Source organism: Arachis hypogaea, chromosome 2 (genome assembly GCF_003086295.3).
Source record: "Arachis hypogaea cultivar Tifrunner chromosome 2, arahy.Tifrunner.gnm2.J5K5, whole genome shotgun sequence".
In the NCBI taxonomy this organism is placed as follows: Eukaryota; Viridiplantae; Streptophyta; class Magnoliopsida; order Fabales; family Fabaceae; genus Arachis; species Arachis hypogaea.
This window is the reverse complement of record NC_092037.1, coordinates 69,475,701-69,536,330: the sequence shown is the minus strand read 5'-3', so window position 1 is coordinate 69,536,330 and position 60,630 is coordinate 69,475,701. Positions and strand designations below refer to the sequence as shown.

Below are 60,630 nucleotides of genomic sequence, written 5' to 3'. Positions count from 1 at the left end.
AACCCGTTCGCAAGGAACAAAACGCCCACAACTCATACGTTGCACACCTACCGCTTCAACTTCCGTATACACATCACGTCTTAAAGAACTAACGTATCGCGTTACTACGTCTACAAATCGCACGTGATATCAAAACAATTCTCGAGTCTACTCAGAAGGATACAAGATTTAAAAAGGAGAGTCAAAAGTCAAGGATAATACTCAAAGATTTGAGAGAATGTATTCAATTCCAAATAAACAAGGACACTCAAGCAATGAAGTTTGCTAGACTCAATTCAATCGACAACTTCAAGATAACCCTTGGATCAAGGAAATTCATTAGGATCAATAGGAAGGAGAATCAGCGCATTAGTTTGAAACAATTTCAAGATGAGTCGAAGAAATAAGAGGTTACAGAAAAGAATATCTCAGACCCAAGCCAAGCTCACAGAACTCAAGAGCATAATCACTATACTTTCGAATACATTGTTCTTAAAAGAATCAAAACTTATAAAAATATCACTTCGCAGTCTGAAAGAGAAGTTAAACAACAAACATCCTTCAAGAGAGTAGCAAAAGCATAAACGTGGCTTTACTTCGATACGATTTCATGTTGAAGTAGATTATGTAGAGTTCCAAAAACAAAATGCACACAACTTTGGCTAAGAGCTAAAATATTTCCTCAAATATTTTAGAAAGATAATTAGATGCACAACTTAACCAAAAGCAGTTCATAAAACTCGAAAGAAGAATCAAATGCTTGTTCAAAAATCATCAAAGTCCATATTCAAACAAGCGTGTATAACCTTTATAGCGAGACTGAAAGAGGAAGTTAAACTCTTTTTAGAAAAGAAACTCCAAAGTAAAAATTTGTTTACAATTTGGTAAATGAAATAAGTGATGCGTTACACACGAATCGGTTTCCACTAAACAAGGAAACTTTTCAAAACCTCATTTAAAATAGCGCATACCAACTTTGAAATTAACTTCGTCAAAATCGAACAATGGTTTCACTCTCAATCATGCAACAGAAAATAAATTTCGTTTAGAATTTCTTCAAAGAGGATTCAAAACTTCTTTAAAAGTTCAAAACAAGACTCCAAAAGTGTTCTTGAAATCACCATCTCAGAAGAACATTCAAGAAGTTTAAGATGTACTAAAAGAAGTCAAGCCATGCAAAAAAAAAGGATTTTAAACCAAGATAGCTCAAACAAGATCCAACGGAAAACAAAAGTCATAGAAAAAGACAACTCAATCTTTAGCAATTTCTCAAAATTAAATCTTTGACTAAAAACTTTTGTAAAGATAATGAGAGGATATATAAATGATGCACTATTTTGAAATGAATCAAACTAACTCACATAAGAATGAGATTCACAAGATTGGAAAAACCAAGTTCAATGGTAATGTTCACAAATTGTAAAAGATTAGTTAAAAATAAGGTCAAGTATGATATTCCTATAGATGGAAGGTTTAGTAGAGAATTTAGTCCGTTCATAGGAAGAAAGCTATGAGTCCAACACTCTCAAAAGAACAACAATGGCATAAATCATATAGCATGCTAAATCAAACTCAATTCAAAATAAGTTAAGTAAAGCTTATCAAATGAGACTCAACTGGGATAAAAGTGAAAAAGCTTTCCTTTCCAAAATTTTGAAAAATATCTAAATACCTAAGAAAATAAAGATGTGCGTTGGAACCATAGTAAAATTACTAGAAAGTCAAATTGTATCTTAAAGTAAATGTAGTTCCACAAACCAGTAAAAGCACAGGCGATGTATTAGAAATAAACAATCATTAAACTGTATGAGAAATCTTCAAGTTCCACATGTGTAGATAGGTATATATCAAATCAACAGCAACTTTTGTGAAAATTTCAAAATTAGCCGTAATCACTGTCAAATAAGAGGAAAACTGAATCAACAAGATCTTTAAGAATGAATTCGGAACCCGGAGTTAAAAGTCACAGCACGTCAAGACAAGTTCAAAGCTATATCAAGGAATCTTGGAATCAGGAAGGACTCAAACAGAGAAAGACAGATGCAACAAGGGTCTTAAACAAGCATATGCACTTTAAGATCAAACAAGGATGCATATGAATAAAGAAATAGAGTTGAAGTATCAAACTACTTTTCAAGAGGACTAGCAAACAAGAACTTCAAGTTAGGATACGAAAGAACAGGTCAACTCGAACAAAATTCAAGACACACAACTGAATAGCCTCGAGAAATAGTTTCTAACGTTCCCAAAACCCGCGATTCGCTTTACTCGAAACTTGTATTTCATCTATGATAACCCATTAGTGCTTTCACATACACAAGTCACTAGTATTAAGCAGGCCAAACTTAATATTAGGAGTTATGCAATGCGAGACTAACAGCGTTAAATCAATAGATCGTCATGTGCATAAAGCTCTAATTCTCATCATTCGACAAGACCTAATACATGACAAACGTTCAGAGTATGCAACTGAAGCATAGTTGGTCCATTCCTCAGGCTCTACAGGAAGGACTGCTCTGATACCATAATGTAACACCCTAACTACCAAAGCTCACGCTTCCGGCTGCGCAACTTTGATAGCTCGGACATTACGACGACACTTATACTATTTAATACTAAAATATGAGCCTGTTTAATACTTTAAACCGCCAATACCGTTCCCAAAAATGCTTTCGTTCGATAACGTACATCCATAGAAACCATACAACTTACAAAAACTCATAAAGAGTACATCCATATATATATACATACATATATATAAATAATATTACAGACATTAACCAATACAATTCCTACCCCTCTTACAGAATATATCAAGATAAAGGCGAGGGTACAATAATTAATAATCTAAAGTAATACAGAACATCACAACAATAACTAAATAAATTCTTCATAACTTCTGCGCCCAAATCCTGAAAGGGGAAAAATGTAGGGGGTGAGAACATCATCCTCGAAAGGGTTCTCAGTAGAGGGTTTTTGGGAATTACTGTAATAGGATACATGAAGATAAACCGTACCAGTGATTAATAACCATCTTATGCCTCTTTTCAAAAACAACAGTTTACAATGAAAGTAAAGTCAGAAATCTTTTCTGAAAGAGGGACTGTTCAATTCTCAAAACATCAAAGCATTTCAAAAAGGTTTATCTATACTGAACCAAAATAACCTTTCATATCTTATTCCAAACCAGAACCACGAAATCGAAATCAACCATCGGTCCATCTCATTCAACCACGGCCCTAGGCCCAAACAATTCAACCACAACCAATCCACCACAATCCAACATAGTTCCAGAAGCAAACACAAGTAGGAAGATGCAAACACAACAAACAGTTATTGCAAGTAGAACAATTAGCAGTTAATCACATAGGCAAACCAAGTACAATATGCATACCCAAACAATGTCACATAGATGCATATGATGCATGCCTGTCCCTAGTGGCTGATGATATCATCTGTCGGTTATAGAGCCAACCCGACAAGTCCTGGTAGCTAACCATTGGACTGTCCTTCTGTCGTGCATCCCCAACTCGAGTTATACTCATCATAAACTTGATCATAAACATGATCCATATCCATCACCCTCACTGGTGAATATTTCGGGGGCGAGCTCATCCGGGACTTTCACAGTGCCCGGCCACACTTACGACATAGGGTCAACAGAGTATCAAGTCTCAACCTGGAGCACATGGTGGCTAGCCACTGCTACTACCCAGGGAAACCCGTATCTCAGATAGTGGAAGTGCAACATTCACATTTATCAATGATTCAGCATAAACATGCATTCAATCTCATCCATGGATCACCATCCATCTCAGCCATCCGGCTCACGGTTCATTCCAGAACCAGCCAATATTCATATCATACACAGCCATTCCGGCTCACGGTTCAATCCAGAACCAACCAATATGTATAAACATACACAGCCAATCCGGCTCTCAACAAAACAGCACTTCCACATTCAAAATCATCAAATTCATGAAATTGGCATTTAAGCCATAAATCATTTTCTCTATTCATTTCACTTTGAAATCAAGTTTCAACTCTTTTCAGCCTTGGCTTTAGAAATCTCGTTTCTTAAATCATCTCAGGCTCATAAGCCAAAATTTACTCAAAGTGAGTTCCCTTTTTAAAACAGAGCCACTCTCGGCATTCTCTTTCCAAAACTTCCAAAACCATGGCAAGTTAAGGATTTATTTCAAAGCATTTCAAATCACCCATCCAACAATGGGATTTTATAAAAAAAGTTTCTCGGCAGAGTCCCAAGTCTTTAGGGAAGGTCAACCTATATCAATTCCTTAAAATTCATTGAAACTCTTAAAATCATAGATTTCTCGGTTCAAGTAAATAAAACTGAATTTACTATAAAACCGGCCATACTAAATCACAAGTTTCAACCCGGTCCAAAAATCAACTCCTTTGAAACGGAACCGGTTCATTTGAATCAAACCACTTTCAAGTTTCTTTTTAGAACCCATTTTTCTAACTCTTCCAAAATGCCTCAAACTTGATTAATCAATCAAAAGTCTAGATTCCTTTGAAATCACTAAAAACTCCCTTTTATATTAAAATCAATATTAGAGCATCATTCTTTCCTTCAGTGATTCAACGGTAAAAATAGTTCAGTTCTAAATAAGCCGAACTCAACGTATATGGTTCATTAAATAAATTAAGCTTGAAAACATGAATATCCTCTTAATAAATCAAATAATACAATTTCTCAAATCTAACCCTTTTTAAATAACTTTTCAAACAAGACTAGGATTTTGCAGAAATTTCGGCAGCACCTCCCCTAAAACTTGGACTTTTGCCACCCGGTTCGGGTCCCAACTAAACCATTTCTCATTCCTTTTCAACAGCTCAAAACCAGAAATCAATTTAAAGCAAGCTAAATCCAACAATCGCCTCAGTGGCGTATCTCAATGATACATTTCAAAATCAACTCAACATCAATCGATATAACTCATTTCCAAAGCTTTAAAGAAACGGTTCAATAACAAATCACTTGTCCAAAACCAAATCAATTAAAATGAACCAGGCTAAATTCAAAGGTACATTCGACTTTTCAAATCATCAAAATAATTTACTCAAATCAAATCAGTCCTCAACGGATTAAACTCAGATTCAAATCTTTAAAGAATCAACTTCAAACATTACATTTCACAAAGCCGCACAACAATTCAGCCCCATCAACATCCATAATCATTCGAGTCAATCAAATAATACATAAGGCAGATACAATCACTAAATACACAATATCTCACATCAGTATCCATATGTAATAATTCCAATACATAAAACATAGTTTTTGGAAAGCGCCCCTACCTCAAAACGCAATTTCCATAACTCAAAAACGTCACAGAGTCCTTTTTCGCCTCAACTCAAAATCAAAGGCAGCTTCAAAGCACAGCCCCACACATTTTCGCAGCAGCATAAACAACTCTAAATTACAACAAGCAACCTCAGTTACTAACTCTAGGAACATTAATACCATAAAGGCTTTAATACACGTACGGGACACTAACGTAGGGCTTTCGAAACATAATTTCTTACCGGAATAACAACACGAAGCAGCTGCGGATTCGAACCGGCCTCGGCACAGCTCCGGCGGCGGCCAGAAGCTCCGGTGGATCAACTATAAAAACCACATAGCATCAAAACCTTCTCGAAATTCCAAAAGAACTGAAATCAAACTTAAAACGCTTACCGGCAAAATTTTTCGGCGACAGCAGCAAGGTCTCAAGCGGCAGAAACTCTGCCTGGAGCTTCAGCGGTGATCCCGAAAGTCACAGAGTCGTCCCCGGTGATCAGAATCACAGCGGTGGTTTCTGGTGGAGGTAACTCACGACGAAATCCAAATGACACAGGCTCCAGTAGCGGTTCCCAGCGGCAGCAGCGACGGTCCTTGGGTGGTGACGCGCGCGACGGAACGCACAGCCTCCCTCTCACGTCTCATCTCTCTGTGCGTGCGATTTCAGTGACGGCGCACAGCCCCTGCCGAGCTCCGGTTGCCATCTGAGGAACGCTTCCATTCCCATTCTCTTGCAGTAGATCTGGCCGGCGCGACCCTACCAACGGCACCCAGAAGCATGAGGCTGACAGCGGCGCTCATGACGGGCTTCACCGCGAGGAGCAACTGCAACAACTCAAACCGCGAAGATGATAGTAGCAACGGTGGCATTTCTCGGCGACCCATCATCTGCGGCGGCGCTGGGCTGAGACGGCGACGAGCTTGGTCGACGACGGTAGCACGAACAGCAGAGGCGGCACGACCAGGATGGCTCCATGGTGCTGCAGCTCAGGGACGGTGACTCGCGACACTCCCTTTCCCTCCATAGTTCGACGATGGCGCGACGGCGGCGGTGAGGTCCAGCACGCCGGCGCGGTCTTGGTGGCGAACTGAACGGCAGCGCCAAGCCCTTTCCCTCTCCTTCCCTTCTTCTGGCTCGATCCCCCTTTCTTGATTCTGTTTCCTTCCTCCATGGAACAAGAAAAGGAAATCGTGGGTACTGCTATAGGCTTCAAGTTCGGTGAACTTGCTGAAGGTGAAAGGGAAGACAGGGTAGGGTTAAGGGGAAAAACTGTGTGTTGAGGGAGGTGAGGCTGCGGCTGCTAGGGTGAAGGGAATTAGGGTTTCATTTTTCAAAAATTAGGGTTAGGGACATTTTAGTAATTTCAAATGAAATTGGAAAAAAATATAGTAATTGAAACTCAATGTAAATCCAACACTAATTGTACATTGAAAATACTATTTGTTCATCAATTTCACAAATTATTTTCAATAAAATGCCCAAATCTAAAAATTAGAAATAATATACTTAATTTCTTCATTTTCCAAAATAGCAGTAATAATATTTAAAATATTACTCATTTAATCAAAATCATGTAAAATCCATATTATTTCATAACTATCAACCTTATACTTTAGATATAGAAAATAATCCAATAATTATAAAATTGGATAATAATTATAACTTATCTCAAATCCAATAAATCAAAACTTGCCTTAATTATCTTTAATAAAATAATTTCTAAAATTAAGGCTATAATTAACTATATGATTTGAGACTTGATCATAAAAAGACTTTTCAAAGGTTTTGGGTCTTACATTTGAAATCTCAGAAGCATTGCACTTACACTAAGGGGAGCACTCCATTAAGATGAAGAACAATATTTTGAGTTCAGAAATTGGGTTTAGCACATAGAGTTAAGACTGTGAATCATCATTTTCTTCATTATTTACTGTTTGTATTTCTTTTTCAATGTGATATCTTTTTTTGTATTCATTCAGAGGTTAAAGGCAAGAAAGAGAGATATTGAGAAAAAACAAATTGAGAGAAAAGGTTGAGAGAAATACTTGGAGAGAAAAGACAAGAGTGATTTTAGATTTCTTTTGGTTATATTTTTGTTTTGTGTCATGTACCTAAGAAGTATCCCTTACTAAGTTGGATAAGCACTTAATATGTTAAGTCTAGGTAGTTACAAAGGTAAGTCAAGTTTATGGTGAAACTTGTGTGTCCCAAATAGGATTATGTTGAATTCTAGGAAATTGGTGTTTGTAATAGTTGAAAAGATAGTGAAAATTTCACTAACGTTGTAGTGGGGACTGAATTAGGCAACTGAACTAGGATATATTGCTGTATCTTCTTCTTCTATTCTGTATTTCACAATTTATAAGACAAAATGAATTTGTCTTCTGCATAATCATATATGCAAACCAAACAGAAGCTAAGTTAAAAATTTTAGTTTGAGGCTTTATTAATCAAATTTAAAAAAAAAGTCATAAATTTAACCTCTTTCTTTAAGTCATTAAAAATTTTCAATTTTTTTTAATACAATACAAAGATATTTGAACTTTTTTTTATGGACTTACACTAAATTATTAATGGATTATATTTATAATTTAAAAAAAACTAATTTTTATTTCCTAAACAAAGAGCTGTGTAATATAATTTAGGAACTATCTTTACAAAAAATAATTTTTTATTAACAAAAATTATAATTGACTTCGCCCCTGATTATACAGTTAGAACAAAAAAATGAAAATTTTACAAATTTACATTATCTATGCGATTAACAAATTACAATTAATGAATTTTGTAATCAAGACTATGCTCCATATATTATTAATCATCAATCAGATCGGTAGCTTGAAATGAATCCTCTCTAATTTTTTTAACATTTAAAAAAATAAATCTCACCATTAACTTTATAAGTGAGACTAAAATTAAATATAAAAAAAAACAATAAAAGGTGAAAAATCACAATTGGTACTATCTATTTTTTTTTTCATCGGAGAGATCAGTAGCCTTCTTCCTACTTATCACTTAATTAATGTAAAGCAAAAGAAATAAAATAAAAATTTAAGGGTCGGTATAGAATTGGCATATTTTATCATCCATTAACTACATATCACACACTTGCCAACAATTTTAAAATTTATAACCAAAGATAAATAAATTTAATGGTATAGCTTTAGAATTGCATACCTGATTATCTTTGAATAATTGTTCAATAGTAGTATTAAGATCACCTTTCCATCGTTTTCTTTTATTTTCCACTTCAACTCCCCTCAAAATTGGTGCTACAATGGATCCTGGTGAGAAAATCCCCATTTGAGGGCATCCTTTGACAATGAACTGAGTCAAAGATGGGAATACAAGTGTATGTTTCCCATAGCAAAAACTTCTCAAACTAATCAGAGCAAAGAGTTCTAAGTATTGCAAGTTCTCAAATATGATATCTTCCTCTGCTTCTTCTTCTTCATCATCAACATTCACAACATCCTTTATCATCTCACAATTTTTTATTGTCAGCATTTCTAGTTGCATTAGACTTTTAGCAAGCAAGGATGTTATCAAATGAGTCATCCCTTTGCAGTTTTCAACATGCAACTCTTTCAAACATTGGAATAACACTGAAGATGACACCACGCTTACCATGTTAGGACAAGTGTGAACAGTTAAAATCTCAAGATTTTGAGGGACAAGTTGATCAGATAGAGATTCTTCGTGCCAAATATGTTTGAGATGTTCCATTTCAAAAAGCACCAATGACGTCACTTGCTGAGCAATTCTTGTACTGCAATGAGCACTTTCTTCAACAGGAAACAATGTTTGCATAGAACTTTGTCTTACTTGAAGACCCACTACATTGGGAAATATTCCAAGTAAATCATTCCAACAAGTAAGTTGTGTGTCACAAAGGCATTGCATGCGAAGAACCTTTACTTTTGGAAATTTAGCTTCTTCCATGTGGCCATTGATTATCATCAATGCATCCTTGCCATTTAGTGCCAATTCTTCCAATAAGTTGCGGCTTAGCTGAAATACCAAACATCCAAAGCCAAAAAAAAAATCATATTTAAAGTAAAAAATTCAGTTAAACAAAAATCATTTATTGTCCTAGTCTTTTTTTTAAGTATAGTTCTTTTGTCTTATTTGGTTTTAATTAATGCAGATGAAACGTACATACAACATAACATAATAAAACATAGTATCTACAATGTAACTAAGACGAGACATTACCTTTTCAATAGAAAAGAGTGCTTGAGGAATAAGCGCATCATGAATTTCTTTTATCTGATGAGGCTGTTGGAGAACTGAATGGTTGAAAGTAAACATTTGTAGCGCCTCACAGCGATATACATTTAATGTCTTTAATGAAGGGCACTCTAAAGTAAATCTTCCCAAATAGAAACTTTTGAGTTTTTCCAGTTGAAAAAATTTCAAGTAACTCAAGTGAGGAAAGGTAAAGTTGATTTCAGTTGATTCTTTCTCCATTGAAACAATTTCTTCAACTCCACAAGACTCTATATTCAACTTTTCAATATATGGGAGATCAAGGCATACTGAGAGTGGAAATAAATACAACAGACTTTTGCACTCAACAACATCCACTGTGCACAAGTTTTCAAAACTAACAATTTCGCAAGGGTCTGCATTCCATATGTGCCTTAACTTCAGTAAGCTAGACAAGCTTAATTTTTTCAATTTGCTAGCTTGTTTCACCATTGCTCCATTAGACTTCATTTCTTTCACATCAAACAGTGTTACTAATGAATCACAATTCCGTACTTCCAGTTCTTCTAATTCATGAAGAACTTGTAATGTGTTTGACGTAAAAAGAACATTTGATAAAAAGTCACATTTTTGCACCACTAGAGATTTTAAATTGCTAAACAAATTATGATATTCTTTGACATACCAAAAATCTCTCAACTCTGGATAATCAGACAAGGTCAAATGTTTGGATATACAAAATGATACTTGTTCAATAAAATTTAAATATCAGCAGATAGAAAATTAAAAAGAAAAAACATAGTAACAAGAAAAAGTATTGTCAAACAACTTTTAAGCATGTATGTGTGTGGATTTTGTTGCTATAATTTCTCCTTAACTCATTGTCAATGATAGATATAGCAGAAATTTAATTAAAACCATAATTAAGACAAACCTTATCCTCAAACATTTTGTTTATTGTTCCATTCAAATCTTCTATTTGAACTTTTTGAAGATTTGGTGGTCTTGTGTCTCCTATAGAGAAAACTTCCATTCGATGGCATCCTTCCACAAATACATTCTCCAACAGTGGAAATAGAAGGGAGCATTTGCATGAGCAAAACCTACGCAACCTTGGTAAAGACACAAGTTCTAGTGTCTCTAAGCTGGAGAATGCAATTTCTTTGTCTTCCTCATTTTCATTTGCATTCAATATATCTTGTAGGAAATTGCATGATTCAATTTTCATTGTTGTGAGCTTGACAAGACTCTTTGCTGTTGAGCATGTTATCAAATTGATCATTCCATTGCAGTTTACTACCTCCAAATGTGTCAAGCAAGTAAAGGTAACAGAGGAAGGCACCAAGTTTGCCAAACTAGAACACTGAGCAACATCTATCTGTTCAAGATGTTGGAGAACAGGGTCAATTTGAAATCCTTCTTTACATATATGACGAAGGTCATGTAGCTCATTTAGAGTAAGGTTCCTTAGCCGTGTGCTAATTGTGACTTGTCCCTCCTCACTAGCAATGCTTTGATCATGAAATATTTCTACAAAAGAACTCCATTCTACAATTAGTGTCTCCAAATTCTGCGTATTTTCCAAAAACCAATATGGGAATGTGGTGCCTTCTGTTTCAAATTGGATCACTCTAAGAAGTTCAAGTTTGTCGTATTGGTGTTGTGAATACATGCTTTGCAATATAACCTCAACATCATTATTGTTCACTGCCAAAGTATACAAGTTTGGAAGTACCTGTTAAACAAAAAACCAATACAAGTTATCACCCAAATATGATTAGAAATATATAGAAGAGAAAGTTTAGGGAGGAGAAAGTTTAGGGGCTAGCACTTTTATTAAAATCTGGAACTTGCTGGTCCCTTAATACTCTTCTTAAAGAATTTTATATTCCATTAATTATCTTGCGAATATAAATTTAAACAACAAAAAATAAAAACATCTCTAATTATCTAACATGTAATAGTATAATTTGACCATTTAATTTTCTCACTTAGGTATATTTATCTTTCCGGGCCTGCTACACATACAAGTTTACAAGCTTACAAGTTGGCCCAGCCCAAATAGAACTCACGCGCATGAAAAGACATAACATGGTGCGTCAAAATCACGCGCTCAACACTCAAACGGTTACGTATGGCAGACTCTTCTACTTCTTCCACTTCTTCCACTTCTCAAAGCACTTTGAAAACAAGGAAACCCTCCCATTTTCGAGCGAAAATCAAAGTTCAAAATATACAAATCGTTGTTCGAAACCTCCATCAAAACACCATCAAACTCTCCGTGAAGAATCTGAAGAGAAAACAAAGCAACAATACTCAACGTAAGTTCATTAAGATTCCTGTATATTTTACTTTTCTTCTACGTCGTTCTTCTAGGGTTTACTATTATTCTTCCTTCTTTGTTACACTGTTCTAAGTTCTACGTCGTTCTTCTAAGTTCTACGCCGTTCTATGTTGTTGTTCTAACTTCTCCTGCTATTGTTGTTGATTATTGGGGGTTTATTCCGTAGATTGGGGGGTGTATACTGCTTAACCTTGTAATGTGGCTTGATATTGAAACATGGTTGAGTGATATCTGACTAATATCTATATGGATGTATCTGAATAATATCTATGGGTGTATCTCACTGTTATCAATGGGTGTATCTTGCTGATATCTTTGGGTGTATCTGACTCATATATACGGATGTATCTTACTGTTATCAATGGGTGTATCTTATTGTTATTGATGTGTGTATCTGACTCATATATATGGGTGTATCTTACTGATATCTTTGGGTATATTTTTTGTTTCAGAGAAAATGGCAGCAAGAAACCAAACAAAAGACCTTAAGTGTGCCACACATCTCCTGAGTGATAAGTTTAGAAACATGACTGAGGAGAAGAAGGCGATTGTGAGGGATCTCGGATTCGGTGGGTTGATGCACATCCCACCACTAAGGGTGGATCACCAACTCTTAAGGGAGTTGGCAAACAACTTCAAATTTGGGGAGAACAGACTGAAGACAGGATATGGTTCTTTCCAAATAACACCAAAAAAAATAGGTCATGCGCTTGGCATCAATGCAACAGGTAACTAGCTTAAAATTATAGGTGTATATTAAGTTGATGCTTGGGTGTATTTGAACCGACTTGGATACTTTGTTGTCTTCCTTTTTGTAGGAGATCTATTTCCTGAGAAAGTTGAGTATAAGAAACTTTCTGATGATGACAAAATAATTTATAGAAGATTCCAGGGTAAGACCCTCAAAAGTCTTACCGATGAAATGATGGAAATCGGCGTTGGCAATGAAGAGGAACGCCTGATGTTCAAGAGGATATTCATCCTCTACATACAGATGGCATTCCTTTTGCCAACGACGATAAACAAAATATCGCCCGTGCACCTGGCCCCAATTTTTAAGATGGACGGCATATCGGAGAGAAACTGGGGGGCATGTTTTGACCTTCATGGTCAAGGGCATCACAGACTACCAGGAGAAGAAGAAGAAGGCAATTAATGGCTGCCTCTTCACCCTGATGATAATCTACTTTCATCTTTCAAAAAACAAAGGCAAGAACAGGACTGAAAGACCACCAAAGCCCTGGATTGCCAACTGGACTAAGGAGCAGTTGGTGGAAAGAATGATTGCAGAAAGAGAGGAAATTTTGGTAAGTAAACATAATAAGTTGGGTGTATTTTATTTACCTGAATGCTGCTAACTAAAATATCTCATGTTTCAGGGGATTGTGAAGATGGCAGAGACAAGAGAAAAAATGAAAAAAAAGAAAAAAAAAAAAGAAATAAAAAAAACAAAAAAAAGGAAGGCGAGTCCAACATCGTCTTTGGAGATAGAAACTACTGATAGTGACACTTCTACCTCTGAGTCTGAGGCTCAAGAAGACTCAGAGGATTCAGGAAGAAAACACCCCAGCAAAAAGGGAAAAAAGTAAGTACCATACTTGGGTGTAATTTCTTTTTCGAGTTGGGTGTATTTTGTTTGATCACGTTGGGTGTATGTAGTTTATTAAGCAGGGTGTGTTTCGTTTGCTGCGTTGGGTGTATATTGTATATTCAGTTGGGTGTATTTCGTGAATTTATTTGGGTGTATTTTTAGTATGTTCTAAATGATGATTGTTTGCCTTCCAGAATGGACTCCAGAAAAAGAAAGCAGAGGCAAGAGGAGTCAGATTCTGATTCAGAATCTGAATTTGAACCAAGTGATGAGTAATGTCCTGAAATTATTACTCCTTTCTTTTGGCTTCATTATAAAGATTTCGTGTATTAACTGAAGTGTCTATTATTAACTTATAGGAGCGAAGAATCATCACCTGCGGAGAAGGAGAAGAAAAAGAAAAAAACAAAAACAACACCAAAAAAGTAAGCACTTCTTTGGATAATATTCTGTGATAAAATTAATTTTTTATTTCTGATTGGTACTCTTTTTTTTTCACCCAGAACACAACAAAAAAAGAAAAAAGTTGTTGTGGAGGATTCACCTCCTGAAGAAGATCAATACTTTGACGGGTACAGTACCTCGTAAGCTATATTACGGTCTATCATCGTAATTATTTTTGTTAACATCTTATTTTATGAATGTAGTGAGAGATATGAAATATCAAGTGACGAACTCGATGAATGGCTAAGGGAAAATGTTGATAAATCTGCTGCAGAGGGGTATGTCTTGCTGGGCTGTGTATTTGAGATTTTGGTGTGTTTTGTTTGCTAATAATTGTATCTTGTTTCGCAGGGAGAACCAAGCTGACATGCGATCGACAGAAGGTCGCTATGTGTCCTCTGAAACATAAGAAGCTTTATTATTTAATAAAATCTTGTTATTATTTGAGATTTGGATGTATTTTGTGAACCATTTGGGTGTATTTTGTGGATCAAGTTGGATGTATGTTGTTTACTAAGTTGGTATATTTCGTTTGTTTTGTTGGGTGTATATTGTCCATTCGGTTGGTTGTATCTCGTGCATTCATTTGGGTGTATTTTATACCTGTATCTTATTTTGTCTGAATAACATGAAATCTGTTTAGACTACCGGCTGTGAACTTGGGAAGTGATGATCCTTCCTCTCAAGGACGCACAGAACAGAGTAGTGTAAACCAGCCGTCACAGAGCATGTAATTTCTCTTTCAAATAACCGTTACTTTTGTTCTTCTATTACCTTCTACTTCTAATTTTGTATATATATTTTTTTAGAAAAAAAAAGTCCTTTATTATTTTATTCAAGAAAAAAAAGGCAGCAAAAAAAAGCAAAAACTGCAAGTATGTAAGTTCTCAAAAAACAAAGCCCGTCTTCTTTTTGAATTGTTTGGGTGTATTTTTTGACCTTCTTTGGGTGTATTTTAGGTTGATTCCGACTGATTCGAATATGATAGTTGTGAGGGAACAAACACCGTCAGAAGTGCTTGCAGTGTGAGTTTTCCAAGAATATTTCAACCTTATAACCTTATTATTTTCAAATACGTTGTTAACCTTTCATTTTTCTTCTTGTTTAGAGTCCCGATCCAGGTTTTTGTGCCGGCATCCCAAACAACCACTGACACAGATTTCGAACCAACCCCTATGCTACGGATTGAAGGGACTACAGAAACGTAAGAAATAGTATTGGGTGTATATTTGTTTAGAGTTTGGGTGTATATTTGCTAACAGTTTGGGTGTATATTGTTCCTGATCAATTTTTTTTTACGCCATGATTAATTTTGTGTAATTGTGCAGCACTCCTGAACCCCCCAAAGAACTTCAAGAAACCACACCCACGCTTCCCCCAGCTCCAACTAAAATTTAAGTTCATCAGACTAAAATCAATCTTTGCTTATCATCCGTATATTCTTATTCTTACTCTTATTCTTATACATCATGACGCAGTCATCCAGCCGCAGAAGACGCTGCTGCCCTATTGATGATGGCACGGACAACAACCTATGTTCCTAAAACAGATCCAGGGATGCCATCATTCAGCCTTGGATTGACTGATTCAAGCCAGGAGGGGGCGTCAACGCAGGAGACAGAAAGGGAAAAATCTCCAGAAACTGCAAGTATGCTAGAACAATTAGACAGTTTGGTCCAAAAATTAGCAAGCAGTGCGGCGAAGAAAAAAGACGAAAGTCCACAAATTCAGAGGGAGACTGGGGGAGAAAGTTCTGCAAAGTTTGAAACTCCTGGGGGAATAAATCGAATTCCAGATGATATGAAACAAAAGTGCTACATCTGGGGGATGAGACTGAAGGAAGACGCAGATGGAAATACTAACGAGTATGAAGAGATGTGCACTCTGATTGGCCAAGGAGAATATATTTTGATAAGAATGCACCTTGCATCCCTCCAGGTAAAAAGTGATATAGAATCTCAGGTAATATTAGACTAACATTAATGTTTTTACACCAAAGTCAACTGCAATGTTTATTAATATAAAATTGATTTCGGCATATATTTCTAGATTGTATCTGCCATCTGCCTCATCCTAAACCAGAAAAATGAAAAGAGGTTTCAGGAACAAATATATTGTCTCCCCCCCCCCCGATATTGTGGTAAGTGTTACTTCTACGAACTTTGGATGTATTTTTTGTATTGATTTGGGTGTATTGTTTAGGTTCGATTGGGTGTAAGCTGTGTATTTTCGGTATTTCATTTCTTGTTTCGCAATTCTTGCAGAGCATGGCACTTTCGGATCACCCAAAGGGGGAATTCATATCACCGAAAATGAAAAAGGAATTCAGGGTGGAAGCCTACCCGAGTTTCATTCCCTTCATAGATAGAAAAAAATTAACTTCGCATCCATATGTAAGTTTTCGTTTGCTAAATTTGTTAGTTCGCTTATTTACTTATATGCCAAATAAAATAACACACTGTTGAAATGTGGCAATCCTTCAGATTTTTGCTCCTGTTTGCCACTCGGGGCATTGGTGGTTATGGCTGATAAATAGAACAAAGCGGAAATGTCAAATACTTGACCCGCTACACAAAAAAGCTCCAAGCGATGAGAGAAAGGACATTAATAAATTCACTGTAAGTTGCCTCTGTCTTCTTTACTTTAATAGATAGGTCTATTTCGTTAGTTGTGTTGGTTGTATATTGTGCATTCCGTTGGGTGTATCTTGTCCATTCATTCGGGTGTATTACTGATTTGTTTTGGTATTTAAGGGATATGTATTTTCAAGATTGATAACATATGCCGGTGGGGAACCTCTGGAGAAAGGGGAGAACGAGAAGAAAATTAAAGCATCATATGTTAAAATATCAGGCCAAAAAACAAGGTATAAATTTGTGACTCTGAACATTAAACTTTCCTAAATGAGATTTGTAATTTATTTTCTTCGTTTTCAGCTATGACTGCGCTATCTACGTAATGAAGTGGCTTGAGTTAATTGAGCCGAAAAACATTAAAAAGGGGAAGTATGAATGGGATAATTGGCCACAGGTAACTGTCTTTAGAACTATATAACTCTGTATTACTTTACTGAATTAATATTTCTGTTTAAACATAACATACTTTTTAATTGTAGGAGGAGGTGGACCACTATAGAGTGGAGTATGCTTCCCGGATACTATTCAGTGAGATGAATAAACAGAGAGATCGGGCAACTAGAGAGAGTAGTGCTATAAGGCTGTCGAAGCCATCCTCTGTATTATTGAGTCCGTTTTATTAGATTAATTCTGCTGATATAGAAACTGGGTAATCCAACTGCTGGGTAGTTTGTAAATTGAACAAATGATTTAAATATTTGCCATTTATCAACAACTTCTATTCCATGTATATTTCTTCCCATAGTTAAACTATCTGTGCTGGTAAACTGCCTGTGATGTATTCAAAAGCTGTATTACAGGTGGTAAAATATGAAGCAAAAAATCAAGGCATATATAAACGTAAATTATAAACTGTTACACCCAACGCAAGTCTAATAATACACCCAAGATTGAATAAAATATACACCCAACTGTCTGTGCTGTATTCAAAATGTATGAATTACATGTACTAAAAGATGAAGAAAAACATCAAATGAAATATACGCCCATAACCTGCAAATTTTTACAGCTTTTGTTCTATATGTATCTATATATGTGTCTATATGTAAATTGTGAATTAACAAAAATACACCCAAAAAGAACAATGCTTTTACACCCATATTCTATAAAACTATACACCCAAAGAGTTATCCCCTGCTGCTGGTACCCTGAACTGATAATTTATAACGTGTCCTTGATATTAGCTGCAATTTGAATGCGCCGCTGATGTAGCATCAAACAGGTTTATCTGAATATAACACTCACACATTAGCTAAACTATTAACGAGAAAAATAAACTCAATCGCCACAAATTTAAAGAACATTACTTTTACCTCGCTTAAAACTTTCATCTTCTTCTTCTTTGTGGCATTTGCAATTTGTTTCTCCAGCTTTGAACCTAGCATGTTTTTTGGACGTCCTCTTGTTCGAATCCTTGGCGGGCTTTGAAGCTCGTTAACGGATTCCAAGTTGGCATCTTCGTGGGATAAAGAAGATGTCCCCTTCCTTTTGGCTTTTAATGCTTCCATCTCGGCCATGGCGTTATCGTATGCACGGTGCAGAATTGCAGTCAGCTCCTCCGATTCGGAGGCAAATTCGCAAATATTTTGCGAACGAAAAACCAATTGGTCGAACCTCTTGCTTCTTGGCTCCATTAGTGGCTCGTCGTGGCTGCTCTTGATGTGTGTGTGTCGCCTCTTTACCTTCTTGCTCCATCGTTCCAGTATATATCTAGGGGACACTTGGCTTACTTGTTCGAAGCTTAACACGCTTAGTGCGTGACGGCACAGTATCCTTCTCGACTCGAATAATAAGCATTGGCATTTTACCTCGGCTGCAACTAAGTCGTAGGTAACAGCGAACTTGTTGAATATTGAGCTGGAAACTTGTTCTCCAACTTCGTATATTGAATAGCCTAGAGCGGAATTCTTTAATCTGGTGATGCAATTCGCCTTTCCTCTGAATTGCGCTTGGACTTCCCTAAACTTTGCATGAGTGTACGCATTTTGAAACTGAGCTTTAATGGAGGATTTGGTTGAACACGGTATGACCGTATGAAAATCTGCAGCATCTGATTCTCTCTCTGCTTGCTCCCTGCTTCCGAGGCAATTATCGTATTGTTTGACGAACTGAATAAGCGAGCTGTTCCGGGTGATGTACTTGTTAAAAAATGAATGCATGCTCTCGCTCCTTTGTGTGCTTCTCATCCCTGCCCAGAAGTGGTGATCCAGATAGATAGGAACCCATATGTGACGGTCTTCGTACAGATCTGCATAATACACCCAAACACAGACTGTAAAATACACCCGAGAGAACATACAATTTACACCTCTGCTGCAGATTTTAAAAACACATTACCTGAAAGCCACTTGTTGTCCGCAAGACCAAAATTCAGCAGAAAATCGTTCCAATTCCTATCGAATGAGTCTTTGCTATGAGAGTTCCAAACAACATGGCTCATTTCTTGTTCGATATTGGCATGTCCCTTGTACCCGTTTAATTTGCTTGGAATCTTCTTCATGATGTGCCAAATACACCAGCGGTGAACTGTTGTTGGCATACAGGCCTCTAAAGCCCTTTTCATTGATGCGCACTGATCGGTGAGAAACCCTTTCGGAGCGTTTCCTCCCATGCAACGAAGCCAGCATTGAAATAACCATTTGAATGATTCAATTTCTTCGTTCTTCATCAAAGAGCATCCGAGAAGTGTTGATTGACCGTGGTGATTCACCCCGACAAAAGAACCACAGACCAAATTATACCTGAAACAAATTACCATGGTCCAGAATGCAAAATCATTAGGTACACCCCAACAAATGCTTCGAATACACCCAATGAAACATCCAATATACACCTCTGCCGCGGATTCGTAAAAATAAATTAATTTAGCATCATAAACAGGGACAGTTTGTTACCTGTTTGTATTGTAGGTGGTGTCGAATGAAATGACGTCTCCGAAATACTCAAAGGCGGCTCTACTTCTTGCATCGGCCCAAAAAGCCAGCTTAATCGATTGATCCTCCTCGAGTTCGAGCTCAAAAAAGAAATTTGGATTCTTCTCTTTCATTCTTAAGAAATATTTCCCGAATTCCTTTGCATCTTCTTGTTCGGAAACATTCCGCACTTCCCTGGTAATGTAATTCCTCACGTCCTTTTCGATAAAATTTAACTCGCAGTGACCCCCGGCAGCCGCAACAAATGATTGGTAGGTTTTGCTTGATCTGATACCGGCCTCCTCGTTATTCTCTATCGTACGACGAATGGACATGCTTAGTTCCCTGTGCTGTTTGAGCATCTCTGCTTTGCTTGGACAGCAGGGGTGTGAATGATCCAGCACAACTTTTGAAATGATCCAAGCACCGACATCCTTCAATGTGTGTATATAAATTCTTGCAGGACAGTTTAAACCGGCTGTCGGATTGGTCTTCTCGGTCGGAGATATTTTAGATTTCCATTTTCCCTCTCTGCTACATGTAATCAATTGATTCTTAATCTCGTTTCCCTTCCTATTTGTGCACCGAACTCTTGTAGAGAAACCTGCAGCCTTGGCGTAGTTCCTGTAAAATTTTCCAGCATCTTCAAGGGTGGTAAAGGTCATTCAGACCTTCGGAACAAGCTCGTCATCAACAACCGAGAGAGGCTGCACAATACACCGTGTCAGAACTGTGAATACACCCATAGATATGATTCACATACACCCAATCATATCTAATATGATACACCCGAACCGCAACAACTCAACTACAGAATGACCTTTAAAGCCATAAACTGTAAATACACAGGCTACAGAATACACCATGTCAAAAACTAAAAACACACCCAATCATGTCTGATATAATACACCTGAACAACAACAACTCAATTAAAATAACAAAAAACCAGTAAAGTGTAGATACACCCACACTTCTAGCTAAAATACACCCAAGAAGAATTGATCTATACCCGAGCGTCTGCTATAAATTCCAGGTAATTAATCACAACTAATACATTGAATCGACAAATTCATGTTAACGTGTTACTTTCACAGTCAATGTTCAGCAATTTTTCAACTACACAATGCTATACAAAATACTGAAAGAAAATTCATACTAATCCTATGTAAATCAAACCTCAGGAACTTCGTTAGATTCAAATTCATAATCCACTTCGCCTGGATTCAGCTGACAATCTGAGGTTGAATGATCCATTATCTTCAAAACGAGTTCAAACTTTGATTTCAGAAAACAACAAATCAAAATAGAAAACGAAGCTCGAGTTGCAGAGAGAGAAAAAGGTAACGTAAACGAAGAACATACCAGTGAGAAAAGGAGAGGAAAAGAACGATGGAGAAGAAGGAGAAAAGACGCGCGAGAAGAAGAACAACCAAATCTCAAAATATCGAAAACGAAGAAGGAAACAAATATTTTAAATTTGGTAGTTAGATATACGCGGAATGTTATATAGCGCGTGTAATCAACGTACGTAGAGCAGCGCGTATTTTGATTTTATTGTTTAATGAACTTATAAGGCATACAAGCCCTAATGACTTGTATGCAGAGCTTTTCCCTTATTTTTTCACACTCTTTCACTATTATCATATACAATGCTTCTATATGCATCAATGCAAAAAACAAAAAAAAATGTCATATTTCAATAATATACTATACATATGACAAAATAATTTCGGATTTTCGGTATTAGAAATTGTAAACCATAAAAACTACAAATTACATAAAATATTCTTAAAAAGGACGTGTCACGTGTGTAAAGGTAAGCAAAAATAATACCGAATGATAAATGACATTTAATTATTTGACACGAATGCATTTCAATGGATTACATGTAACTAAATCTATAATAATGAATATTTGAATTTATTTTGATGTATTTATCGTGTAAGTCATTTTACAGAATCCTTTAATAATATATTTTCTTGTGGATGATTATTCCCCAAGTAATTGTCTAATGTAAATGTAAAACTCGTTTATACTAATGATACATGATTGAAATTAAATTCTTAATGTATTTCGTATAATTTCTTTTATTGCATAAAGCTATTTATGTTGAGCATTAGCTTTAGGGCCCAACTTTTTATATATTACAGATTTTTATATAAAATACGAGAATATTTAGTTATTTTAGTATTTTATACTGTTATAGTAGTAGTATAATATTTAGTTATATTATAAATTTGTTTTTAAATTATGTAAAGATGTTTTGAAATATTTTTTTTAATTATATAAAGATAAAACATACTGATATTTTATAATAAAAAAATATTTTTAATTATATAAAGCCAAAAACGTCACTGGTGTTATGTAATAAAACTTTTTTTAATTATATAAAGATAAAATATCACTGATGTTTTATAAAAAAAAAAATTAAAAATCCATAACCGTATATAACACATAGTAGGGGTATTTCTGGAGAATTCAGAATTCACTCCTAGTAGCACAACACAGAAAGAAAAAAGGGGTAGTTTTAATGGGATATTAGGAAAGAGAGAACAAAAAGTCAGATATGAAACATTACATGCTCACCAAATAAAAGATGTAAAAAATGATTACTAGATTTCGAGTTAAACCATTTTATTTTCTTTAATGTTACATAACATTTACAATACTATGCATAATTAGATTTTTAATTATTTTTAGTTTCTACCATACCTAATAATATATTTGTACATTTTTATACACGTTATTCGAATTAATGTATAGATTAATGGTTAAATTATTTTGCTAGACTTTATAAATTCATTGAATTTGTAATTAACTCCTTAGACTTTAAAAGTTTTAATTCTAATTGGTTTCTATACCAATTTTTTAATTTGTAGTCCTTATTATTCTAAAAATATTTAACTTACAGACTATGCTGAGACATATTTACTAATAGTGTGAAATGTTTAAAAATATTTTTTTGTAACGTTTACTATTTATTAATAAGAAACTAATTACACACCAACAGGAGTTGATCCACGTCACAAGTGACTTGGATTCGCTTAAGCAGGTCTTCGGGATTAATCGGAATGAAGCCCCGAATATCGAGCGAGCAACCCAAAAAAAAATTAAAATCTAATTACAAATTTAAAATTAATATAAAGACCTAATTAAAAATTATTAAAATATAAGAATCTAATTATAAATATGAAAAAAATATAAAGACTAACAAATTAATTTAGCCTAAAATAAATTAGGAGATCTAGATTTTATCTTCATGGACTTGGTAACAAAAGCTATTTAGCATGTATAGAGTGTGCTAGATAAAAATAAAAATAAAAGATATTCCCAATCATCAATTTTGAAAATATTGTTCTATGAATGAGAGCTATACTACTGTCTCAGAGAAAAATCTTTGTGCAACAATACAAGGGTTCCTAGAAGAGTTGGTTTTATTTATTTTTTTAAAAAAATTAATACTGATTTTAAGAAAAAAAATCAACATGTGAAAAAACAGAATCTAAGATGAAATATTAACTGTCCATACCTCTTCAACTGGGAAAAGAGGTTGATGCATTGGGATAGAAATTTTATCATCCGTAGCTCGCTCTTGGCAACTGAGATAGGTTGTCTGAAATAGCCTCAATTTTGGACAGTTGACCACAAACAAATCTATCAAAGATTTACATTGAATAGAATAGATGCTAGAAAAGAATGTCCTCAGTTTAAGCAACTTTTGTAGCCACAAGGTCCTTAAATGAGGAAACACAAATTTAATCATCTCCCTTGTCTGTCTTTTATTATCAACTATCTCCTCAATCCCACATCTTGATACTACAAGGCCTTCAAGTTGGGCCATATCAATAGCTACAGAGAGTGGAAAGAGACTTTTTAAGCTTGGACAATCCATAACAGAGACTTGACATAGATTCTGAAAGCTCAAAGTTGTGTTGGGATCTTCCTTCCAAATATGCTTCAAATTTGGAAGACTGCAAAGAATTAACTTTTTCAAAAGAGAACATTTCTTTGCCACAATTTCTTCCGCAAATGTTTCTTTCACAATATCAAACACCGCCATTAAAGAATTACAGTCTCTTACATCTAGTTCTTCTAAATTCACAAGCGCATCTATTAAATTTGGATAAAAGAGCACATCGGTTAAAAACTCACAATTGTGAACCACTAACTTCTTCAAATTGTTGAATATATTGCTCCGAAGTTGACCATACCATAACTCTTTTAGCTCAGGATATTTTGATAGATTTAAATCCTTGAAACTACGTACCTGTGTACATTCAGTAGAGTTTGTAAATTTATAATTGTGTAAGCAAACACTACTTGTATTTGATGATACTATTCTCTTTTTTTAATTATTAAGCTATATTTTTTAAAAAGAATATCAAATAGAAAATACAAACACACGACATGCCACACTAAGAATGCAAATTCAAAATGGCCAAACTGTTATGTATTTCCAAGTTTAATCAAGTTATACTTTTGACCTTTTGTTTAGATGGTTGGAAATGACGAGAACAAGAACATAAATAATGACCATTATTCTTATTTATATAATTTCAATATGTTCATGTAAAAAAATGTGAGCATCGAATACATCATCTTCTAATAATTTATATCATTAAAAAATAAATTTTTAATATTCGTGTAAAAGAGAAAAAAAGGTCCCCTTTAAAATTCAATGTTAATATATTTTTTTTCCAGACATGTTAATGCGATTTAGAACAAGGATTTATGCCCCTGACTTTATTCTGTCTTTTTCCCTTTCATTTTGGCAAAAAAAGGGGTAAATAATAGGTAGCCTTCAGTTCTGGTTTCTTATTTAAAGCCACAGATATTATACAACAAACTTAGCCATTTTGCATCCAATCTAGAAAAAGAAGCAAATTAAATTCAATTAGTAAAATAAAGCATACCTCATCTTCAAACATGTTTTTTATGGTGCCATTCAAATTTCCTTTCCAAGAAAATTCTTTACTATTCTCTGATGTTTGTACTTTTTGAAGCATTGGTGTGCTTGTTGTGTTCCCCTCAGAGAAGTACATCATGCGAGCACATTCTCTAACTAGTACCTCATGCAACAATGGGAACCTTAGAAAGCACTTTTGGGAGCAAAACCTACCGAGTCCTGGTAAACAATCCAACACCAAAGTTTCCAAACAGAAAAATATGATGTCATTTGTCATCTCTTCTCCCTCTTTGGATATTATTTCCTCAAGTGAATCACATTGTGTTACCTTCATTCCTATGAGCTTGGTTAGACTTCTTGCTGTAGGAGGTGAAAGTAAGTTTATCATACTATTGCAATTTACTACCTCAAGATCGGTCAAATAGCAAAAGCTAACAGAGGAAGGAACCAGGTTTTTCAAACTTGAACATCCATCAACATATAAACATTCAAGAAGCTCAAGAACTGGGTCAATTTGCAGTCCTTCTTCACATATATGTTGAAGATTTGGTAATTGATGCAGTGTTAACTGTTGGAGTTTTGCACATTTCTTTTTCTCTCCAAATCTTTTATCTTGAAATATCTTCTTAAAGGAACTCCACTCAACGCCTAGCGATTTCAAACTGCATATATTCTGCAAAACCTGATTGGGAAAAGTAGAACCTTCGTCCTCATACATACACAGACTAAGAGATGATATTTTGTTGAAGAAGCGACCTATATTTTGGGATTGAAATATCTTGGTAGCATCCTTTTCGTCTATTCTCAAGTGTTCCAAATTAGGAATTACCTTGAACATATACAAAACAGAATTTACATTTACAATAAGATACTATTTTCAATGTCCTTTAAAAAAATAATAAAGAAAGAAAATCTAGCGTTTATTAATTCGTAGTAATTAGTAATCTTAAAATGTTAGTCTGTCTCGTAATTTGTAAAAAAGAATAAAGACAACATTTAAAAAAAAACGAAAGAAGAGAATAAAGAGCACAAATCTACTGTGTTTATTCACATCGTAGACTTCAAATTTGCTACTATAATTTCCATTTCGTTTCTAGAATTCTTTTTTTTTTAAAAGCAATTTCGTTTTTAAAATTTGGAATTGTGCCAAAATACTTTAAATCCTCAATTCTATACCAATAATTACCAACGAACTATTCAAATAATTAATTGCATATATAAAGAATTTAATTTCTAACATTTTTCTTGTAACATTTTGTAACTTAACTTTTGTACATATATTTCATATTTTTCACTTAATCAAATTTCATTTTACCTTAAATTAATATTTTAAACCTATAAAATCTTCAATTTTTATTTTATTTTTATTATTTTCTTTCAATAAAATTTAAAAATTGTCTAAATTAGTACAATAACATTATCACGTCAATATTTAACTTGCTTTTTCATAGTTTAAGAATGCTCTTGACTGCAAGAACAAGAATAATAATTTTTTAAGGACTAAAACCAAAAAGAAAAAGTATGAATGTTATTTTGACCAAAAACTTTATATTTAACCATTTTTAATATGATTTGTTTCAAAATTAACACTGACTCTAGTTCTCATGCTTGAGAATGCTATTTTGGAAAGGAGAAAAATTATGTGTTCTTAGACATAACGGTACCAATGCAATTTTTCAATGTACAATGTAATAATGAATCTTTAAAAAAAATTATAAATTAAAAACAGAACCATGTTTATATGCATTGGACTTTCATGCAAATTGATATATGTAGTAATATAAAAAAGGAAAAGTCTAAGGGACCAGCAATTTTATTACATTTTGGCCAGCATGTAACCAGCAGAGAGAGAAAAGTGAGCCATTGGATGAAATTTCACACCAATCTCACACCATCAAATCATCATTGATGGGTAATTGATGGCTACCAATTACAAATATTGCTGGCCCCCTAGCATTGTTCTATAAAAAAAGTATACCTGTTCAGCTACCAACTGTTGCTCCGTTGAAACAATGTATGCTTGATCAGGAAGCTTTTGATGGCCACTTGTAGAAAGGGTTCTGTACAAATTTAATTTCACACATAGTGTAACATCTAATTTTCTCAAAGATGGACATGTTAATGTGTGATTTCCTGCATAGAACCCTTTGAGATTATATAACCTCCAAAGCAACAAAGTGTTTAAATGGTTAAACTCAAAGGAAGTAGTTGAGACCGTCGGTTCATCCTTCAATGCAACAATTTCCTTCATGTTTCCACACCATTTAATTGAAAGTTCTTTAAGATGCGAGCAACTTGTGGCTACTGAACATGGAAATACAAATTCCAAGTTTTCGCAGGTCTCTACATATATTTCCTCTAGATTGCAAAAGCAAAGAGTTCCTTCAGGATCCTTGCTCCATATTTGTTTTAGCTTTGGCAATTTTTTTAGAGTAATTTTTTTAAGTTGTGTTCGTTCTGTATTACAATTTTCATCAGAACTCAGTTGAAATATCTCTTCTACTGAAACACAATCGATAACCATTAATGCCTCTAGATCATTATATGCTTTCTGCATCGAAGAAGGAAAAATTACTCTAATTTTCTCACAATTGTTGACTTGTAATGTCTTCACTTTAGAAAATTCTTTGTACCATATCTTCTTCAAACTCTTCATGTCCTTTAAGATAATTGTTTGCAATTTGGAGAATCGAACCTATCATTCAAAAATTTAAAAACCATACATAACTTCTATCATTATACTATTAACAAAGAATAAGCAATAAAAGAAGTTACTAGTGAAAAAATATACGATGTCTATTTGATACATAGTATTGGAACAAAAGTCCAATTCTTTTTTTTTTTTTCCAAAACAATAGTTACCATTTAGTTATCATACCTCTTCTAGCGTGATAATATTGTTGTCCCTGTCTACCGGATCTATTATCTCCTCCATTAGATGGCATTCACTTATTTCAAGCTTTATGAGGTTGGAAAAACTCTCCACCATAGTAGAAGAGAACAAATACTTTGGACCATCACAATTTTCAACAATCAAATTTGTCAATTTGTAAAAAGAGTGTCGATTATCCTTCCAAATTTTGCTCAAATTGAGTGAGCTCAACTTCAAAGTGTCCAAATTAGGAAATGCAACCTACGTGAAATATAAAAATGTTAACAAAAGCTTAAAGAAAGATTATAAAAACCTTTGCATTCAATGCTATTTCAAAATTTGTAGGGGTTATGTAATAAACTAATAATTGAAAAGAAATGCAACAAAATAAAATTAATAAAAGTAGCTAAGAAATAACTAAAACAAGTAAATGAATTGTGATAAAAACAAAAAAAAAAAAATCGCATACCTACGGTACAAGGAAAATGAGAATTTTCTATGATCATTTAAAATATGATTTTAGTACCCATAAAAAGTACTTAGTAGTATTCATGACGATCAATAATTATTTTACTATAATTTTAAAAAATGTTTTAAGCTATTCTCTCACACACACATAAGTGAAATGCATTTTCAATTTTATTGAATTGAATACATAGTTATTATAAATTTGGTTCATGATTGATGATTGTATATTTTCTTGACATTAAAATTAACTTAATATGCTATATAGAAATATAATAAAAAAATATTAACAAAAAAATTATATTTTTATCTTAAAAAATTAATATAAATATATTTATTAGTTTACAGAGTATAACAAGTTAACAACTAAGCAAAATGGTCTTCCAATCTTTTAGAAGTCAGAAGATACCACTTAATAGTTAATACTACTTTTGATTAGATATGTTATTTATGCTCAGTCATAATTATTCAGATCCACCGATACTCTTCATAAAATACAATATATAAATAAATTAAAAAACCCTATTATCATTGAAAATAATCATCTTAGGACTTACCTGTATGCGCGTAAAGATTTGAAACAAGAATAGAAGGTAAAACACTTACTTGATTGTTAAAAAGGGGTATAGCAGAAGATGTTGGCTGATGAGAAAAGAAACTTTTAAGCTCATCCAAATGTTGTAAAGTTAGAGAATGGAGCAATGGAAACTGAATGGTTTCAACAGTTTCGTCATTCATTGCACTTGCATCACCATCTTCAAACACGATCCTTTCCATAAGTTTGCATCGAGAAACTTCGAGCTCTGAAAGCTGAGACATGCTTTTAACTAGATATTTCACTTTATTACAGTTTTCAACTTTGATGGCCTGGAGCTTGGCAAAAGAATTGTTTGCAAGTGGCCCATCATAAATTTTCTCCATCTTATCGAGATTCTGAATGACCAGTTTTTCCAGGTTTGGAAATGAGGGGGATGGAACATGAGTCCTCTCTTTAAAATCAATGATGTGCTGAATTAAGGCATTATTTTGGATGTGGAGGTGCTTCAGTTGAGGAAATCCGTCTCCATTCAATTGATAGAGTACATTCGAAATGCCTTCAACTTCATCCAAATACAAATTCTCTGCTCTTCTGATCAATCCTTTGATCCCGGGCTCCAAGTGAATATTGGTGCCAAGCTTGAGCTTCAATGTTTTCCATGTTCCGTCGTCAATATCAGACTCTTCCCAGACATCTCCAATAGCTATATTGTACATTTCTAATTTATCAAACATCAGATCACTTGGCAAAATGCAAGCCTCACGAACTTGTAATCGTAGAGTTGTCAAGTTCAACAACTGTCGGAATTCATCAAGGCTGGTTTCATCATTCCAATCAATTGAAATATCTGTCATGTGAAACTCCTCCAAACTGATCAATCTTGATATGAAGTTTTGCGGGATGACTTCAATTCCAGTGTAGCACAAATCTAACATTTTTAGCTTAGTCAACTGACCAATTTCACTAGGAAAGTTTATCATGGAAGAACAGCAGAGGCTAAGAATTTCTAGATTTTTCAAAGCTCCTATTCCATCCATACTTTGTAGAACACATATAAACAAGTTCAATGTTTGAAGGCTAATTAGCCCAAAAATAGATGTTGGTAACAAAGACAAGTTTATGAATCTCAATTCTAACACTTTGAGGCTTTTCATTCCCTCAAAGAAAGAATCAGGGATTTCCAGAAAACGATCAGCACTATTCAATACAAAAAGCAAAAGATTAGGACAATCTAACTTTTCAGGAAGCTTATTGATGATGCAATTATCCAGGACAATCTGGGAGCAGCTTCTTAGAAATCCCTCTGTCGGCCATTCCTTTAAGGCATCTCCATACTTCGTTGTAAAAACATGGCGATCCCGTTTTGCTATGGATACAGCTACTTCTCGAACAATGTCATGCATATACAACAGACAAGAATACATGCGACCTTCATACAACAGAGAGGAGGCCTTCAAGGTGTCAAGTATTCTGTATACCCTATTTCTTGCAGCGCCCAGTGTGTTTATTCCCTTAAATAGGTCTAAACCCATGGCACATGTCACTATGTACTCTGGTAAAAGAAAGGATCGCATTACGGAACAAAGCAAGAATACATCCTTCATCTCATCAGATTCCAACCAATTGTAACTCAATTCCAGTGCTGAATAAGTGACCGCATCCATGTCTCCACTATTGGAACCATCCAACCGGGTTAATGCATCTTTCCAGGCATAAAGTTTTTTATTTTTCAATGCCCTCGCAACCGTTACCAGCCGAAGAGGCAAACCTGCACATCTTTTTGCAACTTCAATTGCTGTTCCTTTTATATTGATATCATGTACAGTATCCCCAGCCAGAGATTCAAACATGATCCAATTTTCTTCCTCACTTAAAACATCAAGTTTGAAATCCTTTTGAACATCCATTACTTGCAGCACATCTTTATTTCGAGAAGTCATTAACAATTTGCAACTACCATGTTCACTGCCAGAAGGAATTCCGAGCATCTCCAAATCAAGTCTTGCCCATATATCATCCAATATTATCAAGATTGATCTCTCTGTTTTAATTCTGTCATGTAGGCGCTTCCCTCTACAAGCAACACTCTCGTCCCTGAAATGAAGGCCCAACTGATCAGCAATCTCCTGTTGAATTGTTTTGATGTCTGGAGTTTTTGACACAGTGGCTATGACCACCTCATCAAACAACCTCTCATGCTTAGCTATTTGAGCAACTTCATTCATAAGAGTGGTCTTACCCACACCACCAAGCCCATACACTCCCACCATGCTTACTTTGGGATCTTTTAGAGCATGCATGATATTCTCCGTAATTGATTTCCTTGACTCCAAGTTTTTATTACTCCTTGTAGTAGATGTTGAGACTACATCAAGAGCAGGAAGATAAGCTACTTCGGAAAAGTTCCCTTCTCCCTTTATATCAACAACATTTTTGACAATTTTCGTAGCTTTTCTACTGAGTTGATGACGTGTCACCACATTAGGAAATGAACATCTGGAACACCCAACCTTCGCATGACGAGGATCATTTTGAAGCTGATTTGCCTCTCCAATGGCATCATCTACATTGTTCAACCAATTCTGCACAACATCAAAAGTTGTTTTCCCATTCCTTCTTTCTTCTTCAACACGTTGCTTGATTTCATCTCTTTTGCCCTCAAGATCTGTAACACGTTTACTTAACTCCTTAAAATTGGCTTTATAGAATATTAGATAGCTGAATTGCCTTCCAATGGGTGCCACAGTATACTCTGCTACTTTTCCAGCAACAGAGCTTAGAATTTCCATTGATTCAAGAGTTGAAACTACAAAGTAGAAAAATTTTGAATGAGGAGAAGAGTTCTTGGGAAACATTGTAAAAAGAAAAACACAAATGTTAAACGCTGGGTACCTTTTCCTTGGAGTTAGATTGAGCGAATACGGACAGTAATCGATATATGCTTCAAAGATCAAATACTTTAAGAGACACCTTTTCCCTGTTACATATGATAAATGCTCACTAGTCATTACTCGTTCCAAATCGGAGACAATAGATATGTTCATGGTAAGCAAAACAATCTATATTGATGGTAAGCGAAACAAGTAAAGGAAACAATTACTGAATTACCATAGTTACATTAACAAATACTACATAATCACATTTTATTTAAAGTTTAGGATTTAGTTATGAGACAAATGTTAATATTATCAAAGATAGATTTTATAGAAAACGTATAAAATTTAAGTATCAGAATATTTGTTATGTATTTATAAAAGTAAAAGATTTAAAAACTTGTATTAACTCTTACATTTAGTAAAGTAGAAAATTAAAAACTTTTACTAATAATAATCTTAACATTTACTTAAAATATATATTAGTTAAACCCTAAATTTTAATATTGTTACGCGCCTTTTTTGCTTGAATTTATTTGAACACACTTTGTTGGTAAAAGTTCTAACTTATCTTCACTTAGTTTAATATGTTTGTTCTTATATAAAACTTTAACTTGGATTCATATCGATATTTAGACTTAATTTAGCGTAGTTGGTTTTATTTTAAACTTTCATATCTCGATCCACATGTATGTAAGATTATCTTAATGTTTTATATTTGTGTTATAGTTTGAGTTTCCTGAATAAAAAGGAAAAAAGGGTTTTGATTTCACTTTGGAAATTTTTATGTATTTAATTAGTTGGTTATATATAAAATTTAAAATTAATAATTTGATATAGAATATATATATATATGATTTTGATGTTGAAATTTAATACCGATGGTACTACTGATTTATTTTATATATATATATATATATAACTTTTTCTTTGATGTCATAAAAAATTACTTATTCCAAAAAATTTGAGTTGGAATGCGCTAAACTAATAAAAATTCCTATGCATCTAAATATTAAGTTAGATAAAGATGAGCATGCTATAAATGTAAGATAAAATAAGATATAAAAAAATGATTGATTTTTTAATGTATCTTACATCTTCAAGACATGATATCATTTAAAGTGTTAGTATATGCTTAAAATTTCAATTAAAATTTAAAGAATCTCATCTTTTAACAATAAAGAGAATTATTAGATATGTATTTAGTAATATTAATTATGGTTTGTGATATTTGAAAACCGATTCCTTTCGATTAGTGAGTTATTGCAAAGATATTATTGGAGATCGAGTTAATAAAAAAAGCGCATATGGTCAAGCAAAAAGCAAGTAATTGTTGCCTTGTCCAGTGTCGAAACTGAGTATATTGTAGCCTCTTCATGTTGCTCTTAATTATTATGGTTGAAAATACAATTAGTTGATTACAAGTTGAATGCTTCTAATGTTTCATTACTTTATGACAATATGAGTGTTATAAACATTTAAAAAAATTTTGCTTTTCACTCTAAAACTAAACACATTAAATTTAAATTTCACTCTATTAAATTTAAATTTTACTCTATTAAAAAACATGTGTAAAATAAAAATTTAAATATTTAATTTGTTAAACCAGAAAATCAACTAATTAATATTTTTACCAAATCATTTATTGAAGAGAGATTATGCAAATTACGTAATGCTTTAGGTATTATTAATTTTTCTCATTTTTTCTGATCATTCTAATGCTCTGATTCAGTGTTTTTGTCTTGCAAGTCGTTATAAAATAATTTTGAACAGATAATGAGTGGATTTAATTATCTAAGTTGGTTATTTGGAACTCAGTGGACATTTCTAATCTTGTGGATCCTTTGTGTTCGCTTCTTCATTTAAAAATGGGTCATGATTGTCTGATTTAATTGGTACAGTTTTTGGACTGCATTTAATTTTTTTTTACATTAATTTTATTTAACTAAATGCATTTTCCTTATGCACGGTGTGCTGCATGTACTTGTGGTTGCAGCTGAAAAACAATTTTTTTTTAATATTTACAATTTTTTTAAGTTAAGATCTTTGCATTATTCAAAGCCTATATTAATGCAGCATTACATGCACCATCTCTCACACTTCTCTCCACTCATATACCCCACTTTTTAAGGATGGATTCTCATATTTTCCATTCGAAAAAAGATCTACTCCGATTTTGTGAGACAATTCTATAGTAACAAGTCCTATAAGATGAGATGATTACTTCTTTTATTATAGGTTGTACCATTATTCTTGACAAATATTATCTTAGTAAAACTCTAAATTACCAACAACAAGACATCAATGTGTTCACCACTAGAAAGTGGGATGAGTTTCCAAATGTGTCTTACTTTAAAGTCCTAGGCACTATATATGTCAATATTCCTCTTCTTGAGGGTACCACTCCCATTCACAAATCATTTAGACCAGTTCGTGTCCAGTTGCACAAGATTGTAAATCACATTATCCTACCTCAAAATGGCACTTTTAAGCCTGTTTCATTCTGCGACACATTTGTTATGTTTGTTTTTTTTTTTTTTTTTCTAAAACTCTCATTTCATTTGCTTATCTCTTGTTAAGGCACATGCATGACCGTGTTCATTCTAAAAATTATTTACCTTATGCTATGTTACTCACTAAAATTTTTTAATATTATAATGTTAATTTTGGTGATGAAATCTTTCAAGAGTATAACTCTTTCATAAAAGGGGTTGGTGCAGTAAAAAGAACTGCAAGCAAACATCACAGCACTGATGAGAAGACTAAAGATCATGAACAACGTCTTGTACCATTGGTTTTGAAATCAAACTCGGCCAAAATTCAGATTTTAACAGGTATAATAATGATGTACTTCAAGAATTTGTGAACCTGTCGGATCTTTTAGTCAACTTTGGAGCTGAAAAAAAAGCTGAAGAAATGGCGAAAACTGCACTAAAGAAGATCAAAGGCCGTATTTACATTCTCTAAAATTTTGTTGAAGAGATTGAAATTGGTTCCAATACTACTGACAATGAGAATGATGATGCCTTGGATGACTCCAACTCTGATGCCTAAATTATCTCATTTCTAATCTAGACTCTTCAAATTTTCTCTAATTTTGTTTAGAAACTTTTTAGACTTTCTTTATTTTGTTTATGTTGGATAATTGTAAATATTTTAATACTTTACCTTGATTGCTTCTTATGACTACTTTTATTATCTTCTAACAATTTTTTGCAAGTTTTTTGTTTTTCTTTCTTGATGACAAAAAGAGGAGAAAAGAAAAGAAATCTATTATGAGTCCTTTAATGCTCTTTGCATGAAGTGTTCATTGTTAAATTTGCTGCATCCTTTGCATAATTGTACTTGTGTTAAATAAGTTTTTGTTCTGTACTATTTTTTCTATGTTATATTTCTTTGGTGCTGGTTTTTTGTTGTTTTGAGCATTCTTTATTTTAAAAAGAAACGGGAGAAAAATGCTAACATTGAGAGAAAGTACTTCACATCCTAACTCATTTCAAATGATCATCAAAGTGAAATGTTTTTACTTCATTTAAATTAATTTTATTTATTCTCTTTTATCATATTTATCATTAAGAAAGAGATTGTTGAGTTAGAATTAATTTTGAGTTGATAATTTAATGACAAACATTGTTATTAGATTAAAAGTCCAAAAGTGTACTAATGGGTTAATGAGTATTGCAGGCCAAATATATTCATCTCAACCCACCTCATGTTGCTTCAGCAAATTTTTACAATGCAAAAATAAAAGCATCATTCCAATGCATATGAAGAAAAATAGGAATCAAGATATAAAAAGAGAAGGTTCTGCATTTGCTAAGAGAGAGAAAAAAAAAACAAATGAGATATTTGATAACATTATGATGAACAAGAGACAACAAGGACAACAATACTAAGGACAGCAAAGGATAAAAAATCATAAGTTGGTAGAGCAAAAATAAAATGTATGAACAACAAAGGTTAGTGGAGCAGCTACAAAGACAGCAGAAGTGATGGAACAAAATGAAAAAGCAATGCATGCCAAGGAAGACGGCTACAACGGGCAGAATCCGCAAGAAAAATAAAGAAGCAATGAATCAATTTGATGAAGCAAGCTTCTCACGATATAGCTGGCTCTTAACAACATTTGAAGACAAGGAAAATAGAGTGAAAAATCCAGAGCATCATCTCATACATGTAGAATCATTTTACTTTAACTTTGTACTTCATTTTAGATTTTATTGTTATGACTATCTGATGTTTATCTTTCTGTAATTGAGAAAAAGACAAATCATGATAAGGTGAAAAATAAAAAAGTCATGAGAGAAAAGAGGCAAGAGAGATACATTAAAAAAGACAAAAAAAAATTTTATGTATTTAGTTATTGTTGAATTAGAATTGATTTTTCTTGTCAAGTTAGAATAACACTTGGTGGTTATTTTTCTTAGTCAAATTGGAATAGCACTTGGTAGTAACTAGATTTGGTTAGAAGTTTAGTGGTTGATGGTAAATGAATTAGATTGTAATTCATTAGTATTTGTATATGTAATCAGTTTGATTATAGTAAAAATTATACGGTTGTGATGGAGACTGAATGTAAATTTTATTGCACAAAAAAAACTAAACTAAAATACATGATTGTATGATTTTCTTTTTTTCTATTATGGTTTTAGCAGAGATAAAACAAAAAAATCTCCTATATAATCTATTTCCACAAAAAGCAAAGAACTTCATTTTAAAACTAACTTAACTCCTTTCTCAAATTCTAACATTATTATCAAAATTAGAGTATTAGAGGGGAGAGGGATTGAAATGGTGTCACGGTGAATATACTTTGTAGGAAGAATAGGTTGGACTTTATTGGCCTTATTAAAAATAAAAAAGATGCGGTGGATAAGAGATTTGCTGAAAATATTGGGGTAGGAGGAACGTAGGATGGACCAAGGTAGTATTGGTGGGTTTCCAACTAAGTGGGCCCACAATTAAAAAAAAAACAAATAAACAAATGAAGAAAGTTATAAAACACGGACACTTCGCTGAGTTACTGTGTTCGTGTGTTGGACACATTTCGAACACGACACTCATGGACACTCGTTCGACATGCGTGTCTGCTGTGTCCAACCATATCTTAATCAAAAATAAAAAATTCTTCTTCGGATACGCCTAGACACACCTAAATACCATCACATGTCAGCGTGTCCAGTCTTATTTTTAACATATATTCTTAAAATAAATTTAGATATAGTATATATTATTATTTATTAAAACAAAAAATATTTTAAATACTTGATATAATTAAAATAAGACATTAAAAATAATTAAAAGTTTTAATTTATATTTTAATATCAATAAAATATCAAAATATTATTATGATTTATCTAAAAAGTACTTTATATTTTATATGTATGTGTGTTCCCGTGTCATGTAAGATTTTAAATTTCGCGTGTTGACGTGTCCCGTGTCGTGTCGTGTCTTGTGTCCGTGTCAGTGTCCGTGCGTCATAGGAAGAAAGTGTCTAATAGCCACAGGAGTGAGAGAGAAAAGCTTTCTTTAATTTTTGAAAGAAAGCAAAGAAGCAAAACAGAGAGTGGCGCCGAAGAGAAGAAGGAAATTAGGAGAAAAGGGCAAGCCATTTTTTATAAAATTTTAGTATGTTATTTCTGGTGTAGAGATGAACATTAGGATATAACTTGCTAGTTTTATTGTCTTCCCTTTTGCCTAATTTTGAGATACCCACTTTGTGAAGGGTTTATGTTGATTCCATCAGTTTTGATGATATATTTTGTTGATTGTTGAGATGTCCTAATGTCACTAGGAAGACTGTTTGTGTACCCATTATTCTGAAAGTAGAAGATTTTACTGGATTAGGTCCCGTAGGTTTTTTGTCCCTCTTTTGGAGGGGGAGTTTTCCACATTAAAATTTTGGTGTCTGGTTATTTAATTTCTGTCATTATAATTGTTGCTTGGAGTATCTTTGGTATTGCCTATCTAATCGCACAGGTTGTGAAAAAATTATTTTTGGTGCTTTCGCTGTTAGATAGGTTCTTGTTTGAACCTTTGTTGAGTTTTTTCAACAAAGTGGTATCAGAGCTCTAGTTGTTTATCTCTGTGCTGATTAAATGGAGGAAAATACTTATGGATCAAATATGGTCAAACTGAATTTCCAAAATTACTCGATTTGGAAGACCCTCATGAAAGATATATTGTATAGCAAGGACTTGTATGATCCTATGGAGGGGAATAAATCTAAAGGTACTAAATCCGATGCTGAATGGAAGAAGCTGAATTGGAAGGCAGTTGCTTTGATTAGGCAATGGCTTGATATTAGCGTGTATCCATATGTTGACACCGAAACGAATGTCGAGAAGATGTGGAACAAATTGAAGGAGTTATATGAGAGGAAGAATGTGCAAAACAAAGCATTCTTGATTAGGAAGCTTGTCAATATGAAGTATACTGAAGGTAAATCAATGCCGGAGCACTTGAGCATTTTTCAGGAGATAGTGAACCAACTGACAAATAATGAAATCACTTTGAATGATGAGTTGCAAACTTTGTTGTTGTTGAGCTCTTTGCCTGATAGTTGGGAAGTTCTGGTTGTGACACTGACTAACTCAGCTCCATATGGGAAGTTGACATTAGCAATGGTTAAAGAGAGCATGTTGAATGAAGAAGCCAGAAAAGGAGAGCGAGGTTTAACTAATGCCTCCTCCCATTCAGAAGCACTTGTTTTAGAGTCACAAGGTAGAAGTCAAAGTAGAAAACCTCACAGTTCCGACAAGTCAGAGAGTCGAAGCATGTCAAGAGGAAAGTACAAGCCAAGAAAGAAGTTCATTTGTCACCATTGTGGCAAGCTGGGGCATATCAAGAGGTATTGTAGGTTCTTGAAAGGAGAACAATCAAGGGGAAGAAATGAAGACAAAGATAAAGATAGTGATAAAGAAACTGCTGCTATTGTTTATGATGATGTTCTTATCACATATGATGAAAATTATGTGAATCTTGTCTGTGATGATTCCACTTGGATTATGGACTCTGGTGCCTCATGTCATGTCACTCCGAGACGTGAATTTTTCACTTCTTATACTGCTGGAAATTTTGGCAAGATCAAATTGGGAGATAAAGGAATGTGTGATATCATTGGTATGGGTGATTTGTGGCTTGAAACCAACATGGGATGCAAGTTGTAGTCGAAGAATGTTAGGCATACACCAGATATGCGGTTCAATCTCATTTCAATGAAGGCATTGGATCAAGAGGGGTATTGCACTTCCTTTGGTAGTGAAAAATGCAAGATTACCAGAGGGACTCTCATTGTTGCTAGAGAAGACAATAGTCTCACTACTCTCTACCGGTTACAAGTAAAGTTGTGCAAAGAAGATGTGAATGTAGCTAATGATTCCTCTTCTAATTTGTGGCATATACGTCTTGGTCACTTGAGCAAGAAAGGACTAAGCGTCTTAGCCAAGAAGCACTCACTTCCCGTAAAAGGTACAACTTTAAATACTTGCACTCATTGTTTTGTTGAAAAATATGCTAGAGTATCATTTTATAGTTCTGGACCTCATAGGAGATCACATGTTCTAGATTTAGTTTACACTGATATTTGCACTATGGTTGCTAAGACACTAGGTGGTGCATCATACTTTGTTACTTTTATTGATGATTATTCTCGAAAAGTGTGGGCTTTTGTTTTAAAATCTAAAGACCAGGTGCTCGGTATCTTCAAATACTTTCATGCAAGTGTTGAAAGAGAAACAATAAGAAAATTAAAATGTGTTCGAGCAGATAATGGTGGTGAATACAGGGGTCCATTTGAAGAGTATTGTAAAGGACATGGGATCAAGCTTGAGAAGACGGTTCCTAAGACTCCTCAACCTAATAGAGTTGCAGAGAGAATGAATCGCACTATCAATAATAGAGTCAGGTGTATGCTCTCTCATGCAAAGTTGCATAAATCCTTTTGGGGTGAAGCGATGAGAACTGCAATAGATTTGATCAACCTTTCTCCTTCAGTTCCACTTAATGGTGATGTTCCAGACAAAGTTTGGAGAAGAAAAGATGTCTCCTATAGTCACTTGCGAGTGTTCGGCTGCAGGGCTTTTGTTCACATTCCAAGAGATGAAAAGTCCAAATTAGATGGAAACTCAAAGCAGTGTATCTTCATGGGTTATGGTCACAAAGACTTTGGTTACAGATTATGGAATCTTGTGAGCAAGAAGATAATTAAAAGCCGGGATGTGATTTTTCTTGAAGACCAAACTATTGAAGATCTTGAGAAGACAGATAAGCCAATAACTATTAGACGTTCTGCTAATGATGAACCTGATCCTTCCACTAGACCTCCTATTGATGGGGGAGATGTACAAGTTGATAATGTTGGTGATGATTTACATGATGAACCTACACCTCAACCTGAGGTGCCATGCAGAAGTTTCACTAGATGTTGAAGTTCCACCTGAACCATCAATTGAGTTTGAATTGAGAAGATCTACTAGAGAGCGTCATCCTTCTCAGAAATATTTTTCTCATGAGTATGTGATGAAAATTGATACTGGAAAGCCAAAGAGCTACCAGGAAGCTATGTTTGATGAGCATAAGGAATATTGGTTGAAGGCCATGCAAGAAGAAATGAAATCCTTGCATGAGAATCATACTTTTGAATTGGTAAAGTTACCGAAGGGTAAGAGAGTATTCAAGAATAAATGGGTGTTCAAATTAAAAGCAGATAAAAATGTCTCATGGCCAAGGTACAAACCTCGATTGGTTGTGAAAGGCTTTGAGCAAAAGAAATGTATTGATTTTGAGGAAATTTTCTCTCTAGTTATGAAGATGTCCTCTATTCAAGTTGTGCTTGGATTGGCAACTAGCTTGAATTTAGAGGTTGAGCAGCTTGATATGAAGACTGCATTCCTTCACAGTGACATAAATAAAGAAATTTACATGGAGCAACCAGAGGGTTTCGAAGTTAAAGGAAAGGAGCATCTTGTATGCAAGTTGAAGAAGAGTTTATATGGGCTGAAGCAAGCGCCAAGGCAGTGGTACACGAAGTTTGATTCCTTCATGGAAGGTCATGGGTATAGTAAGACTTCTTCTGATCATTGTGTGTATGTTAAGAAATTCTCTTATGATGATTTTATAATTCTCTTGCTTTATGTTGATGACATGTTTATTGTTGGTCATGACACTAAAAAGATTGAAAGTCTTAAGAAACACTTGAACAGATCCTTTGCTATGAAGGATTTGGATCCTACAAAGAAAATCCTTGGCATGAGTATCACTCGTGACAGGAAGAATGAAAAACTGTGGTTGTCGCAGCAGAAGTACATTAAGAAGGTTTTAGAGAGGTTTAGCATGAGTAATTCCAAACCTGTTAGTACTCCACTTGTTAGTCATTTCAAGTTGAGTTCGCAGCAATGTCCTACAAGTGAGAAAGAGAAAGCAGAAATGAAGAAGATTCCATATGCATATGCATCTGCAGTTGGCAGTTTGATGTATGCTATGATTTGCACCAGACCAGATATTGCTCATACTTTGGAGTTGTTATTCGGTTTCTCTCTAATCTTGGTAAGGAACACTGGCAAGCAGTGAAGTGGATTCTCAGATACCTTAATGGTACTTCCAGAGTTTGTTTATGCTTTGGGAGTGGCCAACCTGTGTTGGATGGTTACACAGATGCAGATATGACTGGGGATCTTGATTCAAGGAAGTCTACTTCTGGTTATATGATGTCTTTTGCAAGGGGAGCTATGTCGTGGCAATCTCGACTTCAGAAATGTGTTGCTTTGTCTACTACAGAGGCAGAATACATTGTTCTTGTTAAAGCTTCTAAGAAACTCTTGTGGATGAAGAAATTTCTACAAGAGTTAGGCATCAATCAAGAGAAGTTTGTATTGTTTTGTGACAGTCAGAGTGCTATCCATCTTAGTAAGAATCCGACGTTTCATTCCAGATCGAAGCACATAGAAGTGAGGTATCATTGGATACGTCAAGCGCTTGAGATGAAGTCATATGCACTTGAGAAGATCCATACTGATGATAATGGTTCAGATATGATGACTAAGAGTTTACCTGCAGTGAAATTTGATTCCTACAAAGAAAAAGCGGGTTTGGTAGAACAGCCTATCCCTACTTGAGTTGGTGAAAGGAAGATTTGTTGGTGGGTCTCCAACTAAGTGGAGCCTACAATTAAAAAAAAACAAATAAATAAATGAAGAAAGTGGCTAATAGCCACAGGAGCGAGAGAGAGAAGCTTTCTTTAATTTTTGAAAGAAAGGAAAGAAGCAAATCAGAGAGCGGCGCCAAGAGAAGAAGGAAATTGGGGGAAAAGGGCAAGCCATTTTTTATCCAATTAAACTGGTAAACTTGCTCCATTTCTTACGAAATTTTAGTATGTTATTCCTGGTGTAGAGATAAACATTAGGATATAACTTGCTAGTTTTATTGCCTTCTTTTTTGCCTAATTTTGAGATACCCACTTTGTAGAGGGTTTATGTTGATTCCATCAGTTTTGATGATATATTTTATTAATTGTTGAGATACCCTAGTGTCACTAGGAAGACTGTTTGTGTACCCATTATTCTGATAGTGAAAGATTTTACTGAACTAAGTCCCGTAGGTTTTTTGTCCCTCTTTCGAGGGTTTTTCCACATTAAAATTCTGGTGTCTAATTATTTAATTTTTGTCACTATAATTGTTGCTTAAAATATTTTTGGTATTGCCTATTTAATCGTACAAATTGTAAAAAAATTATTTTTGGTGCTTTCCCTAGTTCTTAAACCTTTGTTGAGTTTTTCCAATAAGTAGAGTCTTCTGGGAGCTCTAGTGGCTTGTTGTGTATAAGAAGGGAGGATTTTATTGAAAACACACCTATCATGAAAGGAAGGTGGGTGGCGGTAAGTGGCTTTATTAAGGAATAAAAGTCTTTGGGAGGAGTTAATACATCTCGGAAGGAAAGGGATGCCGATGTTGATTTGGGTTGACTGTAATGCATGGATGCGTAGGCAACGTAAGAAGGAGGATAAGGAAGCATGGATGATAGTATTTTTTTATTGTTATTTGGTGCATTTGGCATGCTAGACATAACTTTATAATCTAAGGGGAAGAATTTAACTTGGATAAGATGAAGCTAAAAATTGTGCACTATAGTAATGTTTTCTCATGCTTCATTAGATAGTGTGGGTGATGATTGTTTGTACCTAAGTTGTTGTTTTATGTTTGTTTTCTATGTCATGGTTCTTTTGTTGGCAAGGCTGAGCCTTAGGGTCTAATCGGCTTGGTGTTGGTTTAGTTCGATTTTGCAAGTGATATTGTTTAACTGATATTTGTTTGTAATGCTCTGTCTCACGTCCCTGGTTTGGGAGTTAGTGAGAACAATTAGTCAGACTCTAATTTCTTAGTATCTCAATTTCTCATCCTCCCCGCTTCGAACTTTTGTTTTTTTATATGGAGAAGAGGATGCAGTAATACAACAATGTGGAGAAGAGAGATATTTTACATATATGTGGTGTTAGCAGAAAACGGACCCTCCGTTTTCAGTTTGAAAAAAAATAAAAAAAGTTAAAATTACAATACGGACGGTCCGATTTGTAATTTTAAAAATAAAAAAAAATTTAATGTTAAAATCGGACTGTCCGATTTCCATTTCAACAAATTAAAAAAAAAAATACAAATCGGACCTTCCGATTTCATGTTTATTTTATTCTTCAAGCAAATCGGACCCTCCGATTTGTGGTTTATTATTTTATCAAACAAATCGGACCGTCCGATTTGAATAAAACACCATATAAAAAAAAAACACCTAATTTTCCCATAACAATGTATTACACCTATATTTAGCCAATATAAAAAAAAATTAGCCATCTCACGTTGTTCAGTTGCTTCTCACATTGAGTTTTCACCATTTTGACTTACGCAGTTGATTCCTCTCGTCATGCTTCCAAGCATCCTCGTCTTTGTTATTTTTTTTGCTTCATTGCCAGTAGTCCCTCTCTGGTCCTTTTCTCTCTCTTTCGAACGTTTCCACTTTCTACTCTATCCTTTTACTGTTGTTGAGTGTTTTGAAATTATTGTTGACTTTCTTTGGAAGTTTAGTTTTTAATTTGTGTTGTTGTTGTCTATTGTTGTTGTGATACATAATTGAATTAATTGTTAATTTATTTAATTTTGGTATATGTTACTTGTTTGTATATTTACATGGAACTACAAAATTTTAGTCATGTTGTATTTTTAATTTGTATATTTTTAAGATTTATATTAAATTATTTTTATATTTTTTATATTTATTTGTAATTTTATAAATTATTTTATTATAATTTTATTATTCTAGTTATATTACAAATGTGAATCTCTAAATTAATAAACTAATAACTAAAACAGTCCAATAACATACTTGATTTTTAGAAGCTTGATGACCACACAAAAATTTATTTTCTATTGTTATGTGAAAAGTGAGAATGAGAATTTTAGTATAATACTTACACGTTAAATTATTTTAGAATATCATCACAAAAATAAAGAAAAGTATAGGGTACCAACATATTATCTGTCAACTTCTGCCAACTCTTATTTATATTTGTGTTTCATGGAAGTGTGTTCGTAGACGTGTCTAATAATTAATATATTTTAAATACATATATAAAGAGACACATTCAGAAAATATATCTATAAAGACACTTTTATTAAATACAGTTATAAAAAAGACATTTTTATTAGACACATCCATGAACACACTTTCATGAAACACAATTATAAATAAGAGTTGGCAGAAGTTGGCAGATATACTGTTGGTAACGTAGCGGAACCGAATAAAGAAAAGTATACACATCAAACAAATTTACTTAAGATATATTTGACACAACATAATAGATATCAGATAATTATGTTATAAAACGATATAATGATGGTGATTTAAGCTAAACATAGAGATGACAAAAAAACCATTACCTTCTATTATGGTAATTGGTGTTGTGACCGGGAAACCAAGAGGAACCAGTTTCTATTATTTGTTTGGAAGACCGAAGTACCGAACAATTCAAGACTCACTTTTCTGTCTGTTGCATTAAAAGAATCAAATAAGAGGTTGAAAAATGGTAATTTATTCTTAAATCTATTTCGATAATAGAAGAAAAGAATATTGATAAATAAGAGCTATCTTACAGGTATTTCAACACAGTTCTCTGGCGATATAGATGAAAGGAGTCAAAATTAGAAGCCAATAATCTGCAACCAAAAGCAAAAAGACTTTATAATTTTTAGTAAACTATAAAATAGTATCCAAAAATTTACTTAATTTACATAATTCACAAAAATAATTTTAAAAGATGCAAATGATAAATAAATTATAAAAGATTTAAAAATGTGACTAAAAAAATTAAATATTAAATATATTCTAAATAAAGATTTTAGGGTTTTTATAAATAAATAAATCAAATAATTTATTTATCAATATATATAATTTATATAGTATTTATATTTTTAAATCATATTACATATCTCGTTTACAATATAACCAAAATCAATATATATAATTATACTAAGTTATATTTTTTAAAATGTTATCTTAGATAAATACTCCTCAAATTACATATATTAGTAAATAAAATGTTTTATTTATTTATTTATAAAAAATTTAGACTTTAAAAATCAAATTTTGATATAATTTTTTACAAATATTATTAGAAAAATAAAAGTTTTTACCTTTAAAATTTAATAATTTTATGTCACTTGATTAAAAAAAAAACATTTTATAATGAATGACCAAGTTTTTCTAAAAAATAAAAAATTTAAAAATCAAATTGCTCCATTTTTTTTGGACACCTAAATATTTATTTTTTATTGTCACAAAAATTCAGATTAAATAGATTAATTTTTATTAAATACAAATTCTTTTATCAATTATAAAAATTGTAATATTTATTAATATTTTTTGTTAATTTCAAATTAACAGTTTATTTATCATTCGTATTTTATGGAATATTTTTGTCAATGATATACACTTTCCTGTACCATTTTAGGATTTTACCAATTTACCCTACAAATTTTAGTGCATAAATATTTTGTTCTGTAGCCATGGATAAATCACCATGCTTCACGAACTTGAAAACCTTAACAAAATTTAATAGTTATGGAACATAAATGTCGATAATTTTTATACTCAAATAAAATATCGAAAATCAAAATGATCAAAATTAAAAATTTTAATTTTGGATTTTAGTTTAAATTTATAAAAGATTGTATTTTTAATTTTTTATATATACTTTAAATATTCATAATATAAAAAATTCAAATATTATTTAAACTATTCAAGTCATAAACTTTTAAAGGACATATTATTTATGAATTAAAAAAAATAACTGATTTAATAAATTTTATTAAAAATTGTTTTTATTTTCATTGGTATATGAAAAACTTTACCATAACTTTTATTTTAAAAAATACCCCTAATGATTTATTACAGGGAAAAAACAAACAACACAAGATTCCCCTCCAACCATTCACTAGCGGTGTTGAAAGGGGTGGATTTTGCGCTACTCGACCAACTCCATCTCATTTTACAATAATTTACATAAGAAAATACTTGTCCTATTTTTATTGGTAGACAATAAAAAATTAAATTTTAATCTGTTTTTACAAGTATTTATCCTGTTTTTATAATTATTAAAATTTAAAATTTATATAATCTTTATCACATATATAACATTAATTAAAATATAAATTTAAAAATAATAAAATATTATTAATTTTTTATTAATTATTATATATATTATATTATATATTAAAATCGTATATATATTATATACTGGGCGAGTATTATCTAAATTTAATCTTGCCCCGTCCCATTTCGCAAAAATCTATCCCATACCAGAACAATAATTATTCGTCTTGAACAAATAGGAACAAATGAGTACCGTGAGTTTTAATAGTATTGTCATCCCTACCATTCACCCAGACCAGTAAGAGATTAAGAGGGACCATGTGCTCTAGAGATACATAGAGAAATAATTTTCCTTTTTTTGTAATGTTAAAGTAAAGTAATCATTTTAGTTAAAAATTAAAAGTTCACTAATGTTAAAATTAAATAAAAATATTTATTATTTAATATTTTTATTCACCTCTAAAAATAACAAATGAATTAAAAGTAAAGGTTAATGGATTGGATTAGAAAAAAAAACATTTAAATATATAAAATCTAAAAAAATAGGAATCACTTTATAATTATTGAAGTTGTGCATAAAAACTCTATGGTCAAGAAACCAAGAACTTTGCCATCCAGAAACATTGCCATCCAGAAACAGCTTTTTTTTTTTTTTGTCAGAATCCAGAAACAGCTTTAAACAGCTTTAAACACCACCCAAAATTATATTCAAAAAAAAAAAAGAAATGTGTTACCTCTGATGACTTGGTGATGACCTGATTTAGGGATTCCTTTTTCTAGTTCCTTCACCGAACCCCAAAATCACTGACAAATAAAAATGCAATAACTTCTCGTTTCTTGAAGTTGAAAGAGAAAGAAAGAAAGACACTCTTCTTTTCCTGTTTTTTTCTTCTTTTTTTTTTAAAGAATAACAAATGAAACACTTACTGGGATTTAAAACAAAATAAGGGGATGTAAAGTGATTCGACACAAGGCAGCAGCAATGAAGACTTTTAAAGCAAAAGGCCAAACAACTTTCGCTGACCACAACTCCGAACCAATACAAAAACAAAACGATTGCCAAATTCCAAATATGTTTTCTTTTTGTCTTTTTTTTTCTTTTTTTGTTTTATGGGTTTTATGAACTGAGAAACGATATTACTCACGGGTAAAAGACACAAAGAGAGTGGAACACAAATTTTACAACGCAAATCAAGAGAGAACAAAAACACCAAAGTTTTTTTTTGTTAAGAGGGGATTTTGGGTAGTAAGAACTGAAAAAACAAGAAGCAACAACGGAACAGAGAAGTTAAAAGGAAAAGTTATGAACACTAAAAACAGACAGGAAACAAAATCAAAAGCAGCAAACTTTTCTTCTTTTTCGGGGGTATATGCTAAAACGTGTAATATAAACACTGCAGTGGGAAAATGGACAATGTTAAATAAACTCCAAGAAGTGAAAGAGCCAAAACGAAAGACGCTTTTCCTCTTTTTCTTTTTTTTTTTCCTTTTTCTTTCAAAAACAACGGAAGAAGAATAGACGAAAATGTAAGTAGGAGTAAACTAAAAAGTAAAAACAAAGGGATGTGAAAGACGACTCAAACAAAATTACAATAAACTCAAGAAAAAGTTGAAAGAGCAAAAAGGAAAGACGCTTTTTTTTTCTTTTTCAAAATCAACTGAAGAACAGACGAAACAGTAGCTGGGAATAAAAACAGGATTACAAGAGTGAAATAAAAAACAACTCCGAACCAAAACAAAATACGATTGACAGATTTAATGCTATGATCGGTTTCAAAATATAAGAATTTTTTTCTTTTTTTTTTGGTGGATTTTATGGATTGAGAAACAATACACTCACAGGTAAACGAATTTAAGAAAGTGAAAGACAAATTCTGCAACACAAATCAAGAGAAATACAACACCAAAGATTGCATTAAAATCTTAATTTTAAGAGGGGGGGGGGGGATTTTGGGTTGTAAGAACTAAGAACTGAAAACAGGAAGCAATGGTGGAAGTGTGGAACGTTCAAGTTGAAAAGGAAACTTCTGGATACTCAAAACAGAAACGGGAAGCACGACACTCGGCGGCAAACTTTCTTCTTTTTCAGTAATTTGCTTACTTAAACCTTGGAACATAAATAAACACTGAACATAAACCTTGCTCCAGATGTGTGTCAAGATTGAAACTTTAAATTAGGATATTAATTAAAGTAAAAAATTATATTAGATTTTTACAAATTAATTTTAAAGAAAATAATTTTAAATATTTTTAAAAATATTTTTATCTTTTAAAACATACAAACACAAATATATGAACTTTTTTAATTTATCAAATATAAATTGATAAAAATATAAATACCTTTTTAAAAAAATTTACCAAACTAAATCTAAAAATAGATTTTTGAAATAGTTTAAACTACTTTGTCAGTAAATTTTATAATTTTTATTAATTTTTAATTAGATTTTTATCATTTAAAATTTCATAATTTCAATTAAGTTTTCAGTAATTATTTTTTGATGAAAAATATATAATATTTTTTAGATATTTATTTTTATTATTGTTATAAAATAAATTGTAGAATATTTTAGAATTAAATATTTTAAAATTATTGTATTTCTTCATTTAAAATAACGATAGTAACTTTAGAAATAAAGTTTTTTTAATATAAAGTTAATAATATTTTTTTAATTAAAAGTTTGATTAAAAATTTGTTAAGACCAATAGAGTAACTAAAATTCATTTGTTGGAGTAATATTTTTAATTAGCCTTTAAACAAGTTTTGTATATGATAAATAATTTTTAACAAAAAACTGATAAAGTGGTTTTTAAATTTTATAATATTTAAATAATTCTTTAGTTTTTCTAGAAAAAAAATTATTGAGTAGTTAAATTTTTAAAATTTCAAAAGATAAGTAATTAATTTCATTAATTTGGCGAATATTTTTATTATATTATAAAATATTATGAAAAATCAATTTACATATCATTTAATTTTCATTTATCATATACTTAGGAGTGTTCATGGATCGGATCTAATTTGCATATTTACGGTATTTATTCGAATTCAATTCAAAAATTGTAGATACTGATCCGATCTGCAAGACTATCGAATCGGATTGCGAATTTCATGTAAGTATCTTCATATCCGTGAATCTATAAAAATAAATAAATAAATGAGTAAATATTTTTTATGTGTTATTTCAACTAATAATAATCATATATCTTGCATTATTTTATTTTTATTATTTAAAAAAAATATATTTAAAAATATTTTAAGAATAAACATATTTAAAAGAATAAAAAAATTGTATTTTATTGATATTTTTTAATAAAAATAAACTTTTTAAAATATTTATATGTTTTACAGATATATCCGAGACTCACGCTTTAGCACCGAACACAATGGCTCCTGGTGCAACAACAAGTACCAGTTTGACTTGGAACGGTGGTGATTTAATGGCAGTGAAAGACAAAGAAAAATGCATTGGAGTAGTACAACACAGTCGAAACGGGATATTTTTAGATATTCGAATTAAAATGAATTATATCACACCAATTTGTTATGTATGGATGATGAGATTTCATTGATATAGAACTTTCAAACATGTTGAACTTCACGTATTTTTGTATAGTTAAAGGGGGATCAATTTCATAAAAGATGAGAGTAGTAAGTAAAAATTTATGAGAATCATTCTTGTTAGATCGTCAATATTGTATTGTTGGAGTGAAATTATTTTAATAGTTTGTACAAATATTTTTGTTTCACTGATATTTACTATTCCATATACATCATGGTACGGGCTTGTTTGTTATTTTAATATATCCCTTTTTTAGTTTTAGTTAGATTAGAAGATTTTTGAAATTGGAAATCTTTCACTTCCCAAAAATCATTCAAAAAATGATCAACTAATATTATCAATCAATCTGAATAATTTGTTATTAAACCATAGTATTTGATTTGCCAAATACATCGTTATTGTATACTCTTTCATATGTATGGTGTAACCCAATCTTTGATTTTTTTTAATTCCCAATCTCTTATCCTTTTTTTAATAAAAAAAATATCTAATCTAAATAAAAAAAATTATTCTTGATCTTGACAATAATATATGTTAATCCTAAATGTAAAAATAGTAAAAAAAATACTAAATATAAAGTGTATGCTTGCGCATGAAATATGAGCAATAGGTTGCGATGATATAGAAGAATCAAATCATAAATAAAGTTCAAATTTAAAATGTTTATATCTTTTGTTAAGTTCTTTCTATATATATGAATTTTTTTATTTATTTAAATATATGAATATAAATATATATTCAAGTGAATAAATAATTTAATTTTTAATAATTTTTATAAAATAAATTAAAATACAATTTTTTTCTTTAATATGTTTTAATTACTAAAAAATTTGTATCTTTTGAATTTATTCATTCAATTTCAACAATTTACAATAAATATGTTTTTATGATTTCGGGTAAGCCACTATGGTAATATACAATTTGAGAATCTTTATAGAGGATTTCGAATAGATTCAAAATTTAATAGAATAATAGATTATTAATAAAATATATAAATCTAAATATATTATTCTAATTGAATATTCAAATTCATTTTTTTATTACTATTTTTTTATTTTATTTTATAAATTTATAGATTTTGAAAGTTAAATTCAATTTCTATTTTGAAATTTGTTTTTAAATTTTACAATATACCATAACAATATACCCTCCTTATATATAAATTAAGATGATATAAATATTAAGTATAAAAATTTTTATAGAAAAAAAAGGTTGACCCCTCCTTCTCTATAATGTCTTATTTTTATTTGGAACTTATGTATTCTATTTTTTTAATGTGTCTCACGATTCGAAAGAATTTATGGGGAGGAGTCATTTTAGTTCATTTTTCGATCTATAACAAATAGTTTCAAGAGATAATAGAATTAAGAATACCCACTAAAAAAACTAATACAGTTTAAAAATTGTGGATATTAGATTTGATCAGATTCAATGATTTTATTGTGGATTAGATTAAAATTTTGGTCATATTCGATCCGATTCGATAAGTGTTCACCTCTGTATGTACTAAAGAAAATCTATTCCAAAAAAGAATTTTTTAAGGCTTGAATAGTAGAAACAATCCACATGTCATTAGAAATAAAATATGAATTATTAATCTCTCATGACTTTTAGACCTCTTGCAGAAAGAACGTGCAATAACGTAGAAGATGACAATTGATGTGCAGAATGTGTTGCACAATTAGAGTTGATTAAAAATGGGATTAAGTTTAATGATTTTTGTGTTTTTTTTTATTGGTGCACCATAAGTACTTTTTTTTATGTGGACTCAGATCTAATGGTAGAAAAAAGCCTGATTTCAGACATGAATTTGAGAAAAAATTTTGTGGGATTGTTAAAAATTATTTTCACTTTTTGAACTTTATTTATTTTTTCCATAATTCGTCATTAATATGTTGTAATAATTTGAGTTTGAATATTGATTTGTTATGTTGAGTCATTTACAAATACTTTTATAAAATACTTTCGAATATTTTTTTTTAATATATTTGTACAAAACTAAAGTATTTTTTAGAAGATAAAAATAATTATTAAATATATATGACCTAATAACATTATGCCAATGAGATGAGGGGTAGAAAATGAAAGAAAAGAGATTTCAAAGGACTAAAAAAATATTAAAATTGAATTTTCATTGGATACTGGATAGTATATTCCTGCATAGAAATATTTTAAAAAGAGTAAACTATCATTTTTATTCATTAAAAGTTTAGAACACTCATAAATCTACTCACAAATAAATAAAATTATCATTTCTACTCATTAAAGATGGACTTTTACTAATAAAATTATTCAAATTCTAACAAAAAAATTGAAATTTCTAAAATATCCTCTAATATAACCTAACTCTAATTTCTTTTTTTTACTCTCCACCACCACTTCCTCAATCCTAAATTCCACCACCATCTAAACCCCACCATCACCAAAATTCTTTCTCGCTACCACCCTCATTCCCGACTACCACCATCACTACCGCCACCACCACCACTACCATCACTGTCATCACCACTTCCTTCTCTAATACCACGTCAAAGAAAAACATAGAGTGACAGCAATGGTGGTTTGGCAGTAACGATTCTAGCAATCTTCAACAGCAGCGGCGACAAGATCTGCACATAATTACCGCCCTTGCCCGAAGATTTGTGTTCGCTATAGTTGCTACTCCATCAACCAGGGCCATGAACGTTTTTCTGTCTTCCCTTCGCAAGCACGCATAAGGTCCTGTATGGGGGTGGCACTCTCGATTCCCATGAGCTCTGCTTTGATGACCCAATCCATGGTCTTCATATTGCCTTTTACAAGAACTTCGTGGACTCTGATTGGGACCATCTCCGACGACAACCTTCACGTCAGCGTTTCGACCATGAAGTGCTACTCACGGAGCTTCGAGACTGGGGACTAAGGGATTCGAAGATGTGACAATACGGCATCGTGGTGATCTTCTTTTATTTTCAATTTTTAATTTTTTTCGCTTTAATCTCTAATTCTGCATCTCCATAATTTGACTTATTATTGAATTATAGATCTATGATTGTTGAATTTGAATGCTCAACTTCTGTTGTTAGAATTTGAATTTGTGTTTGTAGTTCTATTAGTTCTGTTGTTGAATCTGTAAACATATGATTTTGTTGAAGTATTATTATTTGAATTTGAATGTGAAATTCTAAATCTGAATGCTACTCCCTTCAAAATGAATTTTCCAACTGTAATAAGTAACTTCTTTTTTTAATCATTTTTTTCGATTTCTCTGTTTCAGCTTTCTTTGTCACTCTTCTTCTCTTGCTCGATGGTAGTGTTAAAGAGAATGATTTGGGGATGATAATAACGGCAATGATAGTGGTGGTTGGAGATGAGTTTGGTAGTGAGGAAGGATTCGGGTGGCAGTGGTGGTGTGGAGTAAAAAAAGAAGTTAGAATTATATTATATTAGAGGGTATTTTGGAGATTTTAAACAATTTTTTAGGGTTTAGATAGTTTGTTTAGCAAAAATATATCTTTTATGGGTAAAAATAATAATTTTTATTTATTTGTGGATAAATTTGTCAACATTTTAAACTCTGATGCATAAAAATAATAATTTACTCTTTTAAAAATGTATATTCATATATTACCTTAGTACAAAGGAGTAATAAAACAGTTAATTCATATTTGGTATACAAGTAGTTTTTCTTTTATAATTAAGCAACTTTATGTATAATTCAAATCTCTAATATAACCAAGCGCCTTTAACCCTAAAAGAATATAGTAGTTCTCTTGAAAATTAATTGTAAAATAACATTTTGATCATTTTAAAATTAATTAAAAAGATGTTTTGGTTTTCTTAAATCAAATTCAAAATACTAATTTATATGCTTTAACTCTGTTTCACTCGATTTTTGGTATTTTTTGACAAGATGTCGAATTGAACTTGTATCAAGATCTCAGTTTGGAAAACAGATACGACTTCTCTGAAAAACGAACGAACTCGACCCATAAATTACTTATTAACAGTGTCGAAGCAACTTGTGTCGAAATTACTAGTGGCGAATTTATAATAAATAAAGTAAAATAAATGAATAAATAAAAGTTTTAAAAATAAAATGAAAATATAAAATTTGAGTTGGAAAGAAAATAGAACAACCACGCAATATAAAAAAATGAATTAAACATAAAACAAAAGACAATAAAACAGTTGACTTCTAACACTCACATGCACTTGCATTCCATGCTCTTTTATTACGTCACTATGAGTGAGAAGTTTTTATGAGTTTCTGTGATGATTTAGTGTTGTTCCTTGAAGTCCCCTTTTCTCTTCGAAATCTCTTCTATTTATAGACTTCAAAGGTGGACCTGTTCTTGAAGAATCTTGACCACTACGTTAGTTTCTCCTTTTTCTCAAGTCATAATCTTACTTTGAACTTAAAGAATCTTCATATGGTTTCCCTACGTTCTCTTGCCTCGTCTTTCACCCCACGTTCTTGCATCTTCTCTGTATTTGATCACATGGTGTCGACCTTAATAAATACTCAACTCACTTTGAACCAGAAATTCTTCGATCTTAAGTGTCTGTAGTCGAAACAGGATTTCCATAACCAAGTGCCAACCATCTTAATTAATTTTAACTCACTATGAATCGAATCTTTCTTTTGTCAAAACTTATATAAACAAATTTTTTCTTAAACTTTATCTTTTCAAAATATGAAATAATAAGTTTTATTTAGTCTTATGCTATCCTTTTTAAATTTTCAAATTTCAAAAAATGGTTACAAGAAGATGAAAGAGTTTGTGTGTTTCTGAGAATGTGTAACGTTTCTAATGGGTTTTAGTGGGCCTTTTACTCCTTCAAAATCTTTTGCATTCTTCAGGTCTTATTGCCATTTAGTACTTTTTACCTTTCAGAGATCTTTCATTTCCATAAATAGTTTTTTTTCTTCATCTTCTTCAAAACATTTTTTTTCACTTGCAAATTTACCCCCTTATTTCTCCATGGCTTCTCACACCGGTCTTCATTCTAACAGTACACCAGCCATTACCGCAGCATCATCATTATCCACCACCATCGCTGCAACTACCACCACCACTATTTTTGCCACCACCTCTACTGTAGAAGCTACCATGGCTTCTTCTCTACTTGCCTCTACCGCCACTATGGCTGCTACCACCGCTCCAGGTGGTTCTTCTGCTTCTCTCACTTCTTCTTCCCAAGAGAGTGATGACGACGTTTATGTCGTAGGTCCTCCCCCTTTTGGTGACCAATGTATCACAATTTTTCAATGATGATGGGATCTTAAGAGCTCCGAATCCTGACCTAGAGACTACTGCCTTATGGGGTAGCTAGGTACTATTCCCCTTTTAAGTTTCCAATGTCATATATTCATACCCAGGTCTAATGTCTACCCTGGAACAAATTTAGTTGATTTCTTCTTTCTTTTCATCTTTCCCTGAACACCTTTCTTTAATTTTCTGTAAAAACATCAAGGCCACATACTTTGCTAGTTGAGTTTTTAGAACTGCGTCCCATAAAGTGTCGAGTTCATTATTTTTGACCTGGCTGTCGAGGCTTTCTCCCACTTACAAGTCTCTCTGGAAGTCTTTTGGTATAGTGTCTGCCTTTCGACTATCCACTCATAACGTCTCCTGTACTGCTCCTTTGCTTAGAGCTCCAGTCACAAATAATTTTCATTTTTCCTATGGGATGATGGGTCCGACTCTAATGGAGATTTCATCTTTGACTGGTTTATCTTCTGATGGAGAAGATGTCTACTGGACAACCCATGTCCTGAAAACGTCTTTGACATCAATTTCGACTTGACTTCTATGTCAGGTTTTATTCAAAACAACATGGGTTCAGAGAAGGACCATGTACCGGCAGTGAGCATGTTGCTTTTCTTCTTTTATGGCTCAATGCTTTCGTCTTCTGTCCAAATTCAAAAAAACAACTATCTTGCATTGGCTATCATGCTCCACCACAAAAAAATATGTCAACCTTCCCTCTCTTATTTTGAGTCAATTGTATAAGACACTTTCTTTAGTAGTTAGCGAAATCTGTCGAGGAGAATCATCGATCAACCCATTTGGTCCTCTCTGGGTCGTCAATTTATGGCTTAAGTATGTGTTCAAACCTCAATTCACTGCCCCTTCAAAATTTTCCAAAACTCCACTTGAAGGTATTCGACTGTCTTTCTTTTCATGGTCGAAACCAAAAGGCATGTCATCCATCGATGCTTTTTGTCATTTTATTAAACTCTTAACATAAAAAAACAACTATGGTTCTACCTGTCATCCTAATTCTTTGGCTTGTCAAAAACGTAAAGTAGGATATCTTCACTCTCTCACAAGTCTCAAACTAGAAATCAAGAGGGTCTTGGTGAATTATGGTAAAAAATCCTTACTCCTCAAATCCTTCCCGTAGGGCTCCCTCGCTTGTCGACCATAGCTCTCAAAAAGAAATTTGTCACTTATTCCCCACAATATGTGTCGAGACAATTTGGCTTTGCACAAGTATTACCTTCCCTATTTTCTCTTGAAGATAGAACTCAAATGGTTCATTATAAAGTGTCGAATTTGAAAGAATTCGACCAAATTTTAGATTTGAACCATAAAAAATTAACTATCCAGTACTAGAGATATGAACTCAAATTCTGCTTCCTCTCAATCCATGACTTTTGATGAGCGGATAATTTATACGCTTTTTGGCATTGTTTTCATATAGTTTTTAGTAAGTTTGAGCTACTTTTAGGGATATTTTCATTAGTTTTTATGTTAAATTCACATTTCTGGACTTTACTATGAGTTTGTGTGTTTTTCTGTGATTTCAGGTAAATTCTGACTGAAATTGAGGGATTTGAGCAAAACTCTGAAGAAGGCTGACAAAAGGACTACTGATGCTGTTGGAATCTGACCTCCCTGCACTCGAAATGGATTTTCTGGAGCTACAGAACTCCAATTGGCGCGCTCTCAACGGCGTTGGAAAGTAGACATCCAGGGCTTTCCAGCAATATATAATAGTCCATACTTTATTCGAAGAATGATGACGTAACTTGGCGTTGAACGCCAAGTACACGCTGCTGTCTGGAGTTAAACGCCAGAAAAACATCATGATCCGGAGTTGAACGCCCAAAACACGTCATAACCTGGAGTTTGACGCCAAGAAATGCCTTAGCTCGTGGAATGATCAAGCTCAGCCCAAGCATACACCAAGTGGGCCCCGGAAGTGGATTTATGCATCAATTACTTACTCATGTAAACCCTAGTAGCTAGTCTAGTATATATAGGACATTTATCTATTGTATTAGACATCCTGGATTGTATTTTGAATCCTGTGATCACGTTAGAGAGGGCTGGCCATTCGGCCATGCCTGAACTCTTTGCTTATGTATTTTCAACGGTGGAGTTTCTGCACACCATAGATTAAGGGTGTGGAGCTCTGCTGTACCTCAAGTATTAATGAAGTTCTATTTTCTTTTATTCAAATCTCTCTTATTCTTATTCCAAGATATTCATTCGTACCCAAGAACATGATGAATGTGATGAGTCAAATTACCCTCATTATTATTCTCACTTATGAATGTATGTGATTGACAACCACTTCCGTTCTACATGCAACAGAGCTTGAATGTATATCTCTTAGATTCCCCAACAGAATCTTCGTGGTATAAGCTAGATAGATGGCGGCATTTATGAGGATCCGGAAAGTCTCACCTTGTCTGTGGTATTCCGAGTAGGATCCTGGGAATCCGGAAAGTCTCACCTTGTCTGTGGTATTCCGAGTAGGATTCCGGTAATGAATGACTGTGACGTGCTTCAAACTTTAACCTGCTGGGCGTTAGTGACAGACGCAAAAGAGGGATTCTATTCCAGTAGGAGCGGGAACCAACCGGTGATTAGCAGTACTGTGACAGAGTGCGTGCATTAGTTTTCACTGCGAGGATGGGATGTAGCCATTAGCCATGGGTGATGCCTCCAGACTGGTTAGCTGTGCGAGTGACAGCCGCACAGGGTATTTCCCCGAGAGGAAGAAAGTAGCCACAGTTGATGGTGAACCCCTATACAAAGCTTGCCATGGAAAGGAGTAAGAAGGATTGAGTAGAAGCAGTAGGAGGGCAGGCGTCCGAGAGCTCTACAGTATCTCCATCCGCTTATCTGAAATTCCTATCAATGAATCTGCATAAGTGTTCTATCCCTCTTTATTATATTCTATTTTATTATTTCTTCTTTAAATTCGAAAACCCATAAACTATTTTAATCTGCCTGACTGAGATTTACAAGGTGACCATAGCTTGCTTCATACCAACAATCTCTGTGGATTCGACCCTTACTCACGTAAGGTTATTACTTGGACGACCCAGTACACTTGCTGGTTAGTTGAACGGAGTTGTGAATTCAACCAGTGCTATAATAATGATTTCATACAAAGACAAACAACTTGAAGAGAATATGGATCACAATTTCGTCCACCAAGTTTTTGGCGCCGTTGCCGGGGATTGTTCGAGTATGGACAACTGACGGTTCATCTTGTTGCTCAGATTAGGTAATTTTCTTTTCAAAAATCTTTTTCAAAAATTTTTCTTTTATTTTTTTCGTTTTTCTAAACTTTATTTTCGAAAAAATCAATAAAAATACAAAAAATTAGAAAATCATAAAAATCAAAAATATTTTGTGTTTCTTGTTTGAGTCTTGTGTTAACTTTTAAGTTTGGTGTCAATTGCATGCTTTCAAAATTTTTCTTGCATTTTTTCGAAAAAAATCCATGCATTCATAGTGTTCTTCATGATCTTCAAGTTGTTCTTGACAAGTCTTCTTGTTTGATCTTGATGATCTCTTGTTTGGTGTTGTTTCTTGTTTTTCATGTGCATTTTTGCATTCATATTTTCCATGCAATAAAGATTTTTAAGTTTGGTGTCTTGCATGTTTTCTTTGCATCAAAATTTTTTTTTAAAATTATGTTCTTGATGTTCATCATGAGCTTCATAGTGTTCTTGGTGTTCATCTTGACATTCATAGCATTCTTGCATGCATCTTGTGTCTTGATCCAAAATTTTCATGTTTTGGGTCATTTTTGTGTTTTTCTTTAAAAATTTAAAAATCAAAAATATCTTTTCCTTATTTTCCTCCAAATTTTCGAAATTTTGGGTTGACTTGGTCAAAAAATTTTTAAAATTAGTTGTTTCTTACAAGTCAAGTCAAAATTTCAATTTTAAAAATCTTATCTTTTCAAAATCTTTTTCAAAAATCATATCTTTTTCATTTTTTTTATATTTCGGAAATTTCAAAATTATTTTTCAAAATATTTTCAAAAATCTTTTTCTTATCTTTATATCAAATTTTCGAAAATTAGCTAACAATTAATGTGATTGGTTAAAAAATTTTAAGTTTGTTACTTTCTTGTTAAGAAAGGTTCAATCTTTAAGTTCTAGAATCTTATCTTGTAGTTTCTTGTTAGTTAAGTCAATTTTAAATTTAAATTTTTTTCAAAATATCTTTTTCAAATATATCTTTTTATCTTTTATCTTATCTTTTTCAAAAATTTTATCTTTTTCAAAATTTGATTTCAAAATATCTTATCTAACTTCTTATCTTCTTATCTTTTTCAAATTTGATTTCAAATCTTTTTCAATCAACTAAACTAACTTTTTGTTTGTTTCTTATCTTTTTCAAAACCACCTAACTACTTTTCCCTCTCTAATTTTCGAAAATTCTCCCTCTCTTTTTCAAAAAAAAAAATTCTTTTTGTTTTAAATTTTAATTTTAATTATATTTTGTCTTTGATTTTCGAAAATACCAACCCCTTTTTCAAAAGTTATTTTCGAATTTCTCTCCCTCTCTTCTCTTCTTCTATTTAATTATTTAATTACTAACACTTCTCTTCACCTCTCTTCATCCAAAAATCAGAATTCTTCCTTCTTCTTTCTTATACCCCTTTCTTCTTCTACTAACATAAAGGAGTCTCTATACTGTGACATAGAGGATTCCTCTTTCTTTTCTTGTTTTCTTCTCTTTCTTATGAGCAGGAACAGGGAAAAAGGCACTCTTGTTGAAGTTGATCCAGAACCTGAAAGGACTCTGAAGAGAAAATTAAGAGAAGCTAAATTACAACAATCTAGAAACAACCTTTCAGAAATTTTCGAACAAGAGAAGGACATGGCAGCCGAAAATAATAATAATAATAATGCAAGGAGAATGCTTGGTGACTTCACAAAGCCAACATCCAAGTTTGATGGAAGAAGCATCTCCATTCCTGCCATTGGAGCCAATAACTTTGAGCTTAAGCCTCAACTAGTTGCATTAATGCAACAAAACTGCAAGTTTTATGGGCTTCCATCTGAAGATCCCTATCAGTTTTTAACTGAGTTCTTGCAAGTCTGTGATACTGTAAAGACGAATGGAGTTAATCCTGAAGTCTACAGACTCATGCTTTTCCCTTTTGCTGTAAGAGACAGAGCTAGAATATGGTTGGATTCACAACCTAAGGATAGCCTGGACTCCTGGGATAAGCTGGTCACTGCCTTCTTGGATAAATTCTTTCCTCCTCAAAAGCTGAGCAAGCTGAGAGTGGATGTTCAAACCTTCAAACAAAAAGATGGTGAATCCCTCTATGAAGCTTGGGAAAGATACAAGCAGCTGACCAAGAGATGCCCATCTGACATGTTTTCAGAATGGACCCTATTAGATATATTCTATTATGGTCTCTCTGAATTTTCGAAAATGTCACTGGACCATTCTGCAGGTGGATCTATTCACCTAAAGAAAACGCCTGAAGAGGCACAAGAACTCATTGACATGGTTGCAAACAACCAGTTCATGTATACCTCTGAGAGGAATTCCGTGAATAATGGGGTACCTCAGAAGAAAGGAGTTCTTGAAATTGATGCTCTGAATGCCATACTGGCTCAGAACAAAGTGTTGACTCAACAGGTCAACATGATCTCTCAAAATCTGAATGGATTGCAACATGCATCCAACAGTACTAGAGAGGCAGCTTCTGAAGAAGCTTATGATCCTGAGAACCCTGCCATGGCAGAGGTTAATTATCTGGGTGAACCTTATGGAAACACTTATAACCCATCATGGAGAAATCATCCAAATTTCTCCTGGAAGGATCAACAAAAGCCTCAACAAGGCTTTAACAATGGTGGACGCAATAGGCTAGGCAATAGCAAGCCATATCCATCATCTTCTCAGCAACAGACAGAGAACTCTGAACAAAATAATTCTAATTTAGCTAATATAGTCTCTGATCTGTCAAAAGCCACTTTCAGTTTCATGAATGAAACAAGATCCTCCATTAGAAATTTGGAGACACAAGTAGGCCAGCTGAGTAAGAAAGTTATTGAAACTCCTCCCAGTATTCTCCCAAGTAATACAGAAGAGAATCCA

The 60,630-nt window shown here is 32.9% G+C and overlaps 2 protein-coding genes across 4 annotated transcripts; both read right to left on the bottom strand.

Moving 5' to 3' along the window:
• Positions 1–2,636: 2,636 nt before the first annotated feature.
• LOC112747452 (disease resistance protein At4g27190) lies at positions 2,637–49,238 on the bottom strand. Of its 3 annotated transcripts, XM_025795478.3 has the most exons (13): positions 46,644–49,238; positions 46,451–46,520; positions 44,219–44,281; positions 44,006–44,112; positions 31,101–31,185; positions 28,277–31,014; positions 27,212–27,466; positions 26,312–27,028; positions 24,341–25,162; positions 22,957–23,694; positions 9,507–11,235; positions 8,469–9,302; positions 2,637–2,891 (listed from the first exon to the last, which is right to left on the bottom strand). In XM_025795478.3, the coding sequence occupies exons 6-11, from the start codon at positions 30,995–30,997 to the stop codon at positions 10,408–10,410; spliced, it is 6,081 nt and encodes a 2,026-aa protein (XP_025651263.1). In that variant the 5' UTR covers positions 30,998–31,014; positions 31,101–31,185; positions 44,006–44,112; positions 44,219–44,281; positions 46,451–46,520; positions 46,644–49,238; the 3' UTR covers positions 2,637–2,891; positions 8,469–9,302; positions 9,507–10,407. The 3 variants fall into 3 exon arrangements, with proteins under 3 accessions (XP_025651263.1, XP_072074706.1, XP_072074707.1); XM_072218605.1 differs by lacking the exons at positions 2,637–2,891; positions 8,469–9,302; positions 9,507–11,235 and adding an exon at positions 20,446–20,684 and having other exon boundaries at positions 46,451–49,238; XM_072218606.1 differs by lacking the exons at positions 2,637–2,891; positions 8,469–9,302; positions 9,507–11,235 and having other exon boundaries at positions 23,168–23,398; positions 23,580–23,694; positions 46,451–49,238.
• Positions 17,387–20,142, bottom strand: LOC140179592 (protein FAR-RED IMPAIRED RESPONSE 1-like). Its single transcript, XM_072218610.1, has 4 exons — positions 19,410–20,142; positions 18,853–19,256; positions 17,829–18,763; positions 17,387–17,743 (listed from the first exon to the last, which is right to left on the bottom strand). The coding sequence occupies exons 1-4, from the start codon at positions 20,090–20,092 to the stop codon at positions 17,696–17,698; spliced, it is 2,070 nt and encodes a 689-aa protein (XP_072074711.1). The 5' UTR covers positions 20,093–20,142; the 3' UTR covers positions 17,387–17,695.
• Positions 49,239–60,630: the final 11,392 nt, after the last annotated feature.

Bases quoted from the DNA above. Each gene is read 5' to 3' on its own strand.
- LOC140179592 (XM_072218610.1), bottom strand. From the start codon at position 20,092: ATGACCTTTACCACCCTTGAAGATGCTGGAAAATTTTACAGGAACTAC. The intron at 18,764-18,852 runs GTAATGTGTTTT...TGTATTATGCAG, and splicing joins GGACAACAAGTGGCTTTCAG to ATCTGTACGAAGACCGTCAC. The intron at 17,744-17,828 runs GTAAAAGTAATG...TGTTATATTCAG, and splicing joins AGATGAAAGTTTTAAGCGAG to ATAAACCTGTTTGATGCTAC.
- LOC112747452 (XM_025795478.3), bottom strand. From the start codon at position 30,997: ATGGAAATTCTAAGCTCTGTTGCTGGAAAAGTAGCAGAGTATACTGTG. The intron at 27,467-28,276 runs GTAAGTGTTTTA...TATTTCACGTAG, and splicing joins TACCCCTTTTTAACAATCAA to GTTGCATTTCCTAATTTGGA. The intron at 25,163-26,311 runs GTATACTTTTTT...TATATGTTCAAG, and splicing joins AACAGTTGGTAGCTGAACAG to GTAATTCCTAATTTGGAACA.